Here is a 72089-nt window from a genome sequence, read left to right on the forward strand (position 1 = left end):
TAGGCAGTCTCTGGAGTCTGCAGGCTTAAGTCCTCCACCGGGTCACTATGTCCTCAGTCCTACTGGCCAACCAGGTGGGGTACATGTCAGTGGCACAGACTCTTTGCTGTCTTCCTTATGCTCAAAGGTCATCCTCAGCATCTGCGTAAAATACTATGTGGCAGGTGTGTTCCTGCAGCTCAGATTCTGAAGATTGACAGATGAAATAATTATGAAAATAAAATCTACAAGGGCCATTTTCCTGCAGGAGAGGAGCTGTCATTTTGGGGTACCTAACTTCCTCTTTATCTAGCTAATTTTCATTTTGACATTCTTTTATTTTTACTTTCTTCATTATTATTATTTTGTTAAAGTTAGGTGAACTGAGGGATACTGTACTACTTAGTCATATCCTTGGTAGTGAAGCCATATTTACAGACAGGTAGTTAGTGTAGTTAGGTAAATTGGGTCTAATATCCAGTAAAAGCAAGAATGAACACCATATTGAGTATGGAGTCCAGGAAAAAGGGAATTGAAAATGTCCCCAAGGCCCAGATCCCATCCCAAAGAAATTTTAATGAAGCAGCTCACAGTAAACATGGATATGCTAATCCAAAAGCCCTTCCTACCCAGATTACTTTTTTAGCCCACCTATCCTCCACACTTTGGGCCTTTCCACCTATATTCCATCACTGCAAGAAAACAGAACAAAGGACAGCAATGTGACAGGAATACAGAATAGCTGAAGGAAGACCTTAGCTAAAAAAATCCCTTTTATGAATTCTACCTCTTGGGTCCTCTTTTTCCTATGGGGAGAAGTCTTTTCTGCTGTCATTTAATAAAGCTTCTACTTTCCACTCTAAACTTGCCTCAAAGTGCTTCTCTGGAGTTATATTTCAGCATCCGGGAAGCAAGGATTCTTCACCAGTAAACAGCCCTAACAGTAGGTTTAAATTTATTTTGAGAAAGGTCCTATCTAAGTTGCTGAGATTATTTTTGATATGGTTTGATTTATCTAGACTTTGCTATTGCAATAAAGCATACTGTTTTTACATAAATATTTATTCATATGGGGATCTCATTTATATTGTGTTTCTTTGATGATTATTTTAATATTATAATTTCATAATATATATGAATAGTAGGTCATGATAAGTTATTTTTTTTGCTCTTATAATTGAAAAGATTTTTGGCTAAAGTTACATATAACTTTGTAGATAAATTTTAAAAATTTATGCTTTGGTTTCTTACTTCATTTAAAGTAAAGCTTGTTGATTTTTTTATTATTGCATTATTGTTGTATTTAATAGTCAGATTTATTTGGACATAACCATAAAACATGGAATATAATTTGCTCCCCTTCAGTATCCAGTAGTTCCCCTTTCCCTATTCTCCTACTTTCTTCTATCATATATTTATTTGTAGTTTTTAAAAATTATTGCTTTATAGAATACACATAAAAGTAGACTTCACTGTGATATATTCTTGTTTGTACATAGCAATTTTGGTGAGATATATTATGGGTTAATTTGAAGGAAAATTATCACCTTTATAATGATGAATTTTATTATCTGTACATGAGATATATAATTTAGTCTTTTATGTGCTTTTTGTGATTTTTATTTTCTCGTAAGTTCTACATATTTTGTTTCTAAAAATGTACACATGTGAAATACCACTTGCATAAGGCACCTATGTAAAATTTATATGTAGTGTTTTATTCTGTGTTTTAGACTGGATATATTATGAAATGTGACTGGCCCTAGTGACCATTTTTCCTTCAGATTATTATTTATCTCTTCCAATATGTGTATTGTATTGAGCAATGCCCTACAGCCTCAAGTGTTTGGAAGAGTACTATTACATACTTATATGTTATCATGGTCACATATGCTCTACTTTCAGTAACTCTCTGTGATGGGGAGTATCATGTATATTCAATAGCAAAATAGTTTCCACAAATAGGTACAAATTTAAACTTCTTTTGAGTTAAAGATTATTCATTTGTTTTAAATGTTCATCAGTATTACTTAATTTTTCCCATGATGGGTTTTTATTTTGCATTTCTTTAATTTCTAAAGATTTTGAATTTTTATAGTTAATAAACATATCTCATGTATAAATTTGCAGTTCAAACTTCTGTTCTTTATATCTTTTTGGATTAAAAGATGAGAAAATGGATTAAAAATGCAGCTAAAGTTTGATATCAAGAAAAAGAAAAAAAGGTTTAAATTATTTTTAAAAATTGCCTTTTTTTTCCCTCATCACTTATTATAGGTTTCTTGTGTGATTGTAAGTGTAGGTTATTTAAAGTGGATTCTAGGGCTTATCTTTGGAAATTATTACAGGAAAAATAAATAAGAAATATCTCTACACTATGGCTGCAGGAAAATGAGTAAATTTCCTAAAATCATATGGTAATTAAATTGTTATATGACAGCTTTACTAAATATCCACTGCTTAAAGAATTTTCTTCTGGAATAGTTTTGGTAGTGAATCGTGAATTCTATTATCTGGATTTTGCATTTTAATATAAAATCATATGGAATGAAATTTGGCCAATCCTAAAAATATTCATACATAATTTGTTGTTTACTTAATGATATGTTGTGGAGATAGCAATTAATGAACATATTTATTTTTAGAAATAGTTACTTTTTTGTGAGTTTCTAATAATCTTTAGATTTATTTCCTTACTGAGTCACTCAGGGCCACTGATGTGGTTTTAGTTTTTTTGTTTTTTTTTTTTTTTTAATTTTGTAATCTCCAGGCATTTACCCTTCTAAGAAATCTTCTTTAGAGCTCTGTTTTTGAAGAGTATCTTAACATGAAAGAAAAAAAAATAGTTGTGTTTCCCCTAAAATCTATTCTCAATGCACTCTCTTCAAAATGGAGAGAAAATAATATTTCCTCAGACTGACATCCCTGTGTTAGGAGCTAATAATACATTGATGGTCTTTGAAGAAATTTCATACAGCTCTTTCTCTGGGTAGTTTTCTGTGGGCTGCTGAATTGCCATTTAATATACAGATACCCATGTTTTTTTCATCCATATGATGGGAATAATTTTAGAGGGCACAGATGAATAATGCTCTTCATGGAGGCTATAAATACCTATATGTTCTGTAGTGCACAGCTGACAAAGCCCCTGGAAGACACTGTGCAGATACTAATTGGTTAACAATTATCTGCCACTCACTTAAATTTTCTTTCAAAAGCTTGTAATAACTTTTTCACTTTAGGTATCTATGTCATCCACATTCCCAAGTATAATGTTTAAATCTTTCTTTTCTGAATTCCAGGTTCCATTTCTCTTGTGGTTTAATGTGGTGCAAATAATTATGTTTTTTTTCTTTCTTTTACATTGTGTTTCTAATAAAAATGTTCTTTGCTCCAAGTCTATATGTCCCAAGTCCAGCTATGTTTAGAAAATGACATAGAAAATTGTATTTGATAATTTATAAAGGAGAGTTGAGAATACTTCTTGCTCGTGTCTGACTTCCTTAGAAACTGAACCAGAACTGTGCTTGGTCCTGAGAAGGGAGCACCAGAACCAATTCTATATATATATATATATATATATATATATATATATATATATATATATAATTTGATTGATTGTATAGTCTCTTCAGAGAACTCTGTTCAGATCCTTGGCCCATTTCTCGATTGGGTTATTATTATTATTATTATTATTATTATTATTATTATTATTATTTTCTTACCTTTTTGAGTTCCTTAGAGATTAGTGCTCTATTTGATGTGTGAGGGGTAAAAATTTCATTTTAGGATGTAGGCTCTCTCTTCACCTCACAGATTGCTTCTTTTGCTGAGAATAAACTTTTCAGTTTGATTCTATCCCATTTATTGAATATTTGTTTTAATTCTTGTGCTATAGGTGTCTTATTAAGGAAATTGGGGCCTAATTCCACATGATGAAGATTAGAGCCTGTGATTTATTCTATTAGACACAGAGTCTTTGGTTTAATTCCTATGTTTTTGATACACTTGGAGTTGAGTTTTGTGCATGGTGAGAGATAGTGGTTTGTTGAATAGGCTATCTTTTATCCAGTGCATGTTTTTGGCATGTTTGTCTAATATATGATAATTGTAATTTTATGCGTTAGTCTCTGTGACCTCTATTCTGTACCATTCTTCTGCATTCTGTTTTTTTTATTGCAAATGCAATGCTGTTTTTGTTACTATTGCTCTGTAGTATAGTTAAGGTCTGGTATAGTGATGTCACTTGCTTCACTCTTCCTGCTAAGGATTCCTTTAGCTATTCTTGGTCTCTTGTTTTTTCAGATAAATTTCATGGTTGTTTTTTCTATTTGTATGAGAAATGTCATTGGGATTTTGATCAGAATTGCAGTAAATCTGTATAGTGCTTTTGGTAGCATGGTCATTTTGATAATAATAATTGTGCCTATTCAAGAGCAAAGTAGATCTTTCCATCTTCTAAGATCTTTTTTTGATTTTTTTTAAAGAGAGAGTGATAGAGGAGAGAGAGAGAGAATTTTTAATATTTATTTTTTTTTAGTTCTTGGTGGGCACAACATCTTTGTTGGTATATGGTGCTGAGGATCGAACCCGGGCCGCACGCATGCCAGGCGAGCTCGCTACCGCTTGAGCCACATCCCCAGCCCTGATTTTTTTTTATAACTTTCTTTTTTTTTGAGAGAGAGAGAGAGAGAATTTTTTTTTAATATTTATATTCCAGTTCTTGGCTGACATAACATCTTTGTATGTGGTGCTGAGGATCGAGCCCGGGCTGCACGCATGCCAGGCGAGCATGCTACCACTTGAGCCACATCCCCAGACCCTTGATTTTTTTCTTTAGGGTTCTGTAATTTTCCTTGGATAGATCCTTCACCTCTTTCATTAAGTTGATTCCCAAGTATCTTTTTTTTTTGCAGTTATTGTAAATGGGGTAGTTATCTTCATTTTTCTCATAAGATTTTTCACTGATATACAGAAATGCCTTTCATTTATGGGTGTTGATTTTATATCCTGCTACTTTGCTAAATTTTTTTATTAGTTCTAGAAGTTTTCTGGTGGAGCTTTTGAGTCTTCCAGGTATATAATTATATCTTGCATTTGCAGGTAAATGGATAGCATTGGAGAAGATAATGCTAAGTGATGTTAGCCACTTCCAAAAAAAAAAGCCAAATGTTTTCTCTGATATAAGGAGGCTGACTCATAATGGGATAGGGAGGGGGAACATGAGATAAATAGATGGATTCTCGATAAAGAAGAGGGGTGGGAGGAAAAGAAAGTGGGCAGAGGATTAGCAAGAATGGTGCAATGTGATAGAGACCATCATCAAAAGTACATGTACAAAGACACAAATTTGTATCACCATACTTTATATACAACCAGAGATATGAAAAAATTGTGTTCTATACATGGAATTAGAATTGTAATTCTTCTGTTGTCATTTATTTAAAGAAATCAATAAAAATATGAAAAAAGTTTATAAATTATATACATTAAATGTGTGCATTTATATATAGAATATATATATATATTTATATATATAGATCCATAGATCTAGGGAAAGGCAAGTCTCTTTCCTAAATTTTTAAAAATCAATTAATTTATTAATTTGTTCTAACTTGCTAATAGAGCAGAATGCATTTCACTTCATAGTACAAAAATGGAGCACAAAATTTTATTTCTCTTGTTGTAGAGAAAGTATAGTTACAAAAGCCATGTAACTCTACTTTGTGTACAACAAGATTTTCATCTCATTCCTCCATCTTACCTACCTCTATACAATCTCCCATCACCTTTCTCCCCTTTGTCTTATTCAAAGTTTCTTCATTTCTTTCATGCTACCTCTCACTTTCCTCGTTGTGGATCACCATCCACTTAGCAGAGAAAACATTAGGTCTTTGGTTTAGGTAGATTGGCTTACTTTCCTTAACATGATATTCTCCAAACTCCATCCATTTACTTCCCAATTCCATAATTTTATTCTCTTTTAGTGCTCAGTAATATTCCACTGTGTATATGGATGATATTTTCTTTATCTATTCATCTATTGAAGAGCATATAGATTGATTCTATAGTTTACCTATTGTGAATTGTTTTGCTATGAACATCAATGTGGATATGCCTCTGTATTCTGCTGTTTTTAGCTCTTGTTAATCTAAACTGAGGAGTGGGATAGCTTGGTCAATTTTGGTTTCTTTCCAAGTTTTCTAAGGAATCTCCTTATTCTTTTCCAGATTGGTGTCACCAATTTAGAGTCCTACCAACAGTGTAACAGTGGGCCTTTTCCCCACATCCTCACCAACATATATTTTTGCTTGTATTTTTAATAACTGCCATTCTGATTGGAGTAAGATTAAATTTTGGAGTAGTTTTGATTTACAATTCTTTAATTGCTAGAGATGTTGAACATTATTTTATTGATTGATTGATTGTTTATCTTCTAAGAAGTGTGTCTCTTTAGTTCCTTAGCCCATTTTATTTAATGATTGGGAAATTTGGGGGTTTTTTGGTGTTCTTTTTATCCTGGAAATTAGGTTTCTATCTGATATGCATGTGGTAAAAATTTGCTCCTATTCTCTGGTATCACTTTTCACCTCACTGATTGTTTCTTTTGCTGATAAGAATCTTTTCAGTTTGAATTCATCCCATCTAGTGACCTTGCTTCTATTTCTTGTGCTTTAGTAATATTCTTAAAGAAGCAAAATTTCAAATCCCTTACCTGGGATTACAGGAGTATGACATCATGATAGTAACACAATTCACCTTAATTTCAAGCCCACTTTCTTAAGGGGCTTTCATCCTAGGAAGAAAAAGAAAATGTTATAGACAGGCCATTGGATCTAAGGCCATGTCATAAAATAAGGAATATACCATTAATCAATTCAAATAATAGACTCAAATCTTTGGATCTGGGGAAAAAATACACACACACACACACACACACACACACACACACACACACCATACACTTTCTGGTTAAATCTCCCTGCCCTCACTGAGGGCAGTTTCTCTCTAGATATCTCAGGAGAAATATTGGTAAAAAATATGTCTTTCACCTGTAGCATAAATATATGTGATCATGTCCTTCATCTTCCTGAACTCAGGACAAGCATAACTCTCAAATATAGTTCTGTGAACTGAGATTTTCTGGAGTCTTGACATAGTTTTGAGGGTGCTGTTTCAAAAATACCTATACTTGATTAGTAATATTTTGGTCACATAATGGTAATTTTCACATAGTGGAAATTTTGGGTTATACTATAAAATTCAAATTTTATTATTTTTATATGAATTCTAAAAAATTAATTATTTTTTCATCTCATATAATTTTAAAGTTCAATCTGTTTCCATATAAGAGAAGTTAACTGAAATTTTACAGGACTGTCAGTGAATTATTCCCATCCATAAATAATATATTTACATATATAATTTATACATTCAAAAGACCTCATATTTAAGTTTAAATGCAAATGCTTTTCTTGTTTAGCTGGATTTTATTTTTCCAAAGATACCTTGCCTTAAATTCGCTGCAGCCTGAGGATCTGGATTTCAATTCTCAGAGCCTCCAAAGGAAAAAAAAAAAAAAAAAAAAAAAATATATATATATATATATATATATATATATATATATATATATATATATAAATGTACAGACAAGACCCTACAATTGTGACATCATTTATTTCTGGATTTGAGGTTATCTCCTATAACTCAAAAAACTCACTATGCTCAGATTGAGCATATGAAGACATAAGTTGTGTCCAATCAGAAGCCCTTATATAAGCATTGTCCAATCTACACATATTCAGTAAATAGAAGCAAGTTTTGACCATCTGGTGTGTATTCTGCCATTGTGGGTATCCATTTCTAGGCTCCCTCACTTATGTTCAGTGAACCGGATTTTTCTCCTGTATAGGTACTTAGTGATTTATAGAGGGGACACTTGGTTCCTAAAAATACAGTAAATGATGAGTGTGCAGTGAAATCCTGAGACTGGATGGTGAGTCTGGTTGAAAATGGCTGCACTGACTATGGTGGGAACTGGCAATGGTTGGCTAGAATCCTTGGTGTAATCTTTGGTTTCTGCAGTCCTGTGTCTTCTTCTGAGAAAGGTCAGCCATGAATCTCCACTGGCCAGTCAACTGGACCATATATTAACAGTAGACCCTAGAAGTCCTATAGTATCCTAAAGAATATCTTCAGCACTTACCTTAAATTCTATGTGAGAACATTTGTAGCAACATTTCCAAATCTTCTCAGATTGTGTTGTGGATTCTGGAGTGGGGAGATCATCACAATCACAACTCCATGTATTTTTTCCTCCAAGAGAGGGGTGAGATACTCTATAGGTATCTCAGTTTTTCTTTCCTCCTAAATTTATTCTCCTTCTTTTTGGAGATTGTGGTATTGTGGATTGAGCCAGAGGTACTGTACCACTTAGCTACATACCTGGTACTTTTTTCTTTTATTTTTTTTAATCTTCAAACAGTTGCTGAGTGTGATTTGTGCATCAGTATTGTGAGTGGTATTTATATATAAAATATATAAATATTTTATAGTTTCCTGTTCAATGACAACTTCCCCTTATCCCAGTATTATCAGTTACTTTGTTGCAGTATTATCAGTTAATTTACCCACATTATATTTCAAATGAACGTGGTATTTTCAATTGTTATACCAAAAACTGGATGAGACTTTTAAAGTCTTCTTTTCTTTCTTGGTGCAGTAATACATGCATATTAATTCCAGAGACTCAAGTGGCTAAGTCAGTAAGATTGCAATTTCAAGGTAAACATCAGGAACTTAGGTAGACCAATTAGACAATTAGAAAAACCTTTCTCAAAATTTTAAAACATGGTCGGGTATGTAGCCCAGAGTTAACATGCTCCTATTTCATATCCCCAGTAACAGAAAAAAATCAAAAGCAAATTTTTTTGTTGTTATTGTTTATGAGCATTTTATATGATTGAAAAGTAAAGAAGAATCACTTGATCTTGGAAAAATCATTTTTCTATACTTCCTTTGTGTCTCCAAGGGCAGACAACCTGTCAGAGTGTCTTTATGCTCAGATTTACTTTTGTAGAATGTATATGAGAGCATTCTCATTCCCTACTCTGGTATTTTCCTGGAACTGTGTTTTAGAACTATGTAATATGAGGATTTCACAGCTGGCAAATCTAATGCCTCTCGTAAGTCCAGACCAGTACTTGGGGCTTTTCTTGTTCAAGAGCAGTATAAATGTAGAGAGTTTAGTTTCTCAAAGAAGTAACTGAGAGAACTCTCAACTTCCATTTTTTTAAATGTCTTCACTAATTTTATAATCTAGCATTATGTTTCTTTCTTCCTTATTCATATAATTGGTGTACTACTTATTCTTCCACTTTTTCAGAGTAGCCATTCTAACAGCTGTACTCATGCAGAAGATCTTATAGTTGGCTGGTGCACTAAAATTCTGATGCAACCTTTTTAGATTCCAGGGTGCCTTATGCTAACTGGAAAAAAAAATGATGTACACCTATTTTAGAAATAAAGAGGTATCTGTGATTGTAATCATTTTTCTTCACTAGTATTTGAGATTTTAGCCCATTACACTATTTGCACACCAATGTGAAACCACTCTTTTTGATCTAGGGAGATTTGCACCTGTACAGTTACCAGTGCTTTCAATGCTTTGAGGTTTCAGATATAGTCCATTGAATGGAAAAAGTTAATATCAGGACAAATTACTTACAGAAAGATTTGGTTAGGTCTGGTGTTATTAGTTAAGTGAGCTGGGTGAGAGAGCTCAGGAAGTGCTAAACTGCCACTTTGGCTTTCAGTGATGGTCTGTATTTCCCTGTTATTTTTTTTTTTTGGTACTGTCTAGATAAAAGTTCAACTGTTAGCAACAGCTATTTGCATTTTTAGAGAATGTTGGCAAATCCCTCTAAGAGATTAAGGGGTTCCCTTAAGATTTATCACCTCTTCCACTCTGGTCTAAAGGAATAAAGCCCATGGATATTGCATGGCCATAGAAAACCACTTATTTTCACTCCCGTGGAATTGATACTCATACATATCTTATTCCTGCCTCTTTGTGTACAGATAAATTAGCATTTAAACTACAGGCAACTTAGAGTTAAATAATATGTTTCAAACCCAAATCAATCTTCCTTTATTTATATTAACACTGGTTTTGGGCATTTTGTTCTAGTAATTTTGCATATTGCTCAAATCAGGAAAATCCTCAAGTGCATTCTACTTATCTCTTGGTAGATATTTTTCTTTTCAGTTTTCCAATGTGTGTGCCTCTAATTCCTTTACAGTTTTAAGAAGGACTCAAAACAGGAGTAAATATTTATATGGTGAGTGTGATTTGTGCATCAGTATTGTGAGTGGAATTTATATATAAAATATATAAATATTTTATAGTTTCCTGTTCAATGACAACTTCCTCTTATCCCAGTATTATCAGTTACTTTGGAAGGAGGCTTATATTTTGCTTTTATTTTTATTTTATTTTAAAAATTATCTCTCTTTATATCTGCTGTTTTGTGGATGCTTGTGTATAATTCCAGTGTCCACAGGCATTCTCCACACAAGTCCCTTCTTGTGATCTATGCCTCTTGTTCCAACATCTACCTTGAGGTTGGATTGTAGCATTCGCTCACATTAAGTATTTTATTGATATGTTTTGATTTATATACTTATAATAGTTAACAATAAAAAGATATTTGCATACATATGAATTCACCTATGTAGTTTTCTTTATTGTGATTTCTTTATCTTAAAATTACTACACTGTTGTAATATTATAACATGCATTAGTGTCAGGTAATGATCACTAGTACATTTGCTCTTATATATGAGAGAGTTCTCATATACATTTAACTTTTCAGGAAAATTTTAGAAGTTTTTGCTTTGATTTCTTCTTTAACAAAAAATAAAGCATGGTAAAATTTTGACCAGTTATTATTAAATTGTAACTTGGGAAAAATGATCATTTTATAATAGTTTTATCCTTTGTAAATATATTGAATATTTGACTCTTTTGTGTACTTTTCTGTATTTTCATTTTCTTAAATACTGCATATTTCTTTTGTAAATATACTTACATATGAAATGCAACATTCATATGACATCGGCTTAAAACATACATGGTATTTTGTAGGATTTGTCAAACTGGATATAATACATCAACAAAAATTCTAACTCCTAGTATTTACTTTTTACAAAATTTAATAATTATTTCTTCCTCTTTAACCATGCCCCTTAGTTTCAACTCTGGAGGAGTATGGCTGTATTCTCATGTACAGTTGCTGTAATTTTAGTCTCTGTTTCTTGTGTGGGTGTATCATATACATTTGATTACAAAACAGTTTCTACAAATGGGTAATAAAAGCTTAAATTATTGTTTTCTTCTTTTGTGAATGCATTTATTCCACATATTCATCAATACTATTTAATTCATCTATATGATGTGATTTTATTTAATGTTACCTAATTTCTAAAGATTTTGAGATTTTGATTATTGAACACTTAGATATATCCTTTTTAAAGTAGCTCTTCAAGAATTTATTCTGTTTTTCTTTTGCAATCTGTTTTATTTCTTCTTATAAGTGTTTAATTACATGTGAGGAAATTAGTTTTTTTTTTACCTTGTCAGTTTTGCACCTTTTAATGTAATCATTTGATGAATAGATTTTTTGGTATTAATATTTTGTAATTCATAAGTTTATGAATTATTGTATGATTTTGAAAACAAAAAAAAACTATTTTTTTTTATTTTGTGATATTAGGGATTCAACAAAGTGTCTTAATGCTGAGCATATTCTCAGCTCTGTTTTAAATTTTATTTCCAGATGGGGTTTGCTCAATTTCTTCAGTTGGCCTTAAATTTTGAACTTCATGCCTTAGATGCCAGAATAGTAGATATTTCAGGTGTGCATCACCATATGCACCCTATCTTTTTTAAAAATATTTATTTCCTTTAGTTTTTGGCGGACACAACATCTTTGTTTGTATGTGGTGCTGAGGATCGAACCCGGGCCACATGCATGCCAGGCAAGCGCGCTACGGCTTGAGCCACACCCCCAGCCCACACCCTATCTTTTGTATGTAAACTTTTGTTTTTTTAAAGAGAGAGTTTTTTTAATATTTATTTTTTATTTTATTTTAGTTTTTTAAAGAGAGAGACAGAATTTTAATATTTATTTTTTAGTTATTGGCAGACACAACATCTTTGTTTGTATGTGGTACTGAGGATCGAACCCCGGCCGCACGCATGCCAGGCGAGCGCGCTACCGCTTGAGCCACACCCCCAGCCCTGTATGTAGATTTTTTAGCTCTGTACTTTCTTATATATTCCAGTATTATTTATTAATAACTTATATTCAACATTTAATGTGTCAAAATATGTTGTTATGTTTTATGAGTGAAGGGAAAAAATAGCATTTTATTTTTATTTTTTTAAAGAGAGAGAGAGAGAGAGAATTTTTTAATATTTATTTTTTAGTTTTCATTTTATTATCACACTGTTTTCCCAATATCCTAGCATGTTTTAAGAGTTTTGTTGTTGTTTTCTTTATTTTATTATGAGGTTTACCCTGATTGATTTAACTTCATAACATCAATCATGTGGCATCATGGTATTTTGGTCAGCAGTAGACTTTATGTCCAACCATGGATCTAGCAAATATCTTAGCCATGTACTAGTTAATACCAGCTAGATTCTGTCATTGCACTCAGAGAATTGGAAAATTGCAGAAGACTCTTAGGATAAATTTTCCAGAGTGTATTTCCATAAAATGAGAAATCATTATATATGCATATATTTGCAATTATATACTGTATAATTGATATAATTTTTATTTGTTGAATTTTCAAATTTGCTAGTGCTTTTTTAATTGTATCTGCTTTTCTTTTTATTTGTACTGAAGATTGAAACCAGGGGTGCTTAACAATGAAGCCACATCCTCAGTCTTTTTTTATATTTTTATATTTTATATTTTATTTAGAGACAGAGTAGTCCTGAGTTGCTAAGTGCCTCACTACGTTGCTCAACACTATATATATATATATATATATATATATATATATATATATATATATATATATAATATTGTCTTAGAATTTACGATTCTTTTTTCTTATCCTCCTCAGTCACTGGAACTACAGTTGTCCATCACTAGACCTGGCTCATTTGCTTTTGAAAAAGCACCAACATTGGTATTGGTAACTCTGTGTTATGTTTATCTTTAAAAGTTTCTAATTTTGCTCTTTTTCTTAAGACTGTCTTTACTTTCATTTTTTAAAATTTACTTTTTATTGGGATGGATGATTTAATAATAAATTCTAGTCATTTTATGACTTACTAATATTTTTGTATGTTTTATTTTCATCTCAGGTATAGATGAATTACAATTTTTGCAGCTGTATGGAGGTCTAAGTGAAACATAATAACCTGTATTCATATTGTTAAAGAAATGGAACCACAATTTTACCCAGTTTTTTTTTTTTTTGTCTTTTGGACTGTACATGTCCAAAGGACATAAAATCAGCATAGTACATTGACACAACCACATTAATGTTTATAGCAGCACAATTCACCATACCTAAGGTATAAAACCAACCATTCAATAATGAATGGGTCCATTCAATGATGAAAGGATAAAAAACTGTTGTTTATGTACACAATAATCTATGAATCAGCCATAAAGAAGACTGACATTATAACATTTGCCAGGAAATGGATGAATCTGGAGATTTTATGCTAAGTAAATAAAACAATTTCTTTAAAACCAAAGGTTGAAAGTTATTGCTGATATGTGAAATCTAAAGCTCATAAAGTGGGGAAGGGTAAGTAAAGAAGATCAATAGATTGCACAATGGTAAACAAAAAATAAATAAATGAATAAATAAATAAATTAATAAAAGAGACGGGGAAAGAAATATAAAAGATATATATCTCTAAGTGAATCCGACCATCATAGCCACCAACAAGAACAGAATTTTAATTAGGATAAGATATATCCCATGCTTGCATTATACTATAAAAATTGATTTTACTGTCAGGTAGAACTAGAAAGAACCAATAAAATTAAAAAAAAAAAACTAATTAATAACATACATAAATCCAATAAAATATTTAAAATCAAATAAACTATTGAATATTTCCATTAAGTGGTCTGTCTATCTTGTTACATTTCAAAATTTGTCTTATACCATTGGTATTGGAATTACCTGAGATCTCACTACACATTCAGAACAGCCAGCTCTATCAGAGAAATAACAAATAATATTTTACATTTTAGTAAATCTCTGATTAGTGGTTGTACAATAAAAATTTGAGGATTCCCTTTCTTAATTACCATAATTTTCTCATCTGAAAAATATGTATAATTTAGATCATTATATAAAAAATTACAAAATGTATAATTTTGTGGTAATGCCTGAGTTTTATATTGTGTTTCATAAATTTGGAGTATGTGTATTTTTTTGAACTTAAAACACTTTTTCTGCAGAAGTAGATAATAGTATCATTGTGTTCCAAAACACCACCTACATGATAGTCTACTGACTCTCATTTCAACTTCAATTACATTACAGAATGTGCAAATGTTCATGTGGTAAATGTGTTATTTATTTACCTATTCTTATTTTAGGAATGGTTAACATTTAGGGATATAGCCATTGATTTTACTGAAGAAGAGTGGGAATGCCTTCAGCCTGCTCAGAAAAATTTATATAGAGATGTGATGCTAGAGAACTATAGAAACTTGGCTTTCCTGGGTAAGTTTAATTTCCCTTTAAAATTATTAATTTATAATTATTATTTAATTTACTTCTGTTGCAGAGTATCTTCTGGGAACTTCTCTAAAAGAATGAGTTTCAGATTTTTGTTTCAAAGAAAAAGGGTATTTTTAGTACAGATATTTTACTCTCTCTCTCTCTCTCTCTCTCTCTCTCATATTCATATATATATATATATATATATATATATATATATATATAATTTTACTCTTTAATCTGTCTCTTTCTTGGTGTGTTACACATCCTTCACTTTAGATAAGTAGTATCTAGCATAATTTAGTGATGAAAACTATTGTAGACTACATATAACAGGGGACACAGTTGAGTCATTCAAATGTCAAGGAGAAAACCAAACTAAAAAATGTTGAAAGAGTTGTTATTCAGCAGAAGAAATTTTCAGAAGCTTAGGTTTATTTATTTTGATTGTAATCATTGAACACATATTGCTCTATATTTATCACATTTTTAAATTCCTTGTTATTCTCTGTTTTCTTCTTTAGTGATGTCCCAGTTCATTCAGATTAACCATCAAAACTTACCTTTTGTTGTGAGGGCCAGCATGATCTGTTTCAAATCTCCTTGTGAGGAAACCTTTAAAGAAGCAAACAGAAGATAGAGACACACACAGTGAAAAGGAAAACAAAAAACAAAACAAAACAACAACAACAAAAAAACGGCCACCCCTCTTCACAGCTGCACATATAATACCCCAAAATTGCATAGCTTCTGATACCATGACTACATTCTAAACCAGTGTTACTTTAACCAGTGTTACTTTAACCCCCAAGTGCCAGCTAACCAAGATTAGGTACAGTTAATACAAAAATAGAGCCCCTTCTTCCTAATGACATTACCACATAAACTAGATAGTGCACCTGTATAGTTGTCTTAATTGCTTCAAGGAGAAACTGCTGGGCATTACAATTGTGGGACTCAGGGTGCCAGTTACCATCACCCCGACAGTATTTCCAAGGTCATAATATCTAATATCTCCCCTATTTTTCAAGGCCTTTTAAATAAATAATATTATTTATCTCCTTAATAATGGTGGGGGCAAAAAAATAGGGCAGGCATAGACAATAGCCAGTGCCAACATCAGTAAACATCCACTTATGAATATTTTTGACCCAGATGAAATTGAGTAAACATGAAGTTATCCAATCCAACAAATCCAAAATCCATCATATTGATGAATCTTATTGATGATATCTTTAAGGTAATATAAGCCTTTTGAAATGAAATTACTATTATAAGTTAAATTGATTGAACACATGTTATTAAAATTCTGATATCCTTTATGATGTAACAATAATAGACAATCAATTGCAGCATGATTGTCAAGTATGGCTTGACAATGTTTTTTTTTGTTCTTCATTAAGCATATTTAAATTCATGGAGGCATGACTAATACTGTTTATGATAGCATAGGTGAGCTTCATAGTAGTTTTATAAGCCTGTATAGCTAGTTCAGGGAAACCCACTAAGGAGAATGTCAAAGCGTCAAATTCTGCCTTAGAGAAAAGCTTCACTTAATCATCACAGTTTTTATCAAGAGGAATAGACCATTTATGAATAAATTGCACAGGATGGTGACCTATTAAATACTATGTGGATGGTAAGGACACATTATTCTGCTAAGACAACAATGAATACCATGAGACATTTTTGCAGGTATATAACAATTTCAGACCAAAGCATTTACAGAGTTTTGTGTGAGTTTAGAAATCAAAGCAGTAACAAAGTTTTCTAGAGTACATTCTAACCCTATTTTAGCCAACACCTGTTGAGCTGAGGCTGTTAATGGTTTTAAATTCCCCGAAGTAACTAGAATTATAGTATCTTGGGGTCCTCTTTTAATGTTTCTCCTCTTTTGAGAAGAATGATTATTCTCTTGTTTGGATGGACTCTTCTCTTCTAGGGCTAAATGAAACTTAGGAATCAGCTTGTGAAGTCCCTAATGTACATCTATAATTGCTATTTTTCATGCATGAAGATAGAGTCCAAACAGGACATGTTGGCATAAGCGTAGCATTCTATGCTTTTCTCCACATGATCAAAGGCATAGGATCTTGTCATACTGGTCAGGTGGAACCTCTTATATTACATATATATATATATATATATATATATATATATTGGTAATGGCTGTTTGAGAATAAAATATCTATTCAATGCGGATGACCAATTATGAATATTAACTTTATGTTGTATATTGAGCACATTAACTGTAAATAAAACAAAATTTAATGCATATTAACATAAGACAGGCTAGAACTTTCTTTGTTTCTGTTTTAAAAGGAAAGTATTAGGATACAATTTTCTCACTCAACAAAAGCTCATCCAAAAGAATTATAAAAAATTTTATGATTTAAATCTATATCTTATTGGGCTGGGGGTGTGGCTCAAGCGGTAGCGCGCTCGCCTGGCATGCGTACGGCCCGGGTTCGATCCTCAGCACCATATACAAACAAAGATGTTGTGTCCGCCAAAAACTAAAAAATAAATATTAAAATTCTCTCTCTCTCTCTCTCTCCCTCTCTCTCTCTCACTCTATCTTTAAAAAAATAAATCTATATCTTATTGATTAAAAATTGTGCAAAAAGATGAGATGTAAAGGCACGGGCATTATCCATCTTTAAACAAATAGGGCCTCCAGGAGCAGATCATGCTTGGTTTCTTTCCATGATGTTTGCTGGAACTGACTTGAAATTTTCTTGTTTTAGATTCAATTCTGTTAGTAAATATTTTTCTTTTCTTTTTTTTGCAATAATGCATTAGTAATCATGAATATTTTTTATGTGAATAAATCATAATTCTATTTTTTAATTTTAAAATATTTTTTCTATTTTGATTAGTGATTTAATTTCTGGATCATTGTTTTTTATTGTGGCATGCTTGGATTCTTTTCACACATTATTTTTATATATTCTTTGACTATATTATCAACCCTACAGAAAACATATCCCACTTCTCTTTATATATTCTATAAGTCTTTTAGTTTTTACAGTAGTTTACAAGTTGTTTAGACTTGTCTTAAACTTGGTACTGCTAGATAAGACTCTCCCATATTGGTAGAATTTCAGCTTTGCAAACTAGGAATGCCCCTGTCATTTTTTCTTAAAGAATTATTCACATAAACATTATGCTTATTGATGTCAGTATTTTTCAATTTCACTCTCTAAACTTTCTTTAAATAGTTATTTAGTGTTCTTTGAGTAATTCATAACTGTCAGTATTCTAATGTTAAATTCTTTTTTTTTTAAGAGAGAGTGAGAGAGGAGAGAGAGTGAGAGAGAGAGAGAGAGAGAATTTTTTTAATATTTATTTTTTAGTTCTCGGCAGACACAACATCTTTGTTGGTATGTGGTGCTGAGGATCGAACCCGGGCCGCACGCATGCGAGGCGAGCGAGCTACCGCTTGAGCCACATCCCCAGCCCCTCTAATGTTAAATTCTTAATGTTTTTTTTTTCTTTTTTTGTCACTTGGATTAAGCCATGCTTCTCTTTGTTTATATTTGCTGTACTATTTTTTATTTGTTCATTAAAGGGGCCATCAGTAGATTATATAGTCCATTTTTTGGAAAAACGTATAAAAACTTTTAAATAAATAAAAATAGGCAAGAACAATGCTGCCTCCCTATAATATTTGCTAACTGGGAGGCCATGCAAAAGTACTTCATGTTTGAGGGAAGTCACAGAAATTTAGAAACAGCATGGTTCAAACAATTTTAAAAAGACTTGTGTTGTAGTTCGTGATATAGAATTTGGGGGGTAATCTCAAGCGCTACACATGAAACATTAAAAGTTAGATGACCTAAAGATCCATAATTGCGAGTACTAAATATGTATCTATGAACAATTAAATTACAAAATTGAAGAGATACCTCTGCTTTTGTGTTTAGTGCAAACATTTTTTCAGTATTAAAGCTGGGGATTCAATGTGTGTGCCCATCAATGTCAAATGTGTAAAAATATGTGCTTATAAAATAACTATTATTATTTAATAATAAAATATTTTGTCTCTTAAAGTGTTATAAGGAATATATGCAGGATGTTGCATTAAGTGAATGGTGGCAGGCAGATATTAAGTTGCAGGAGCATTTAATTCAAATGTGGAAGTCAGAAATTTAGTGAGTAAAATTTTGCTCACCAGGTACTGTGTTTTGTGTAGGGTTGATATTGTAGTCAAAGTCTCCATATTTTTATTTTATTGAGCATAATAGGGTCAAGAGTTTTATGTTACCACATAGTGAGTGTATTATATTCTTCATAAATACTAGTAGAAGAAATACAATAGCTTGTAAGAACAAAATTGATAATTATATGAAATAATGATTGTGTTAATTCATTCTATTTAGTCATTTTACCTTGTATATATAGTATAAAATACCATGATATATTTATAAATAAATAGTTGTATTTATCAATAAAGAAAATTCTCATATCACACAAATGTAAAAATATAACAATCAATTTATTTTTCTTGATTGTCATGTGTTGACTTCATCCAAGTATTATGGCCATTGGCTATGGAAGACTTTTATAGTCTTTTAAAATGTCTTTATGAAAAATTGTATAGACATATGTGTATATTTCTTAGTAAATTTTTTGTTCATATTTCTTTTTAAGAGTCCATTGCCTCTTTACCCTTGTTGAATATTTGTGGTATTATCACTCAAAATCTACTAGTTATTTTCATGTCTCTATGTCAAGGTAGACAAAAATCATTTGTGGACACTCTTTGAAAAAGCTAGAAATGTTTGTATATATTTTACATTTCTCTTATTCTACTGACAGTGAAGGTAGCTGGTAGATATTTCCTAAATACACAATACTATCTTATGAAGGATAGAAGGCTCTTAATGATAAACATAATATACTTTTCTACACTTTATTATATTACTCTTCTTAATGATGTACTCCTAATGGATACTTGGTCTCTACAAGAATTTGGGTAATATTCTCAAGGTAATTTTGTCTGTGCATTTTTATTGAACTAATATATTATTTTTGGATTTATGGTGACTTTGGATTTACTAATCTGCTACACTCCTGATGTACTTATTTTACCTTAATTTCATGTTATGTATGCAAAATATATTTATCCCAGTCTAACAGGTATTTTTTTAAATTTTTGTTTACTTCAGCCATGACTCCTAATCATACCCAAGAATATTCACCACAAAAGGGCCTAAAACATATATTTCATAAAGTGATAAGTGCAAAATATAGACGTTGTGATCTTGACTATTTACAACAAAAGAAAATATGGAAAACTAGAAGTTAGAGTGAACACCAGAAATCATATAAAAAATCAGGCCTTGTTCACCACCAGAGAATTCATACTGGAGAGAAGCCCTACAAATATAAAAAATGTTGCAAAGAATTTAGTAAAAAACAAGGTCTTATTTACCACAGAGGAACCCACAATGGAGAGAAGCCCTACAAATGTAAAGAATGTGGCAAAGGTTTTGGTCAAAAATCACTCTTTATTTGCCACAGAAGAGCTCACACTGGAGAGAAGCCCTACAAATGTACAGAATGTGGTAAAGCTTTCAGTCGAAAATTATACCTTACTTTCCACAGCAGAACTCACACTGGAGAAAAGCCTTACAAATGTAAAGAATGTGGCAAAGCGTTCAGTCTAAAATCACTCCTAATTTGTCACTGCAAAACTCACACTGGAGAGAAGCCCTACAAATGTAAAGAATGTGGCAAAGCTTTTGGTCAAAAATCAAACTTTATTTGCCACAGCAGAATGCACATGGGAGAGAAGACCTACAAATGTAAAGAATGTGGCAAAGCTTTCAGTCGAAAATCAAACCTTATTTGCCACAGCAGAACCCACACTGGAGAGAAGCCCTACAAATGTAAAGAATGTGGCAAAGCTTTCAGTCAAAAAGTAGGCCTTACTTGCCACAGGAGATCTCACACTGGAGAGAAGCCCTACAAATGTAAAGAATGTGGCAAAGCTTTTGGTCGTAAATCAAACTTTATTTGCCACAGCAAAACTCACTCTGGAGAGAAGCCCTACAAATGTAAAGATTGTGGCAAAGCTTTTGGTCGAAAATCACACCTAATTTACCACAGTAGAACTCACACTGGAGAGAAGCCCTACAAATGTAAGGAATGTGGCAAAGCTTTTGGTCAAAAATCAGACCTTATTTGCCACAGCAGAAATCACACTGGAGAGAAGCCCTACAAATATAAAGAATGTGGCAAAGCTTTTCGTCAAAAATCATACCTTATTTGCCACAGCAGAACCCACACTGGAGAAAAGCCCTACAAATGTACAGAATGTGGCAAAGCTTTTGGTCAAAAATCAAACCTTATTTGCCACAGGAGAACTCACACTGGAGAGAAGCCCTACACATGTAAAGAATGTGGCAAAGCTTTTCGTCGAAAATCAGACCTTATTCACCACAGCAGAACTCACTGGAGAGAAGCCCTTCAAATACAAATAATGTGGCAAAGCTTTTACTCAAAACAGCAGGCTTTATTTGCCACAGAAGAACTCATACTAGAGAGAAGACTTCAAGTGTAAAGAATGTGGTAAAGCACTCAGTCAAAAATCACACCTATTTTCCACAGAAGAACTCACACTGGAGAGAAGCCCCACAGATGCAAAGTATGTGACAAAGTTATTACTCAAGTATTACACCTTATTTGCCACAGCAGAATTTGACTGGAGAGAAGCCTTACAAATATAAGGAATGTGGCAAAGGTTTTATCAATTAAACAGGCCTTATTCACCACAACAGAACTCACACTGGAGAATAGCCCTACAAATGTGAATAATGTGGAAAACTTAATAAAAAATAAAACTTTATTCACCACAGCAGAAGACATCCTGGTGAAGGTGAAATGTGAATAAAGTGATCATACTTTTAAAGAAAGACTATACCTTGGGGCTGGGGTTTTGGGTCAGTGGTAGAGCACTAGCCTCATATGTGTGAGATCCTGGGTTCAATTCTCAGCACCACATAAAAATAAATAAGTGAAATAAAGGTATTGTGTCGAACTATAACTAAAAAATAAACATTAAAAAAAGAAAGACTAAACCTTATTAACAACAGAATTTATACAGAAAAGAACCCCTACAAATTGATACAATGCAGCAAAGCTTTTAATAAGAAATCAATTCTTTTTCACCACTAGGCTATTTATTTTGGAAAGAAGACATATAAATGTAGAGAATGTAGAAACATTTTAAATTATTTATCATACATTACTGGACATCAGAGAAAACACACTGGAGAGAAGCTCTACAAATGAGACCATTGTACCATTCCTCTAAGAAAGGGATAACATTTAATCCTCACCACAATAACCATAGCATAGACAAAGTTTTGAAATGTGAAAATTGACAATGTGAAAATGCCTCTAAAATTTATTCACCAATGCTCAACACCTGTGGATACATACTGGTTAGAGAAAATACAAATGGAAAAAAAAATTGTAGCCACATGTTTCTTAAACACTGCTGATTTTTGGAGAATTCATTGTGCCCAGAAACCCTAAAGACTTAAATAATATTTCCATAACTTATTCAAATTTCAAATTCTTTGAACATCTGAAAACTCATACTAGTAGTGAACATTGAACAGATTTTGTCCAAAATGTATGCCTTATATAACAATGAAACATGTATAATAAACAACTTGACAAATGTGAGAGTATAGTAAAGTTATTATCTATATATTTCACCTTGATGTATGTATATGAGGATCAGTAAAATACAGAACTCATTTAAGTATAGAAAATAAGTAGTTGTCTTTTAACTTTTGCTTAAATTTATTAAGCATTATCAAGTTATTTTGTAGAAATATCAGTCATAAATATCATACATGCATAGTGAAGAAACCTCATCTTCGAAAAAATATAATTGTTTTTCTAAATCAAAAATTACTATTTTCACTTTTGAATACTGAGAAAAGAATTATATGAAATATATTTTTGATATTTAACACTGAATTCTAACATTTTAAACTGAATTTTTTTTTGTATTTCAGTTTAAATTTAGGGATTTTTAAACACTGACCCACATTCCTAAGCCTTCTCTCCACTTTTTCAAATTTTGAGGCTGTCTTGCTAAAAGTTGCTTGAAACCACACTGAGTTGCTGAGGCTAAATTTAAACTTCTGAAACTACTCAGCTTCCCAATTTGCTTGGATTACAAGCATGGACCATCATGCCAGGTTTACAGCACATTATTTGTTACCTATATTTACCTTATGTATGCAATATGTCTTTATGACTGAATTTATTTATATGTTAACACTCATTTATTGCATCCTGTTGTTAAATGACAGACATTACAGTATTCCACTTGAATAAATGTTCTATGTGACAGTAAAACATACTATTGAGTAAATAATATTCTAGTATCTCTTAATACTTCTACAGATTTTAATAAATCTTCTTATAAGAAGGACATAGATATAGGAAAATAAGCCCCAGATTTTCATATCTTAAATTATAAATTTTAAATTTTTAACATTTTAACATTTTCTATTGATTTGAATAGACTGAATTTCCACAAACTTAAAGGTAGCTCTTACGGGAGAGAAGAGCTTAATCTTTCTTGTGTGTGCATAAAGGCCTTCTAGACTTCAGCCTCATTGGAGACATTTTTTCTGTTAATGAGGTCAATAATCAGTGTTTTCTTGTACATTAGTAAATTTTGACATCATTGTTATTCTATAGGTACTGTTATTTCAGGGCAGGAATCAGAGAAATGGATGTGGATAGAAGGTTGAGTGAGGCCTTATACTTATGACAAAATAATCAATGAGCTATGTTTTTTTTTTAAAGAGAGAGTGAGAGACAGAGAGAGAGAGAGAGGGAGAATTTTTTAATCTTTATTTTTTAGTTTTCGGTGGGCACAACATCTTTGTTTGTATGTGGTGCTGAGGATCGAACCCAGGCCGCACGCATGCCAGGCGAGTGCGCTACTGCTTGAGCCACATCCCCAGCCCAATGAGCTATGTTTTATAGTCTCATTTTCTGTGGACCAAGTAGTAAGAGGTAAACTGAAGTTTGTATGTAAAGATTAAGTTTCTTATCATAAAATGTTGGCAACCAGCTACAATAGGGTAAAGGCTTCTTATACATAGAATCCATACAAAAATTATATTGAATATCATTCACAATTTTATTAACATTATATAATTCATGAAAAACTGAGTTTACAACAACATATGCCTAAGAACAAGGTCTGGGGACATTGTACACTCTCTAATATAGACATATTTATACCAATACATGAAATTACACTAAATGAGAAGAAAAATCAATTGGATCAACACACAACAATATACAAATAAAAACTTGTAAAGACTTAAGCAAGAGACTAATGGTGGATGAAGTGTGGCTTCCAAATGGTAGGGGAAAATGGACATATAATCAGTTAAAGGTAATTTAAGAAAGATAAGTTACCCACTTTTAGCTAGAACAGCATTTGAAAGAAAAAAGAGTCACAAAGTAGGCAAAGATTATTCACTTCCATTTGTATGCTTTGTAATATTTTCCAAAAGTTTTCTGCATATTTTATTGCAGTCAAATTGGGAAACAATCAGAAAGTTAAAAAAGACATGTATTGCTCCTCTGGTTTTAAAAGCAAGAAAAGGAATAGAGAGAGATTTATTGAGCTAGAAAAAATTACTAATTAGAGCTTTAAAAAAAAAAGAACTCAGATTACCAGAGTCTAAGTATAATGTATTTAAGCCATCCCTGGCTTCACAGGGCATTTTTCCTTACCAAATAATTTGTTCACTTACATACAGCTTAAAGAACATTGCTGTTGTTAATCAGTCTTTTTCATTAATAACAATGATGTAACTTTCAGCAGTTTCCAGCCACAAAAATACACAATTTCAGAAATCTTCTGGTTCATCCTCCATATATTCTGCCACAATATTCACAAGGACAAAATAATATAAACCTTTTGGCAGCCCCATAAAGGCATTCACTTCTTTAAACTTTAAGGCCAAACATATACTGCATAGAAAAGTATGATACATGGAGCAACATAATTTTACATGGAACAACATAATTTTACTTAGTAAAAATAAATTTTTCAAGAAAAATACATCTCAACTCCTCTGTCTTGGGATTATATTAGAAAAATATGAGGTAATTATACTGTGTAATATGACCTTTGGCTACGAGCCTTAAAATTAACATAAAATAAAAAAAAGAATATTTAATGTTTATTTTTAAATATAGTTTTTATATTTCAAACATTCAAATCAAATTCCACAGCAATCAATGATACAAAAAAAACATGAGAAAAATGACTGCAGTTTTGTGTCTCATCATGACATTTCAATACCTGCTGTAGATTGCTTGTGGCTTCCACTTTTAATTTAAAAAAAATAATAATTTTTCCATACAATTTGGGTGAAATGGAGGTCAAAATCTCCTGATTTTTTTCCTGGGCAAGCCATCATACTTGAAACAACTGAACCCCAAATCAAAATATGTTTACTCTACATTCTAATTATATCAGTTCTTAACTCATCTAGCATAAAAAAAATCCACTTTCTTCTGATTGAATATCTTGAGCCCTAAGGTATGGAACCTGGGAGCTAAAAGAAGTATGACATAAATAACTAGGTCTTTTTTTTTGCATAAGGCAAATTGCACTTTTTGTATTTGATTTATCTGCTTTTGAAGATCTACATTTCTCTTCCTACAATGGTATTATGATTGATGGTGACTTGTGTGATTAGAGGAGGCTTAAAATGCAGCTACATGTGTTTGAGTCCTTTCACTGGTAAAAAAAAAAATACTGTAATTTGTACTCTAATAGGAGACTCAAAATGGTGCTAGACAAACTTTTTTTTTTTAACCTGCCTCTTTATTCATGGTTTTCTAATGGTTTTGATCTAGTCAGTTCAGACCATTTCTGATTAATGGGTGTCATCAAGATGTATATTCCCTCTATGATCAGTAGCAATGAGAAAATTCTTCACAGTAAAAATTAAAAGATTCTCATAGAGTCTTTGCTATATTCTAAGGAACCACTCTTGGTTTTGCTTTACTAAACAAAATAAATTCCACATATTTAAGTCCCAAAGTAAATGGCAATACATTAACCTAAGCACCATTAGGAATATAAGAAATACAAGATATCACCTTTGAAATATAAAACAAAATAAGAATCATAAATGCTAAGCCATTACCATCTAAACTATACCAGAGATTTTAAAATGTAATCTTTGATGTTCTACTCACTCTCATAGTAAGAGGCCTTAGACTCAAAAATATTTAATCACTCACAAAAGGTCACTCTGTGAATGCATAACAGTTCTTATTTTAAAGCTTTCACAGAATTTTTTGATAATACATTGCAAAATCCCACCTGTCTTCTTCTTTTTTTTTCCCCAAGGGAAATAATAGTTTGCTTTATTTTAAAATAGTAACTTCCTTACATTGGAGCACTAGCCAAAATTCAATACTGATGCAAATATAAATTTCTTAGGAGCCCAAAATATGTGTCAGGTGGATTTTCTGAATTTCTTAAAAGGCAGAATTTTTAAACCATATCAAACAATTAGAAACAATATCTATCAATAGCATGCCACAGTTTAAACCTAAGCCAAATAACCAATCTATGTAAATTATCTCAAATAATTTTTGTTAATATTTAGGAGAACAACAAACATTTTTAATAACTTAAAGTGAATTTCTACTTATCTCCTAATCCTCCCAGGAAGTATAACTTTTCTTCACTAGATTTAAATTTTAAAAAATTCAAATATTTACTCATGGTTAGAAATTCTGGCATTAACTATTAGCTGAATTTATCACAAATAAAAAATCATGAAAGTTTATTGAGCACTTACAAATGACCACTTATAGCAAGTCCTTATAAGCCCTGGATGAGAAAGGCAGTTCTCCACTTTCTAATAACACCTAAGGATTACATTGCATAATATTAATTCATCAGAACAGCATTCTGACCAATGATAAATAATATATAGGAAAGTCATAGTCCTACTTAATGTTTCATTATAAATATTTTGACCAATATTAAAAAATTTTAAACTCCATTATGCTGACATTTCCAGAAGTATTATCAACTTAGCAATGAGTCATTTTTATGATGCCATTTATTAAACTGAAAATTAAGAAAGATGGCATATCTAGTTTATATTTAAGTGATTTAATTCAATAATTCAATCTGTCACCATTTGAAAAGTACATTTGTTTCCTCAGCATTGGATGCAATGAGGTACAAGCAGCCATCCTGGTTCTCAACTTCCCTCTAATGTAAAGCATATGGAATTGCAGCAGTGAACATCAACTGGTTCCTATTCAAAGCTCCACTCCAAAAATGTGAGAGAGAATCTAAGATAAAAGTTCTATTAGAGGCAAGAAGATTCTAATCTCAAATATTTTATTCCAACAACTTACATTATACCAGCTGACCCATACTGAATAGTAAATGCTCACTGAAAACAAATGAAGATAATAATACCCTCATTGTCATTCACTGATAATTTTTAAACTGTTTTATATCCAAATATATGTATATAAAACATTTGTACAGATAAATTAGTGTTAAGAATTTTTAAATACACAGTAAAATCCATGAATGTCCTTTCTATGTTCTGAAATCTTTCAAATGTTTTCAAGATTGGAGGCTTCAACATCCTGACTAAATGTGAAAAACATGTCAGAATTCAGTATGTTATAGGAGGCTCCAGAACTGACCATCTCATAAAAGCAAAACAAAGTTATGGTGCTTCCATTATTGCTTAATCCTCTAGGTTAAAAAGTACACCACTGAATACTAAAGCCAGGTATTTACTAAATAGTGTTGATTTCTACTAGCCAAATTCAGCCCTCCCAAACCAGCTGAACCAGGAGTTTTTTTCAGCTCATTGTCCATTAGGAGTTTGAAACATTTTCAATTAAAGCCTTCATTTTTCCTGTAGACTTCAACATATGTGGCCCAAACAACGCTTTCTCTGAGGTGGCCTCTGATTCAGACTTTGGAACTCCTTTTTCAATTTCTCCTTGGCTATTTCTTCGATATCGATAAGCAAATTTCTTTTTCAGAGCTTCTGCTATGAGGGCAGCTGGATCAGTAGCATCTACTGGCTTGGGCTTTACATCTTGCTCTGACCTGTTAACTGACCGAAGTTTTACACTATTCATATCTTTAAGGATCTCTAGCATATTTGGTATGTCAGATTTCTTTGGATTGTTTTTAGCCAAAGTCTTTCCAGCATTGGCTTTTTGCTCTCTTCGTTCTTTAATCAGATCAATAGCAGATTTACTTTGGTGGAGTCCTGGTGGAGGTGGTGGAGGAGGAGGCAATGGTGGTGGTGATGGTGGTGGTGGCGGCAGTGGTGTGGAGGGAGGAGGTGGGGCTGCAGTGAGATTCTGTTGCTCTTGCAGGGCCACCTGTCTTCTTTAGAAATAAGACACAGAGGTTGTTTTAGTCTGTTTTATAATGCTATAGAAAAATACCAGAAACATGCCAATGTATAAAAAGAGATATAAATGCATAAAAATATTTTCTGAGGGGCTGGAGTTGTGGCTCAGTGGTAGAGTGCTCACCTATCACATGCAAGAAGCTGGGTTCAATTAACAGAACCACATAAAATGAATAAATAAATAAAATAAAGGGATTGTGTCCAACTACAACTTATAAATAGTTAAAAATATTTTTTTTGCATACATAGTTCTGAAGATTTAAGTGCATTGTACCAGAATCTTCTCAGCTCCTGTGACAGCCCCTTCACCTGCACTACACATGAGATGGCATTATGGTGAGGGCTCATTGGAGAGGTAGAGAGAACATAATGAGAAAGGAAGTCACAGAAATTCAGAAATAAGACTTGCTCTTTTTGTAACAACCGGCTTTAATAAAAACTCTCTTGTGTCTCATGAAAGTTACATTAACCCTTTCCAAGAGCATCTCCCCCAATAATCTGACCACACTTTACTAGATCTCACTTAAACATTCCACTACTTTCCAACTCTCTCCCTTTGAAACTAAGTTCCAAACATGAGCATTTTGGGGACATACTCAAATCATAATGAAAGTAATATGAGAGAGACAATGGTAAAGATGAGACATAAATGTCATTTCTTAGTAGTTATAAAGATTCTAGATACTACAATAAAATGCTTTAGAGTATAGAAATTATTTTAGGTTGATATTTTATTTTAAAGACAATAGGGAATTTAATTAAATTACTTTTTGAAGAATGAATGAATTTGAATGTGATAAGACTAATGGTCTAGGTATATTAAAATGAGGGAAAACTCTGTGCAAAACCTCAACGGATGTTTAGTAAACCATGCCCTAGGAATAAAAAGAATGCTGGGCTTTCTGATTATGCTATATCAAGCCAAAAGTTTACTGGATAAAATCTTGTGGCCCTCAAAACCAGAGCAAATATTTATATGAAAGATGCAGTGAACATCAGTCTCAAGAGCTTCCTACTTAAAATATCTGCTTCCAAATACTACATGATTCATAGTAATTCTCAGGAGTATTATCTTTTTTCAATTTCAATTTTTAGCTTTCTATATAGTTACCACACCATCTCATGGCCAGATCAATATTTTCTTAAACTTCTTCATACATTAATCTATACACTATCTCACATATGTTTGTTTCTAGATTGTCAGGGATCCCTTCTAGTGAATTCTGAGATGTGTGAGAGGTTGATCAAGCATAGAAATTTGCTTATGAAAAATAAGCCATGTAGTAGATGGGAAGTAAAAGGAAAAAAAGATGCAAAAGTCCTCATCTAAACTTGTATGTGCTGATACTACACAAGTTTATTCCAATGATGTCTAGTTTGGGGGAGGAAAGCAAGTTTTCCTATACACTATGATACAAAGTTCATCAAATATGGTTGTTACAGACTTTTTGAGAACACCCAAATTTATCTTAGTAATTTATACATTGAAAAACTACTATTATCTTTAAAGAAAACTATCCATTGCAATAAATCTGAAATAGTTCTTTAATATTGCAGAACAGAAAATTGATGGCATTATTCACTGAATGCCAATATTTTCCAATAATACCTCACACCACAATATATGTACCTTATATAGTTTAACACCTATAGGGGTTCTTAACATAATGGATAGATAATTAAAGAGTGAAATGAGACTCAGAAACAGCTAATTATAGTAAAAATTAGTATTACCTTATTTCAAATACTAGTGCAACCTTTTGCTTTTTTTCCCCAAAAGTTATTTTTTTTAACCTTTGGTATGACATTTCACTTTATTTATATAACATGATAAATAGTACTGTTTTTCATATGTACTCTCTGATGCATCTCATTTATATTTGCATACCTCAAGACCTTAGCAGATTTCTATACACATTCACTAGAGAAACAGTAGTTATTTTTGAAATCTATATTGCTCTTTTCAAATGAGGGCTTGCAGTTTTTTTTTTGAAATATCTGAAAAATTATAATGAACTTATTTCTAATTAGCATATAGTAAGTGCCCGATAAATATTTGTGAAAAGGATGAAGAAATAATAAGAGCATTTATATAATCTGTACAATATGGTATGTGGTATTTCATGATATTAGCTACAAATTATTGAATATTATAACAATCTTACTATGTGAGTATGATAAAACAATAATGAATAAAAATTGCATGCTGCATTGTTAGTAATTCACCAAACAATTTTTTCACTAACAGACAATCTGATGTGTGGTTTTTGTCAACTATTATATTATGAATGAATGAAGCTCAGTAAATGAATAATTGGAACTACATACTTGCTTAGGATGCCTATCATTCATTGTTAAAAAACCTTTAGCTATATAAAAATGTAATACTCTATGTCACATTGTGATATAATGGAATTTTGATAAAATGTACCTTAATAATGCTTAAGTCTTTCATTGAGTCTTATATCAGTTTATGAAATAAACTTGCTATATGTGATTTACTCAATTATAAGTGTCTTATGTATTAAGAAACTCTATGGAGAATGCAAATTAAATTTAACATACTAATATTAACATCAGAATCACCACAGGAAAGATGAAAACAAAGAATTGGGAGATGCCACCATTATAGATGTAATTTTCTCAACATCTTTTCAATGTACCTAACCCACTATTGATACCAAAATTAATGAGCAACCTCTTCTCATGCTGAATGTGCATGATGCTATTATATAAAATGAAAACAATTGCAAATGTGTCAGAGATGCATTTTACAACATTAGTTGAAAATAAAATTTGTTGATGAGTGTCTCACTGCGTTTGCAGCAAATACCTTCTCAGTGTGCAAATAAATGGGTAAAAATTTAAAAATATCAAGTAAAATTTGTGTTAAAGAATAACAGCTATTTTTTCATAAGGAAACTGTTAATGTCTTTTTGAAACAACATGACAATAAACTGTGCCCTATCACATAACGGAAAGCAACAATTCTGGTAAATTTCTTCATTTTATTCTTTGAATATGCCAAGTATTATTTGGCAAACTTCCACATATACTGTTTTAATTTCACAGGTGTAAATTATATCTGGTTTTCTCTAAATTGCTACTTATTTAATATAAATTTGTTGATAAATTATTTCTGCATGTGCTGATAGTGAAACATAGTGAGGAATGGAAGTCATTTAAAGCTCTATGAATTGTAATCCCAGAATGGTGAGAGGAAGCTGTATATAATCACGAGAAATATATTGAGTACTATTAATTTGTTTCAGATATTTATTTCCCTTAGTATCCACTTTTCACATAAACTAGTGCTTTTAAATGAAGCTGACTATTAAATATCATAGAAAAGGCCATCAGAGTAATCAGAAGAAGAAATTTAGAAGAGAAACAATCAAATCATAAACATCTGGTTTAAACAAGAACTGGTCAACTGTTGGATCTTAGCTTTTGACTTTACTAAATTTTCTCCTATCTTTCTTTTGATGATAACTAAGAGGAAGGTACTTCTATTAAGACCATTACCAGAACAATTTATAGCAATTTGTTTCTCTAAAACATGGATAAAATTGACTTGCTAACTCAGGATTGAATCTAATGAGTAAATCTTGTTATGGTAAGAAAAAGTATAAGTACTCAACAAGTACTGTGAAGCATATTGGTCGTCCTCCACTTTTGATGGTGTTTCTTCAGTTGCAATGGAAGTTTGGTATTTATTTCACAAAATACAAGGAGATAAAGTGGGACACAGTGCTGGAGGGAGTTCTGTCATGTATGGTGGGTCAGGATCTGCAGGAGAAAACACCAACTGGGTTGCTATTCCATACAGCTTGCCCCCTTGACTGTATCAACCTGATTCTGAACATTGCCCTGAAAACTCTCCATATAAGAAAATGCCTTTACATATAAGGGTCTGCTCACTGCACCATGTCAGTCACAAATCATTTGGAAGCCAATGGAAGATCCACATGGCCCCACCACAGATGTTTTATCACACACCTGCACTCCACTGCTCCAGCCCCACTTATCAGCAGGCTCAATCAAACTGGCATCTCTGTTCTACACCATTTTCAGGAAATCTAGTCAATCAAGGCACTGTCTGGTAAAGTCATGATCAGCAACAGGACATCAAAATGTTCTCCAGTGCCACCTGGTCATTGGAATTTCAAAAATTTCATGGTATTTATCTAGCCATATTTCAAGGATTATGTAGGAGACACTGTGTGTTTCAATTCATTCAGGAACCATAAAATAGTGAGCAATCTCCTTTCAGTGAAAGATATGGAGAACTCTCCCAGGCAAGGCTTCCCAAAGAGTGGCCAAAAAATCACAAGAAGCCAGGAACATTGAGGTCTACCATGTGAGGTCCATGAGTGTTTTGACTCCCAACTATGGCTGCCAAGTCTTTAAGAAAAAAATCATGGGATATCCTGGCTGAGATTCCCAGTGCTGTGAGAAAAGCCAACCTGGACCTAGATCTCAGTTTCCAACGGCGACTCTCATGCGTGGCTGCCTAAAATCCCTACACAATTCATGGACTTACTTCTAAGAGGTCAGTGCCAAAACTCAGTCTCCATGGGGAATCACACCAGAGTTCAAGCTGAGGTTGACCTAGTCATCTATTCCAACCACCACACAAATGACCACAAATAAAACCAAAACACTCCCACGTGGCGCTCATCTTCTTCCATATAGACACTTATCATAACATCTGGCTGGAGGTTTCCATGCAGGGCGCAGCCCAAGACAGTGTCCAAAATAACCTCTCATACCCCTCATTTGCCTAAGTCACAGTGGCCTAGAAACCCTTCCTGAGAACCAGAAGAGATCAAATAGGCCTGCTGTTAATACTGCTCCACTTCTCAAATTTGAGGCCTACGGACTGTCGGGTATAGATTCTTTATGTGAATTTGAATCTTGAGAAAACCCAAGCACCTATGGACTAGCCTCTGCAGGGCTTTGAAGAACTCATTTGACCCAACGGATCCCTATTCTCACTTCACGGAGGTGAAGAGTCTTACAGAGAAAGGTGAGAGCCCTCATCCACCATGACTGCTCTTTTGCCAATTTTGTTTTGGATACATATATGGGATCTTTATATAGTTTCATTGGGTGCTGATATCCTAAGCCACAGCCTCACACAGGGCCAAGAAGCTAATTCAGACACATCCCTTTACAAAGCAATTAACCAAAGAGCCACAGGTGATGCCCCTTCATTTCCATTTGGAAACTCTTTTCTTCAGGCTTTACAAAGGTTTGGCCTGAGGCAAAGACTTTGCTGACATTCAGGGAAACAGTACAATAGGTAAGAAAAAGGCCGAGGGACAGACTTTTCCACAAGATTAATACTATGGCACTGAAAACTCTTGATCATTCCTCTTGGGTTTTTATGTAGCCAAGTAGGGTTTCTCCACTGAGACTTTGCTGGTCACATTGATGTCTGAGTTTTCTGAGATGCTCAGCATTCCCTTCAGCTATCCAGTACATGGCCATGTCACAGAGCTTAAAGGTGGTACATATCTTGTACACAAAACCATGAGCCTGTTCTAGAGAGTGGCCAGAATTCAGGAAGAATGCTGGAACTTAGGAAGATAGTAGGTGTTGCCCAAATATAAGGCAAGCTGAAGTCCATTCATATATTGGGCAGGATGAATGCTGGGAAGCTTTCCACTAGACAGGGCACATCCATTGATGCATTCTGTTTTCTAATGTCTACCACCACAGACACAAAGGGCTACATACACATAGAAAGACTCGCCTTGAGCCAAAGACTCACTAGAAACAGTCCACTCCAGACCGAACAAACCCCCTTTCCTACATATTCTCAGAACATGAGACAAAACAACAAATTCAAACACACACTCATAAAGGCACCTCCTTTCCCCAAGTAGGTCTGCAACTATCCAGAGTGTCTTCTGAATGGTGGGCCATACTATGTTCCCCAGCAGTGGGCTGTCCTGTCTCAGATCTGGTCTCCTTGTCCAACTCTGTGAAGTTGTCAGGAGCAAGTGATGAGCCACTACCTTCTTTCTCAGGAAAGTTTCCTATTCAGAGCTTTCCTGTCATTTGGCTATCCTCACATCACTAGGTACCAAGAAAGACTGACTCTATCCTTGATTAATTCATACAAGTAAGACCACTGGGACTGGGACTGGGACTGGCTCTGTGTGCCTCGCTACCTGGATCCCAAGTTCAGAGAGTTCCATCACCAAGGAATTGAGGTGAGGTCACTTCCTTCATGGAACTGAATGAAGTCACTGCCTTGGCAACCACTTTGTCCTAACAGTTACTTCCAAGGGTCCCATGAGACAGAGGCTGCCCCATCTTCCTGTGACACTTTCACAAGATAGAATGGTATATAAGCCATAGGCACCTGGGAACAGCTAACCACACAGGCCTGGTTTGGTCCATCTTCCCTGATTTAAAAGAGAGAGGCTGATTCAGAAACATCTCTTCATCCTGACTGGGTTCTTTGCCATGGAAGATGACTTTTGCTTTCTTAGGTCCTATATAGCTGCCAACATCTTCTCCAGGGATCATTCCTGCATCTACCTTTGAGGTTCTCATCAGGTGAAGAATCCCCTACATTATTGTATTGTAAGATCAATTCTGTACCTGCTCTTCTGTAAACTTAGATTGAGAGACAGTGTATGGTTAGGTTAATAACATGTTGGATTTGGGTTAGGAATCATTCTGCTGGATGAATACTGGTATTGGGAACCTGTGATATTTATAAGAATATATAGGTGAAATATAAGTATGAAAACAGAAATCTAGGTAAGATTTGAAGCACAGAAGGGTGTTGGGTCTTTGATTGGGATACATAGGTTTGAATTATATTCTGCACAGCTGTATCAGATAAATCAATATACAATGGCATAGGATCTTGTACCTCGGATTATTGAATGTAGAAGAGAACAACCAGTCAAAAAGTGATAGTCGGTTGGAAGATAGGAAGATAGTTGGTAGGTTTAGGAAGAAGAGTGAGTATAGGATTTGGACCAAAAGTTCTGTTGCAATAGGTTTTCGGTTACGGAGTGAATGTAAATGTCAGCACATGTGAAGAGTCAGTCACAATGATGAACTGGGGAAAATATGTAGGAAAGCAGATATCAATATAGATATTAGGAAATCAAGCAAAGTGTAAAGTGAGTGATAGGATTAGACATTTTCAACAGGGGGGAGGTTGAATATATAATCTTAGGAAGAAACAAATATGTAGTCACCAATAGGAATGAAATGTCAAAGCATTAGGCTACATGGACATGGATGTTTTTAGAAATCCATGCTCACCTTTAATTGAGGCTTTGGTAAAATTCTAAGTGTGACCTTTGCATTTTGTGTCCAGAATATTACTGTGATGAAATGAATATGTAGATCAGGTGAGATGACTATTTTTCCACCATTTATGGGAGCAATATTTGAAGACCTATAAATTAGTATTGGGGTTACAAATAGGTGTATACTGTGTCTATGTATATAGAGATGATGCATAAATAGACCATACTGTCAATAAATAATATAAGTGGTTCAAACTTTAAATAATGGAATGAATTGATATCTGAAAATATACATGAAATCTCATATTGATATACATATATTCATTCCAATCAGTTATACATCTCTTAGTAATATTAGGGTTACTGGTTATCATGAAGACTGTGTGGGTTTTGCTTCAAAAATAATTATGCAAATTGAAAATAATGTGTTTAAAAAGAAGTCTCATGAAAAGGCCAGTCAAGAAACATGGAGAAATACATGAGTTTTGAAGCAGGAAGTGATAGAATGTGAATGAAATGCCTAAAAACTTGTGAACTTGTGGATGAAAGCATATATCCTATGATGTGCATAAACTGCAGAAATAGTAATGAACCAATGTTGAATAAAAATTAACATCAAAATACACATCATGACCCATAGGAATCTACTTGCATTGATGTGAAACTGGGGTCAGTTACTGTATAAATATTAGAATTTGTATGCACCATTCAGTGAAGTTAGTTTTCAGTACTAGAAAATAAATATGTATTTCAGAAAAATGAATATTTCTGAGAATAATCTTGTGAAAAGTTGATTATAAATCCACATACATAAACATGAATGAATTTAGGGGTATATAAAAGGACACATATTTTTCATATTTTGAAAAATCTGCTATATATCCATTAAATAGTATCAGTATATATGCCAATCTAAATTCATCATGGAATATATATATCATCCACAGGTCCAAAAATATTCATTTTACTGAACATGGTTTTATGTATAATGTGGGTCAACTAGGAAGCTCACCCATAGGTTGAATTTTCAGTTTCATCAGCATTTAGGGGGAGTGACCTTTTCTCACAATTTGTATCTGCTAAAGTCAGCGACTTCACAAGAATACCTGTGATACCTGTTTGGATTCTATATATGCATATAAAAATGTGCTGAATAGGTTACAGAGAAAGGGAGACGGGAATTTACATATTTGTTAACTTTCAAAACTCATGGTGAAGTACTGCAATGTAAAGTTGACTAGATTTATAACACATAGCCTTGATAAAGCAAAAGGCAAGTCCAAGTATACACCATGCCTCCTATGAACTGCATGTACTTCTTTTATGTTAGGTTTATTTTTCTCCATCATGTTAGGATTAGTAGTCAGAATCTAGTAGGGTATGGGTTAGTGTCAGGGACTCAGTATTTCAAATGGAAAATAGGAAAAGGAATCCAATCTGTATGCAAAAATGTGCGACACAAAAATCTTCCAACTGTCTTCCAGAACGCTGACTTGACATTAACATTGCCCCAAGTAAGACACAATTACAGGAAAAGAGGAAGAAAATCTGTAAATACATATCTGGAATGGAAAAGGCTCAGGAGTTCACAACCTAGGAGGTGGTAGAGGAGATTCCAAAAGTGAGGGACAGGGTAAACTCTCCACAAACATGAACATCTGCTGGCCTAATGACTTCTTGAGAAACTGCCTCTGAGGTTGAGCACATGAAATATATGTTGTTGTCAGAAGCTTTAGTTACCTTTGTACTGAGATCATCAAAGCTGGGTCTGCATCTATGTGACCTGCAGCACATGGTTTCTTATTTTCCAATGAATATGAGGCAGCAGTGCTGAATCCTCTCTTTGTAGGTAAACATTGGCCACTGGGGGCTTAGCGTCTCCCCTTGTGGACTGTGAAGCCATTTGGACATCCTCCACTTTTCATGGTGCTTCTAAAGCTGGACTGGGAGTTTGGTATTTGTTTCATGAAATACAAGGAGTTCAACTGGGACACAGTGCTAGAGGGAGTTCTGTCACGTGTGGTGGGTCAGGGTCTGCTGGAGAATACACCGACCGGGCTGCTATTCATACATCTTTCCCCTTGACTGTAGCAATCTGATTCTGAACATTGTACTGAAACCTCTCCACATAACAAGATGCCTTTACATATAAGGGTGTGCAGGCTGCACCATTTCAGTCAAAATTCATTTGGAAGCCAATGGCAGATCTACATGTCCCCACCACAGATGTTTTATCACACCAATGCACTGCACTTCTCCACTTCTGAGCAGGCTCCAACTTACAGCCATCTCTGTTCTACAACATTTTCATTAAATTTAGTCAATTCAAGGCACTGTCTGGTATAGTCATGATCAGCAACAGGACATCCAAGGGTCCTCCAGTGCCGCCTGGTTAAGGGAATTTCAAAAATTTCATGGTATTTATCTAGCCATATTTCAAGGTTCAAGTAGGAGGCACTGTGGGTTTCAATTCGTTCGGGAACCATTAAATGGTGAGGAATATCCATTCAATGAAAGCTCTGGAGAAATGTCGCAGGCAAGGCTTTCCAAAGAGTGGCCCAAAGGTCACATGAAGCCAGGCCCATTGAGGTCTACCATGTGAGGTCCATGTGTGTTTTGACTCTCAACTATGGCTGCAAAATCTTTAAGAATGAAATCATGTGATATCCTAGCTGAGATTCCCAGTGCTGTGTGGAAAGCCACCCTGAACCTAGATCTCAGTGTCCAAGGGTGACACTCATTAGTCGCCTCCTAAAATCCCAACCTAATCCATGGCAATTCTTCTCTGAGATCAGTTCCAGAACTCAGACTCTAAGTGGAATCATACCAGAGTTCAAGCTGAGGGGGACCCAGTCATCTTTTCCAACCACCACAAAAATGACCAAAATTAAAAAAAAAAACACTCCCACATGGCCCTAATCTTCTTCCATATAGACACTCATCATCACCTCTGGCTGGAAGTTTCCATGAGGGGTGCAGCCCAAGACAGTATCCAAAATAAGCTCCCATGCCCCTCATTTGCCTAAAGTCAGGGTGGCTTGGACACCCTTCCTGAGAACCAGGAGAAATCAAATAGGCCTGCTGTTAATACTGCTCCACTTCTCAAATTTGAGGCCTACTGACTCTGGGGTATAGATTCTTTATGTGAATTCGAGTCATGAGAAAACCCAAGCACCTATGGGCTAGAATCTGCAGGGCTTTGAAGAACTCATTTGACCCAAAGGATCCCTATTCTCACTTCACGGAGGTCAGGAAACTTACAGAGGAAGGCGAGAGACTTCATCCACAATGACTGCTCTTTTGGCCATTTTTGTTTTGGATGCACACATGGGATCTTTATTTAGTTTCATCAGGTGCTGAGAATCTAAGCCACAGCCTCACACAGGGCCAGAAGGCTGATTCAGATACATCCCTTTACAAAGCAATTAACCAAAGAGCCACAGGTAATGTCCCTTTATTTCTATTTGGAAACTCTTTTCTTCTGGCTTCACAAAGGGGTGGACTAAGGCAAAGACCTTCCTACATTCAGGGTAAGAGAACAAGAGGTAAGAAAAAGGCCCAAAGTAGGATTTCTCCACTGAGACTTTACTGGTCACACTGAAATCTGAGTTTTCTGAGATGCTCGGTATTCCCTTCAGCTATCCATTACATGACCATGTCAAAGAGTTGGAGGTGGTACATATCTTGGACAGAAAACCATGAGCCTATTCTGGAGAGTGGCCAGAATTCAGGAAGAATACAGGAACTTAGAAAGATAGTAGGTGTTGCCCATTGATTAAGCAATCCGCAGTCCATTCATAAATTGGGCAGGAAGAATCCTGGAACCTTTCCAATAGACAGGACACATCCCTTGATGCATTATGTTTTCTAATGTCTACATCCACAGACACAGTGAGATACATAGACATAGAAAAACATGCCACGTGCAAATGACTCACTAGAAACAGTCCAATCCAAACCAAACAAACCAACTTTCCTACATATTCTCAGAACATGAGAAAAAAACATAAATTCAAACACACACCTACAAAGGCACCTCCTTCCCCCAAGTAGGTGTGTGACTATCTGGAGTGCCCTTTGACTAGTGGGCCATACTATGTTCCGAGCAGAGGCCTGTGCTGTCTCAGATCTGGTCTCCTTGGCCAAATCTGTGAAGTTGTCAGGAGCCAGTGATGAGCCAATACCTTCTTTCTCAGGAAGGGACCCTGTTCAGAAATTTCCTGGCATTTGTCCATCCTCTCATCAGTAGGTATCAAGAAAGACTGACACTGTCCTCGTTAAATCCAAACAAGTGAGCCCAATGGGACCAGGACTGGGACTGTCTCTGGGTGCCTCGCTACCTGGATCCCAAGTTCAGAGATTTCCATCACCAAGGAAGTGAGGTGAGGTCACTGCCTTCAAGGAACTGAGTGAGGTCACTGCCTTGGCAACCACTTTTTCCTAACAATTGTTTCCAAGTGTCCCATGAGATAGAGGCTGCCCCATCTTCCTGTGACACATTCACAAGTTAGAATGGTATATAAACCATAGGCTCCAGGGAACAGCTAACAACACAGGCCTGGTTTGGACCATCTTCCCTGCATTGAAAATAGAGAGGCTGATTTAGACACATCCCTTCATCCTGACCAGGTTTTTTGCCATGGAAGATGACTTTTGCTCTCTCAGGTCCTACATACCTGCCTACATCTTCTCCAGAAATCAGTTTTGCATCTAGCTTTGAGGTTCTCAGCAGGTTTAGGATCCCCTACATTCCTGTATTGTAAGATCAACTCTGTACCTGCTTTTCTGTAAAGTTATTTGAGGAAACAGTGTATGGTTAGGGTTAATATCATGTTCGATTTGGGTTAGGAATAATTGTGCTGGATGAATACTGGTATTAAGAACCTGTGATATTTATAAGAATATATTGGTGAAATGTAAGTATGAAAACAGAAATCTAGGTAAGATTTGAAGCACAGAAGGGCATTGGGCCCTTGATTGGGATACATAGGTTTGAATTACGTTCTCCACAGCTGTATCATATAAAGCAATACACAATGGCATAGAATCTTGTACCTCGGATTATTGAATGTAGAAGAGAACATCCAGTCAAAAAGGGATAGTTGGTAGGGTTAGGAATATAGTCAATAGGTTTAGGAAGAAAAGTGATCATAGGATTTGGACCAAAGGTTTTTTTGCAATAGGGTTTCGGTTAGAGAGTGAATGTAAATATCAGCACATGTGAAGAGTCAGTCACATTAATGAACTGGGGAAAATATGTAGGAAAGCAGATATCAATATAGACATTAGTAAATCAGGCAAAGTATAAAGTGAGTGATAGGATTAGACATTTGCAACAGGGGGAGGTTGAATACAAAATCTTAGGAAGAAACAAATATTTAGTCACCGATAGGATTGAAATTTGAAAGCATTAGGCTACATGGACATGGATGTTTTAGTAATCCATGCTCACCTTCAATTTAGGCTTTGGTATAATCCTAAGTGTGATCTTTAATTTAGTGTCAAGAGTATTACTGTGATGAAATGAATATGTAGATCAGGTGACATGTGTATTTCTTCCACCATTTCTGTGAGCAATATTTTGAAGACCTATAAATCAGTATTGGGGATACAAATAGGTGTACCCTGTGTCTATGAATATAGAGATGATGGATGAATAGACCATACTGTGAATAAATAATATAACTGGTTCCAACTTTAATGGATTGAAATGATATCTTAAAATATACATGAAATCTCATATTGATATACATACATTCATTCCAAACAGTTATACATCTAATGGTAATATTAGGGTTACTGTTCATCATGAAGATGTGTAAGATTTGCTTCAAAAATGATTATGGACATCGAAAATAATGTGTTTGGAAAGTAATATAATGAAAAGGCCAGTCAAGAAATATGGAGAAATACTTGTGTTCTGATGCAAGAAGTAAATGAAAGTGAATCAAATGTCTATAATTTTGTGAACTTGTGGAAGAAAGCATATATTTCATGATGTACATAAACTGAAGAAAATGTAATGTACCAATGTTGAATAAAAAATAATGTCACAATACACATCATGTCCCATAGGAATCTACTTGTGTTGATGTTAAACTGGGGTCAGTTACTGTAGAAATATTAGGATTTGTATGCACCATTCACTGAAGTTAGTATTCAGTAGTAGGAAACATATATGTATTTCAGGAAAATGAATATTTCTGAGAATAATCTTGTGAAAAGTTGATTATATTTCCACATGCATTAACATAAATGAATTTAGGGAGTGTATAATGAGACACATATACTTCATATTTTGAAAAATCTCAAGTGTATATATATATATATATATATATATATATATATATATATATATTAAAAAGTAGCAATATACATGCCTAACAAAATTCATCATGGAATGTATATCATTCCTAAATCCAAAAATATTCATTTTTCTGAACATGGATTTATGTATAATGTTCTTCAACTAGGAAGTTCACCAATAGGTTGAATTTTCACTTCGATAAGCATTTAGGGGAGGTGATCTCACAATTTGTATCTGCCAAAGTCAGTGATCTCACAAGAATGTACGTGGGATACTAGGTAGGATTCTATATATGCATATAAAAGTACATGTTTTGAATAGGCTACAGAAAAAGGGAGACAGGAATTTACATATTTGTTAACTTTCAAAACTCATGCAGAATTATTACAATGAAAAGTTGACTAGATTTATAACACATAACCTTGATAAAGCAAAATGCAAGTCCAAGTGTACACCAGGCCTCCTATGAACTGCCTGTACTTCTTTTCTGTTAGGTTTATTTTTCTCCATCTTGTTAGGATTAGTATTCAGAGTCTAGTACGGTATGGGTTGATGTCAGGGATTAAGTATTTCAATGTAAAAGAGGAAAATGAACCCAATGTGTATGCAAAACTGTGCTACACAAAAATCTTCCAACTATTATCCAGAACACTTCCTTGACCTTAACATCATCCCAAGTAAGACAAAGTTATAGGAAAAGAGGAAGAAACTCTGTGAAGATATATCTTGAATGAAAAATGCTCAGGAGTTCACAAACTTGGAGGTGGTAGAGGAGATTTTAAAAGTAAGGGAAAGGGTAAACACTCCACAAACATGCAGCTCTACAGGCTTAATGACTTCTTGAGAAACTGCCTCTGAGGTTGGGCACTTGAAATATATGTTGTTGTCAGGAGCTTTAGCTTCCTTTGTAGTGAGACCCTCAAAGCTGGGTCTGCATCTATGTGACCTGGAGTACATGGTTTCTTATTTTCCAATTAACATGAAGCTGCAGTGCTGAATCCTCTCTTTGTAGTTATACTGTGGCCACTGGGGCTTAGTGTCTCCCTGTGTGGACTGTGAAGCCATTTGGTCACCTTCCATTTTTCATGGTGTTTTGTCAGCTTTACTGTGAATTTGGTATTTATTTCATGAAATACAAGGAGTACAAAAGAAACACAGGGCTTCAGGAAGTTCTCTCACGTGTGCTGGGTCAGAGTCTACAAAAGAATACACCAACCAGGCTGCTTTTCCATACAGCTTTCCCCCTTGACCGTAGCAACCTGATTCTGAACATTGACCTGAAACCTCTCCACATAACAAGATGTCGTTACATATAAAAGTCTGCTGGCTGCACCATGTCAGTCACAAGTCATTTGGAAGCCAATGGCAGATCCCCATGGCCCCACTGCAGATGTTTTATCACACACCTCCACTCCACTGCTCCAGGCCCACTTCTTAGCAGGCTCCAACTTACTGGAATCTCTGTTCTACACCATTTTGATGAAATCCAGTCAATCAAGGCACTGTCTGATACATTCATGATCAGCAACAGGACATCCAAAGGTTCTCCAGTGCCACCTGCTCATGGGAATATCAAAAATTTCATGGTATTTATCTAGCCATATTTCAAGGATGAAGGAGGAAGCACTGTGGGTTTCAATTCATACAGGAACCATTAAATGGTGAGGAATCTCCTTTCAATGAAAGCTTTGGAGAACTCTCACAGGCAAGGCTTCCCAAACAGTGGCCAAAAGGTCACATGAAGCCAGTCCCATTGAGGTCTACAATGTGAGGTACATGTGTGTTTTGACTCTCAACTATGCCTGCCAAGTCTTAAGAGTAAAATTATGTGATATCCTGTCTGAGATTCCCAGTGCTGTGTGGAAAGCCACACTGGGCCTAGATCTCAGTTTCCAAGGGTGACTCATGCATGGCCTCCTAAAACTCCAACACAATCATGGCAATACTTCTCTGAGGTAAGTTCCAGAACTCAGTCTCTAAGGGGGATCACACCAGAGTTTAAGATGTGTTTGACCCAGTCATGTCTTCCAACCACCACACAAAAGACAACAATTAAAACCAAACACTCCCACATGGCCCTCATCTTCTTCCATATACACATTTATCATAACCTCTGGCTAGAATTTTCCATGAGGGGTGTAGCCCAAGACAGTGTCCAAAATATGCTCTCATGCCCCTCATTTGCCTAAAGTCAGGATGGATTGCACAACCTTCCTGAGAACCAGCAGAGATCAATTAGGCCTGCCCTTAATACTGCTCTGCTACTCAAATTTGAGGCCTACTGACTGTCAGGTTTGATTCTTTATGTGAATTGCAGTCATGAGAAAACCCCAAAACCTATGGGCTAGCCTCTGCAGGGCTTTGAAGAACTAATTTGTCCCAAAGGATCCCTATTTTCACTTCACGGAGGTCAGGAACCTTACAGAGGAAGGTGAGAGACTTCATCCACAATGACTGCTCTTTTGGCCATTTTTGTTTTGGATGCACACATGGGATCTTTATTTAGTTTCATCAGGTGCTGAGAATCTAAGCCACAGCCTCACACAGGGCCAAGAGGCTGATTCAGACACATCCCTTTACAAAGCAGTTAACCAAAGAGCCACAGGTAATGCCCCTTCATTTCCATTTGGAAACTGTTTTCTTTAGGCTTCACAAAGGGGTGGCCTGAGGCAAAGACCTTCCTGACATTCAGGGCAACAGAACAATAGGTAAGAAAATGTCCCTAAGCAAAGTTTCTCCACTGAGACTTTCCTGGTCACACTGATATCTGATTTTTCTGAGATGCTAGGAAATCCCTTCAGCTATCCAGTACATGGCCATGTCACAGAGCTTGGAGGTGGTACACATCTTGGACACAAAACCATGAGCCTGTTCTGGACAGTGTCCAGAATTCAGGAAGAATACAGGAACTTAGGAAGATAGTAGGTGTTGCCCATCAATAAGGCAAGTGGCAGTCCATTCATAAATTGGCAGGATGAATGCTGGGATGCTGTCCACTAGACAGGACATATCCATTCATGCATTCTGTTTCCTAATGTCTACAACCACAGATTCAGTGGGATACATAAACATAGAAACATTCGCCGTGTGCAAACGAATCACTAGAAACATTCCACTCAAACAGAACCAAACACCTTTCCTACATATTCTCAGAATATGAGACAGAACCACAAATTCACACACACACCCACAAAGGCACCTCCTTACCCCAAGTACGTCTTTGACTATCCGGAGTGTCCTCTGACTGGTGGGCCATACTATATTCCTGAGCACTGGCCTGTCCTGTCTCAGATCTGGTCTCTTTGTCCAAATCTGTGAAGTTGTCAGGAGCCGGCCATGAGCCAATACCTTCTTTCTCAGGAAAGTTCCCTCTTCAGAACTTTCCTGTCAATTGGCCATCCTCACATTAGTAGGTACAAAGAAAGACTGACTCTGTCCTTGGTAAATACAAACAAGTGAGCCCAATGGGACTGGGACTGGGACTGGCTCTGGGTGCTTCACTACCCAAATCCCAAGTTCAGAGAGTTCCATCACCAAGGAAGTGAGGTGAAGTCACTTCCTTCAAGGAACTGAATGAGGTCACTGTCTTGGCAACCACATTGTCCTAACAGTTGCCTCCAAGGGTCCCATGAGATGGAGGCTACCCCATCTTCCTGTGACACTTCCACAAGTTAGAATGGTATATAAACCATAGGCACCTGGGAACAGCTATCCACACAGGACTGGCTTGGTTCATCTTCCCTGCATTGAGAAGAGAGAGGCTGATTCAGACACATCCCCTCCTCCTGACCGGGTTGTTTGCTTTGGAAGATGACTTTTGCTTTCTTAGGTCCTACATAGCTGCCTACATCTTCTTTAGAAATTATTTCTGCATCTACCTTTGTGGTTCTCAGCAGGTGTAGGATCCCCTACTTTCCTGTATTGTAAGATCAACTCTTTATCTGGTCTTTTGTAAAGTTATATTGAGAAAACAGTGTATGGTTATGGTTAATAACATGTTCAATTTGGGTTAGGAATCATTCTGCTAGATGAATACTGGTATTGAGAACCTGTGATATTTATAAGAATATATGGGTGAAATATAAGTATGAAAACAGAAATCTAGGTAAGATTTGAAGCACAGATAAGCATTGGGCACTTGATTGGGATTCATAGGTTTGAATTACTTTCTGCACAGATGTATCATATAAATCAATATACAATGGCATAGAATCTTGTACCTCAGATTATTGAATGTAGAAGAGAACATCCAGTCAAAAATAGATAGTAGGTAGGATTAGGAAGAGAGTTGGATTCCAGAGATAGTAACTAAAGTGATTTCTACAGACCAAAAAGAAGATGATTTGGCTCAAATCCATAACAGCTGATATCCAGAACTCCAGCTCCCTACAATAATATAATTCTATATCCTTAAACATTGTTAAAGTTTTCATGAAATGGTCAACAGATGTGATTAATTGTGTGCTTCAAATAACAAAATATTTCCTATTAAAATGGAATAATTTGCCTAAGTTCAGAAATTTACAAGGATTTTTGCAAAATGTGAATAAAAAAAGGAATTAACAGATAGGGAAGAGAAACTAGAAGGCTCTAAGTACGGATTTAATAGAAGGAAAATGTGTTTCTGGATAAGAGTCTATATGATTAAGTAAATAAGAGGGTTTAAGCAAGTGATAAAGAAGGTCTGTGTACATTGGTTATATATGTAAGTTTTTTGAGCAAGTAATCTTGAAGGAATTAAGCATTATACAACTATGGTTAAACAACAACTGTTATTTTGCAATATTGTAATATGTTATTTCTTTTAGAGCTAAACTTGATTAATATAAAACACCAATGTAATTGTGGTACTATTACTCTTCTTTGTGTATTAAATGTGTTCATATTTTCCAGGTATATAAGTCTTTAAGATAAAAGCTTTAAAAAATTATATCAAGCTGGTGTTCTCCAAAAGGTTACATGGAAAAATTAGACTTATAAAAATAACATATTGGATATTTATTTATATCATTTAATGTTCTAGAACTGGACCTGTTATCAATAAGATTAATATGAAGTTCTATACACTGGGTACAATTTAAATGTAATATCATATTGTATTAGTTAGTATTCATGTGACATCAAGCAACAATATATGTAAGCTTTATAAAATGATATTTAAAAACAAAGATCAGTTAAATAATAGAACACTTTACCTAAGATTTATAAATCTTAACCTTACCTGAGATAAGGCTCTGCCTCCCATCTTACTATATGTCAGAATGACTCCAAAGTAGGCCAGACTTCTGCTTTCATTTTATTTCTGCAGTAGCAGAAAACTTCCATAAAGTCTACATTTAGGTAAATATATTTTGAGATAGGAATTAGAGTGTTTGTTCTTGGTTAAAATGGGTAAAATGCCAGACTTCAAAATTTTAATGCATATCAAACTGTTCTTGGGAATTTTCTAAGATCATGAAAGCAGTATTGTTCTTTTTCAAACATCAGTGTTCTAGTAGCTAAAGATGGGGATATCTTCTATGAAGTTAGTGAAACATACTATAATACAACATGGATACATACACTGAATGTAATAAGTTATATCTAAAACATTTTGAATAAAATTTGAGGCATATCACTTATTTTGTTTTAGAGCATTTTAAAAGGCATTATGTAAAATATTGTGATATTAAAGGATAATGAAAAAAAGAAGTCTTTAAGCAATAAACAAGGTCTTCCTAGAAAGTTGTGTTTTACTCATGTCAGAGAAATGCTGAAGACAATGATTCTTTGCCCAGTTTTTACATCACTCCGCCAAAACCCCCCCCCACAAAACCCACTAAGATTGTCTTAATATCATTTGACAATTTCACTCAAACAAGAGTTTAGGTACAGTGCTACTCTATGATGTACTATCTTCTGAGATTTTAATTTGTACAGAATAGTGTAGAAGGCTAATCAGTGACAAAATAAAAATGTGTACTCTGAAAACATTTTCAAGAATACAATATCTACTTTAAGCTATAAATTATAATTGGTAAGATGTAATGATAATGAAGATAGTTTTACAGGCTAATATGCCAGACTAAACTCATAATAATTATATGAATAATTGGCTTGAGAAAATATATTTAAATAAATGCTTAAAGATTTGGAATAAAAAACTACTGAAAAAGAACTTTCAAAAAATCTGAATTCATAAACTTTCTAATTTGAATTGATAAAGTTTAGAAAAGTTACAGAGAAGAAAGTCTGTTCTTTTTAATAGAATGTCAGCCATATAATCATTTATTTGCCATGTTTGAATTATTTGAAATTTAAAATGAACTGGATTTCTGGACTAAGGGGAATGCATGCATGTTTGGCATGAGTTCATTCAATACAAAATATCTCTTGAGCACCCTGCTCTGTGTTCTGTAGTGTCAGACCCTGAGCTGCAGTTTATAATAAGACCATCATGCATGTCCAGTTGCATATAGGTTTCTGAGTGTTAAGATATATAAAGAAAGGCAGAAAGATTTTAATGGTTACATGATGACTGAAAAAGTGGATATTTAGTTTTAACAGTGTGTGGTAACAGTTAATGAAGTGAATCGAAAAATTGAGGTTTCTTTTTAGGCAAGAAATCTAAAAGGTCAGTGAAAGGCAGACAGGGAGCAATTACTTCTTAATGGTTTGGGTAGGAAGATGGTAATTCCATGATACACATATGAAAATAAGTCCCTTCCCCTCTTTTCTGATGAATGAGGCTTACATGGGTAGCCTGACCAGGCATGTGTTTGGAATACAACTGAGTTGAAGAAAAGCCAAGCCAACCAAAGTTGTAATCAGTTTTCTAAATTTTAAGGTAGAGTATAGGAAATAAGGAGGAAAAAAATGCAGAATATAGGAAATGAGGAAAAAAAAATATAAGAAGCATGGGCTCAAAGGATGAGAGCTGCCAGAGCTAGAGAGCAGAGCTATTGTTCCTTATTGCATTCAGTGATTTGTGCTTCCCTAGTACCCACATTAATCAGTAACCAAGGGATTAGCAAATATTTTATTACACCATGGAATATTTGGAAAGGCAACAAAATTGAACAGAAAAACATTGTTTTCTATCTGTGTCCTTCATTAAATTCTGTAATCTCCTTGTCATGACATTTTAAAGTATATAGAAATTGGCCTACTATATTCATATTTCTTAGTGAGTGTTATTTTCTTTCCACTGCCCCACCCCCCAAACCTTTCTTTCTCATGGCTGATTTTAGCTGAGGAGAGTAAGATGACCTCTTAATATAAAAAAAGAAAGAAACTACAGAGGAATTCCACATTTTTATTTAGATAATCTATAATAACGGAAATAATTTTGTCCATTTCTTAATGTATTTGTTTAAAGGAGGGCATATTTAGAAAATGTATATATTACTTGTTTGATTCTTTGAATAGCTTATTGCCACAATGATTTAAATTAAAGTCTTCCTGTTTGTCAATGAGAAATATAAAATGTGAGCCTTCATTTGTATTTTGAATGCTTGAGAAGAAAAAAATAAATAAAATCTCACCACAACAGATTTTTGAATTTGAAGAAAATTACAGTTTTTCTCTCCTTAATTGAGAATATTCAGAGGAACAAAATGCTTATGCACATACTTTGAAATTATCACCTGAAGGAGTAACTATTAAGCTGTCTTGTCAAGTGCTGCTTGGCTTGCATATTTAATAATATTTGTGCTACCGTGGACTTCATACACATAAAGACTGAATTGCTTGGCTTGTAGTCTTGGAATCTGCTGCTTTTTTGCTTGCTTTTATTTACTACAATGATCTTACTGGAATATATGATGCTGAAATAGGTCTTCTGTAAGTGATTTAAGGTGAACAATTTAAAATCCATTTGTATTTTGTTTTGGATGACTATCATAACATAAAATAAATATTCAAAAAGTAATAGTGTAACATTTTGGTTTTTTTTTTCTTAAAGAGAAGAGCTTTAATGCTATTTTTCTTTTGTTAAACTAAAGACCATGTATTTAATTTGTCATGGTAGATGGATAATTTTCAGTTTTCATTTGGTTAGTTGAGGTTCTCATTTGCAAGAAATATTAATTGTTACATACAGGAATGATTTCTACTGTAGAGATATATACTTCAATTATTTGTGAATGGTTTAATGATATAGTGGTAAGACAGAAGGTTGGTTTAGAAAACCAGAGGCTAAGTAGAGTTTATATACATTATGAGAGAAGACAAAAATAAGATTAAATGAAAGAACCAATGCTTCTCATAACAGCAGAATGTGAAACTTGTTAGGCAAGATAAAATCTTGATGTCTCTCTCTTGTGAATTTAAGGAACTCAGCAGTTTTATCTCATTAGCACCTTTTACTTATGTCTGCCTGATGACAGCTAGAATTTTGAGAAGGGCCATCTGAGGTCTGAGATTTATTTGCACCCTTTGTGCTTTCACATTTTGCCCATCTTTGCCAGTTGGACAGAATGAAGAAATAATGCTACACTTAATATGAAGTCTAAAAAATGTCTCATAAAATTTATCTAAAATAGTCAGTGTTCAAAATCACACATTCTTAACTTATTGGAACTTAGTGTGGGTTCTTTTCTCTCTGTTTCAGTGACTTTTTAATGATTTAAAATAAAACCATATATAGTTTTGTGAATATACATTCTATAAGGCTTAAAGAAAAGTTTTAGGCTATCATGATATCTTTATCAAGAATAAAACTTTGGTGCTAATACTGTTCTGGAAGTGCTCATTGTACATTGAGATTCTCAAAACTGGGGTACTTTATCAGAAAATAATAGGTGTATACCTATTTGAACTGATCATATTTTGAAAGCTATATAAATCATACTCAATTACTTTTACATCCTGTACATTTTCAGAATCTTAAAGTAACTATTCATAAAGTAATGCATTGATCAGAGGGAATTAATCCATTCACAGGATATAACAAGTCAGTTAATGTTCAAAATGACAAGACTGTGCATATTATAATCCTGTAATTTCTATTTTGTATCTGTGTCTATATTTGTGGATAAATTCATGAATACATATTTAGCTGTCCAGTTAGTGAAAAAGTTCTGAGTTGCTAGGTTCAATGAAATAAAGATCTACTATTAGTTTTAAACTAATGTATTTTTTTTCAAATTATATTACATCAATGTACTATTTGTCATGTGACAGAATTAAGTGACTTTTCATCTTCCATTTTTCACGTTCTTTTTCACATTTGCTGTTCTTTTCTCATTTTACTTTTTAAAATTAGACATTTTTTCCCTCTCAAACTTTATCTTCTGTGTTACCTTTCTGTTACTATAACAAACCTTTATTTAATTAAATTATAAATATAAAGGGTATATTTTGGCTCACAGTTTTCAAGGTTCCAGTCTATGATCAGTTGACCCATTGTTTTTTGACCTATGATGAGGCAGCTAATTATAGCAGGAGTTTGTAACAGAGCAATACCACTTACCTCATGGACAGATAACAAACTGGAGGAACAGGAGGGGAACAAGGACCTAATATCTCTTTGCGGACATGTCCCCGATGACTTACAGACTTCCTACTATGGCAAACCTTTTAAAGATTCTACCACCTCTTAATAGCTTCATGGGATGAGGACAAAGCCTTTAGCATGTGAATCTTTTGGAAATATTATCCAAATCATAGCATCTATCCTATTTGTTTATATACTACCGTTCTTCCAAAAATATATACTTTCTCTGCTTTGCTTCTTATTTATCTTGACTACATTCATTTTATTTTACTTTTACTCTGAAGTATATGCCTCCTCCCCAAAAGATATTGGAACATATCATTCATATTTGTTCATCTTTGAGTAAATCCAAAGAGCTTATAATTTCTTAATTTCTTTAATTTAAAAAAGGAGGGGCTAAGGGTGTTGCTCAGTGGTGGAGTGCATAGTTTCATGGTGACACTAAGTTCAATCCCCAGCACCAAAAAAAAAAAGAATAAAATTTCTTGTTAATTTCTTCTCCCAAATTTGTAGGGCTCTTTCTCTCAATACTATATATGGAGTTTATGGGGATTTCTATACATGAATGAATTTTCTTTCATGATTTTTTTCTATTTTTCCTGTTTGTTTTCTATTTCAAAAATTTCTTTATCTCTTTTTTATATTGTACAGTGGGAAGAGATTGGTGAAGTTGATGAAAATTATGCCCCTATCCACACATACCAAGTATGCAAAGTTATGGAACAGAATCAGAATAACTGGCTTTTGACCAGTTGGATCTCCAATGAAGGTGCTTCCAGAATCTTTATAGAACTCAAGTTCGCTCTGCGAGACTGTAACAGCCTTCCTAGAGGACTGGGAACCTGTAAGGAAACTTTTAACATGTATTATTTTGAGTCAGATGATGAGAATGGAAGAAACATCAAGGAAAACCAGTACATCAAAATCGATACCATTGCTGCTGATGAGAGCTTTACGGAACTTGATCTTGGTGACTGTGTCATGAAACTGAATACAGAGGTCAGAGATGTAGGACCTCTAAGCAAAAAGGGATTTTATCTTGCTTTCCAAGATGTTGGTGCTTGCATTGCTCTGGTTTCTGTGCGTGTATACTATAAAAAATGCCCCTCTGTGATACGGCACTTGGCTGTCTTCCCTGACACCATCACTGGAGCAGATTCTTCACAGTTGCTTGAGGTGTCAGGCTCCTGCGTCAACCATTCTGTGACAGATGAACCTCCCAAAATGCACTGCAGTGCTGAAGGGGAGTGGCTGGTGCCCATTGGGAAATGCATGTGCAAGGAAGGATATGAAGAGAAAAATGGTACCTGTCAAGGTAAGAGTTGCCTGTGGATCTACAGGGGCTTTCTGCTTCAGTTGGATCATGTATATGTATTTCCTCCAATGATTATGAGCAAGTGACCTTTTACTTTGCTAATTTATGGAGATTCTTACTCTTCAAGTTTGATTTCTCTCTTCTCTGAATTTTAAAATTCCTGGCAATAATGAAAGATTTAATGTAATATTTTATTGGATATACATAATTAATACTCAGAGAGTGTCTGACTGGCTGTGCAATATTTCATATTTGCTTTGCTTTCAGAAGTTTTACTTTTGAACAACACAAGCCAAGAGATTAGTAACTTTCATGGTATGATTATGATCTGATGTTGCTGTTTTCTTTCCATACTTTACTTGCTGATTGAAAGTCAAATGCAAAATCTTACAGGAGGCTTGTTTTGGTATGCTTTAAACTGCTTTTTAAAGTGTCTTCAAAAATAAGTTCAGCCATATGAGTTTCACAGCAAAACATTTGTAAATGGACAGGACTTGGGTTAGTATGTTGTTTACATATGGTTGCTATTACATGCTTGCTTTTAAAAATTTACAGATCAATTTTAAATGCATAATAAGCAATGCCCCATGAAAATAACTGTTTAGAGATAAAGCCAATACATATAAAAGGTCATTTCGAAGCAATTTGCACTCGGAGATTTTTTCCTGTCTTAATTTTTCTTTTAAATTGAAACTTGATCATGCATGTTTCCCTGTTCATTTGAAAATGCTTTCATTTTGCCTGCAGTGTGGTAAGTTGCCCTTTCAAACTTGGATATTTATGAATGGCTTTTTGGAACAGGATAGTACGTTATGTCAAAGTGAAGACATTGGGGGAATCTTAGAGGGAAAAACAAACATTTTTTCCTTTAAATATTATTTGTCCTAATGAACTTGAACTTGTTTTCACCATGATGTGTGCATGCTAACTAAGTAATGGGAGTTCATGTTTATTAACTAAGAAGAAAACCAAATGCTGAGCAGTCCCTCAGTCCCTTCTGGTCGCTTCAGGTGCATTTTTATTTCCTAAGTTCACTGTATGCATTATGTGTATCAAACTTGTAAGTTTGCTCAGGCCAGCCTGTAGATGGGTAGACATCCAGGAAATAAACTAGGGATATTATCTGGAAGTCATAATGACTTTGGTTAATCCATTCAATTTAGAAACACATTGCATATACTTAAATTTCTTATTTTGTATTCTTTACAATATTATCTACAATTAATTCTATGGTTGTTTTTCTGTGTAAGTTGTAACTCGCCACACTTAATTTGTACCTACATACACATGGACACCTAAAAGTTTTGTTAATTCAAAATTATGTTTTTGAAATATTTATATGTTGGTTAGGGAAATGAATCATAGTTTGTTCAGAACTGGATTTCAAGCAAAGTTCTGATTAACATTCTCTTAACTTTTTGTTTTGAGCAGTTTTACTGGTTCACAATGAGGTCATAGGTAATTGTAGAATCCGAAGCAGGAGTTAAATTTAATCTCTTGACTATATTGTAGCCTAACATATTATAAGTATGTCTTACTGGTTAAGTGTAAAATTTTGTTTATTAGTCTTTTAAAGCAACATGGGATACTTGATTGATTACATTATTTTAGAGAATATATGGTGGCTTAAGATCAAACCACACTGAGCTTTATCTTCATATCTGCTTGGCAGAGGCTATAAGAAGCCTCTACATTTTTAGAGGATAAATTTTGATTATTGATGGGATTAAGCATTCTCCTGGTACTTATGAAATATCTTGAGGGACTAGTATCTCTGACAGTATGTTTCTTAGTGGAAGCATTTAACACACTTCTTCTTTCTCCCCTCATACTACTAATAATTGAATCAGGCCAGAGAGACAGAGGAGATGGGGAGGTGAGCTGCAGAGGTTGCACTATAGATATCTTCATGAAGCAGACTCTCTTTTAATTCCTGCATTTAGCTCCCTACCCTACTAGCCTAGTAGGAACAAAGGCTTCAGGGGCCAAGTGTAAGTGATCTATATACTACAACAGCCAGAGACTACTGTTCTATACTGTGTGGTATATATGAATAATGCTTTATGGTGTTTTACAATGTACAAATGATGTACAATTCCATTCTAGGAAGATTTTTAAAAAAAAAAATCTTCTTTTCAGTTATACATGAGAGTAGTGTCTATTTTGATGCCGCAGTCTTGGCTGGGCACAGAATCACGAGCCACCACACACCTTGTAGATTCAAACAGCAATTCTTTATTCCCGAACTCACACCAGCCTCTACACACATTCTGGGGAAATCCCAATTCTGCTGCCGCCCAATTCACCTACTCCACGAGAGGCTTTCTTTTCCAATACTTTCTGAATCCCAGGAGAACTTGGGAACTCAAGGATCGGGCGTGCCTGAGGCAGCAGGATAGCCCTATTCCCCCGCAGGGTACACCTTAAACCTGGAACTTCCCTAAACCCAAGGACAGGATACTCCCTAAAACCTGATCAGCTCTAAACCCGGATCCGCCCTGGTCCTTGAGCAAGGTCACCTTACTAAAGCATACATGCAATGTCCCAGCAAATGTCCTCTAAGCAATATGGGGTACGCTGGCAAGGAAATTTCGATGCGTCATTCCTATTTGGCAATGGCCCTCAGCATTTTGACATGATTATACAAACATGGAATATATCTTATTCTCATTAAGATCCCAGTCTTGTGGATATACACAATGTTGAGATACCCCGTTGTATATTAATATAGGTACCTAAGAGAAGTTATGTCAGATTCATTTCACTGTCTTTCCAGTTCCTATCCCCTTCTCTTTCCTTCATCCCTTTTGTCTAATTCACTGAACTTCTATTCTCCCCTTCTTCTTCTGGGTTTGCTTCCACATATCAGAGAGAACGTTCTACCATTGGTTTTGGGGATTAGTTTATTTCACTTAGTATGATAGTCTTCAGATCCATCCATTTACTGGAAAATGTTATAAATTAATTCTTTCTTATGGCTGAGTAATATTCCATTGTCTATAAACCATGTTTTCTTTTTCCACTAATCTGTTGAAGGATTCCTAAATTGGTTCCATAGCTTAGCTATTGTGAATTATGCTGCTATAAATATTTATGTGGCTACATCACTGTGGTATGCTGATTTTAACTCCATATACTACAGAGTGGCATAACTTGGTGTTTTCCTTTCTAGTTATATGAGGAATCTCCACACCACTTTCCACAGTAGTTGTAACAATTTGCAGTATCACCAGCAATGAATGAGTGTACCTTTTTCACCACATTCTTGCAAATATTTATTGTTACTTGTATTCTTGATAACTGTCATTCTGAGTGGAGTGAGGTAAAATCTCAGTGTAGTTTTAATTTGCATTTCTCTAATTGCTAGGGATGTTGAACATTTTTTTTTTAAATTGTTGACCATTTGTATTTCTTCTTTTGAAAAGTGTCAGTTTAGTTCCTTTGTCCTTTTATTGATTATCTATTTATTTATTTATTGGTGTGTTAAGGACCACAGTTGAGTCGGGCTGTGGCCCTCAACATTGTTGTTAAGCTTTTTTAGTTCTTTGTATATCCTGGAAATTAATGCTTTATCTGAGGTGCAGATGGCAAAGATATTTCTCCCATTCTGTAGGATCTCTGTTCACACTCTTGATTGTTTCCTTTGCTGTGAAGAAGGTTTTTAGTTTGATTTCACTCCATTTATTGATTTTTTATTTTACTTCTTGTGCTTTACAAGTCTTGTTGAGGAATTTGGTTCCTAAGCCCACATGGTGGGAAGTTGGGCCTACATTTTCTTTTATTTGGTGTAGTTTCTAGTCTAATACCTAGGCCTTTGATGCATTTTGAGTTGAGTTCTGTGCAGTATGATAGGGATTCAGTTTCATTATAGTACATATGGATTTCCAGTTTTTCCAGCTCCATTTGTCAAAGAGGCTATCTTTTCTGTAATGTATGTTTTGGGTGCCTTTGTCTAGTATGAGATAACTGTATTTATGTGGTTATGACTCTGTGTGTTCTAGTCTGTTCCATTGTTTAGGAAGAATTTTGAATGTTCTATAAATAATTTCTCTTTTTGGATGATTAACTCATTGAATGAATAAACAAAATTTTCAAGTTTGCTTTGGTGATTTCAGCAATCACAGATATTCTTGAGGCATTTTATATCTATACATAATGTATGTATGTAAATGTAAATATGTGTGTTGATGGGTGTGATATAAAATGCCATTATTATTGTCAGTTATTCTATGTTCTTAATAGCCTACCCTCAAATCTTAAAATGGGAAATTGATGTTCGGAAATTATTCTTGATTAAAAGAAAAAAAAACTAGAGATCTTTCTGACACCGCTTTCCTAATCATTAACCATTACAAGGTATTTACAGAATTTAACAACCCATTATCTCTTGAAATCATCCGCTTCTATTTCCTTTTTTCCTCAAATCCCTAAGCATACCTTATAGGAAGGAACTTCATTTTTGAGTATACTGAATGATATTATATGTAGTTTTGATTTTGAACAATGTGAATATATCACTTATGTAAAAATGCAAATCTTGTGGTTTTGCACACTCATTACATCCCACCACTTTACAAACTTCTTTGGAATCATTCAAGATCAAACTTTTATAACACCCTAAAACACTGCATGGGTTTTGCCCTTCTTATCTCTGCAGAATCTCCTCCCCTCCCCAACTACATCAGCTCCTCTTAGTTCTCAAAGAGAGTTTACTTACCTTCATTATTTGTTTTGAAAGAATCCTGTTCTCATCCCCTGGAATATTTTTCAACCTCATTTATGCCAGCTAAGTAATTCATGCTAATCCTTCAGATCTGTAGTCTAGTATGCCTTCTTCTGGGATGTAGTCCCTGACTCCTCAAACTAGGTCAAATCTCATTGTTATTTACTCATATATTTTCCCTTCAAATAATGACTTTCCCTACTTTGATTACACTATATACCTCCTAATGGCAGGGTTGGTGTAGGTTGAGTTGACAAGTGAGAAAGAAATCAAAAGGCAAGAAGAAGGGAAAGGGTATCCAAAGAGAGGAAAGAAAAATGTGTAAGGGCATAAAAGAAGACTGCATTTTATAAATATTGATTTTTTTTCTACCAGGTATTAAACCCAGGCATACTTAACTACTGAGCCACATCCCCAGCACATTTTTATTTTTTATTTTGAGACAGGGCCTTGCTAAGTTGCTGAGGCTGGCCTGGAACTTGTGATCCTCCTTCCTCAGGCATGCAGGTGTGCACCACTGTGAACAGCTAAATATTGTGTTCTGTTGTTTTATTTTACCTTTGTATTTATCTGCAGAACATATCTTTGCTTGAACTGAAAATTTACAAATATTTCTTTTTAAATGATCCTTTCTTAATCTTAAAACTCTCAGGCCAAAAATCTCAATTTTTAGGTATTAAACCATATGTGTTTGACACTTTATATATTAATTATTATAGATGTATTCTTAGTAAATTTTGTAGAACCTCATATATCACATATTAAAATATATTTATAGGATGGCCTTATTGCATAATGACATTTAATTATTCAGTTTCTTTGATACTAAATTATGTTAGAATATAATTAAGGATGTAATTATATTAAAAGCTGAAGTTTGAATATATCTATTATAATGATTATCATATATTAACATTTACTGAATCTGTACTGGGAGATGACATGGTAGTCACTGTCAGATCATGCCCATGTGACCTGGTATACTTACACTTATGAGGGAGTTGACCGAAGGACTTTTAGAAACTAATTCTTCAGGGTACAGAGTATTGGGCAATATTGAACCATATGACTTAAACCCAGATGACAACCAAGCAGTGATTCAGGCATCTTGGCCAGTTTAGCAATTCATAATCTGTCATCATTATCCAACTCCCTTTCGTTTAACTTCCTTTAAGAAAAATCAACTTCCTTACTCATAATAATCTGGTTTAGGTGAGATAATAAAATACTCTGGTTTAACTTAAAATATAGTGTATATTAATTTTTGTGGGGCAACTAATATATAGCATAAATTTTCAATAATAATTTTAAGTATACAAATTCATTTCTCTGAAATGCTCTCTACTTTCAGAAATAAGTAATGTTTCCAAATCCATTTACCCAAGTGTGTTTCTCTACTTGTTATTTATTATTATTTCTGGTGAAATTCATGCTATGTTTTTCCTTTAAGAGTCATGTAAGAAATTTTTTTTGAGTGTAAAATGGTTAGCAAAAACCCATTTTGGAAGTTTCTGCTTTTTATTGAAATGAATGTGTTTGACAGAAGTAATTGAGTTCACATGAATCAAATGTTGCCTGCTGAGTTCTCTTGTGATTATGTTGCTGACTTACTCAGATGCAAGGCAAGACCACTAATCTTCATCAGTTGCTGGTGGAATGAAGTAGTAATTTGAAATTAGCCCTGGATAATTATAGTTTCACTTTTATCAAATGGAGGAAAGAGATTTAGATTGTGGGTCACTGCCAAAACTAGTCAGAGTGAAGAGGGTATATAGTGCATGCTAAAATACAGGGTAAGGGAGGTTACACGTCAAGGGCTGTGGAGAAAAAGCACTTATTAATTGTCCAACTGGGAGATGATTGCACAGCAAGGAAAATGTAGTGAAAATACCCAACTCAAAAAAGAGCCTTGATTCAGAAACAGTACAGATACAGCAGGGAGCAGTATGTGGATCATTCATACTTCTGGTGCATATTTATGATTGAAGCAAAATTGGCTGGAAATATAGTTTATTAGATGTTCATGTAATTATACATTGGAAAGCCTAGTTATTTTTAATTAGGCATATTACCAAAAACATCAAAGAGGTTGAACTTTTGGTTCTATTTGGTATGTTATTTTATGCAACAAAGGAAAACTAATGTTAATTTCAAAATTTGAAAAAAAGGGGTGGTGATTATGGAAGTTCAATGTATCATTGGATGGTGTGTGTGTGTGCGTGTGTGTGTGTGTGTGTGTGTTTCTGTGTGTGTCCTGCTGCTGAGATAAACCACCGAGACAATTAAACAACTAAGTCCTTTCATCCATTTGTGGCTATTATGCATAAGGATAATAAAATAGATGATCCTTTTTTCTTTTTTCAATTTAGACAGGTTTCTGGCATATTTTTTGGATTAGTTCTATTAAAGTTTTAGAGATATTCTGCATTTGATATTGGTTTTCTTCCTAAATAAAAGTTTCTATTTAAGTCAGATATTCTTTTTAGTGGGTGGAGGTGCAGGGTGGTGGCCTATTTCTTGTAGGATATTTAACAGCTTCTTTGATGTCTACCCAGTAAACATACTAGGAATCCCAGATACTTCCAGATATGGCCAAATACTCTCTGAGGATAGCGTTGCTCTTAGTTGAGAGAACTACTAATCCAATTATTCTCTCACCCCAAATGAACATGTGTGCCAGTAAAATGTTTATGAACTGTTGCTTTTGTAAAAGTTTACATTTTTCTTTAGATTTTCCAAAACTTTTTTTTTTTTGAGATGTGACTGATTTAACTTCAATATGCCAAGAAATATATTTCTTTTGAGAGACAACATACTCATTAAGCCCATTTATTATGAGTCAGAACACCTGGGCTCATAGTCTATCTTTACAATTCACCAGCTACCTATCCCTGTGCAAGTTTCTGAATCTCCCCAAACTTTGCTTTCCTCATCTCTACCTACCTCTTAGCAATCTCAAGAGATAGTTAATGAAAAGTGCTTAACATAGTATCTGGCACATTATACTTATTCAGTAAAAATGAGCTATTTCCTATATCATCTATTAAAAATAAAATATATTTACATGTATAAATGTCTTCTGTTATAAAATGGTTTTATCTAATTCTTGAGAAATTTATTTATCATAGGATATTTTACAGTTTTATTCATTGAGTGAAAAAAGCCATGTAAATATTAAAAAACTTCCTTTATAAATATTTTTCTAGAGACTCAGCATTGAAAGATTGGCTATTTCTTTAAATATTACTCTTTATTCTTTATTATTGTACTGTATCCTGCCTGTACAATTCCTGTATCCTAGGAATTCAGACCTATATGCATACAAACAAGCATATGGAGTCTTATCCAGTTATAATTCATGAGAATTTCTAAGAGTGGTGCTAATACCTGGGGTGGAATTTGCTAATTTTAGATAGGGCCATAAGAAAAAGTTTTTTCTAAGGAGCTGATTTTTAACAAAGATGGGGAAACAACAATGCCAAAATTACAGGGAACAGTGTAGTAAGCTGAGGGAATTTCCATTGTAGAGATCTATTTTAATATATTAATTTTGTGTTACTCTTTCTAAAGTTCTTATATTAAAATCAGAGAAATTATATTCCTGACTTTATTGGCTAAGTGAGGCTGTTCTAATGCATGTTACATTATCTTAAAGATAGAGTATATCTAATAAATTATCTGTGGTCAAATACATTCATATCAAACTTGAAACAAACCAATTTATTCACGAGTGGTATTGTTGGCTAGTTATTTGTACGTGAAACCCATTGAAGGTATGAAAGGCTTTTAAAACAAAAGAAAGAGAGAGAGAGAGAGAGAGAGAGAGAGAGAGAGAGAGAGAGAGAGAGAATATGAATGAAAGAAAGAAAGAAAGAAAGAAAGAAAGAAAGAAAGAAAGAAAGAAAGAAAGAAAGAAAGAAAAGGTTAATTGGTCCAACAGTGGTTTAACTATTGAATCTCTTGGTGTGTGGAAGAAAAATAGGGAGACGGCAATCAAATTAATGTAATAGAAGGACAATCATGCCATAATGTGTTCTGGTCAAACTTTTAACTTTGATGTGCGCATGGTTTTGAGTGTGTATGCATTTTTAGTTTAGAATGAATCTAACAGATAAATGCTATGTCTCACCTTTGCAATAATAATAATAACTCCTTATAAAGGAAGATTTTTAACATTAATGGATTTGAATTCGATCATGATCATGTGGCTGAAGAATTACTGATCATATTTTACATTCAAATGTCTCATACTTTTGCAAAATACCACTTAAAATAAATGTTTAAAATGAGATTCACTAGATAATCTCCTTTTATTTTAATAAGTTTATATAGAAAAATTATCAGAAAAAAAATACTTTAATGGCTAAGATCTCCCAAAGATCTTTAGATATCCTACATATGAATAATCTAATACTTGAATAAAATCATTAATAGATTTCAGAACTTAAAATGGATTTTTGAGAAGTATCAGGAAGTTTTTGGGTAGGTGGTAAATTAAGGCATTGTCCTTACAGTGATGCAAAAGACAGTTCAAATCTCATTTTTCTGTTTGTTAGATGTGTGAACAAGGCCAAATTACAAAACTGGTCAGCTTATTTTTCTTCTCTGCAAAATGTTAAGTGCTATGAGATGTAAGGTATACATGTAAAATGCATGCATTGTTGGCCTCCCTGGGAATAGTATATGGACCAGCTGCAATGGCCTTACTGGGAATTTTTTAGAAATGAAGAATTTTAGTTCTCACCAAAAAACAAAAACAAAACAAAACAAAACCATTGAAAGTAAATTTACATTTTACTGAGATCCTTTGATAATTTTCTTATACATTCAGATTTAAGAAGCACTGATATAAAAGATTCTTGGACTGAGCACTGTTTTCTCCTTTACAGATTAGGAAACTGAAGTACAGATAAATTAGTACTAGATAGCTACAGAGGTAAAGAACGGGAAACATTTGTCCTATCCCTTTGAATATTTGTCAAATTTTTTTTATGATTCTTTTTTTTCAAAACTGTTATGCGTTAAATATATAGTTTTTCCTCAAAATATTCCTTAATGAAGTTTCATTTTGTAGATCAATTATATAACTTAATGGTTTTAGATCCTGTTGATATCTTTTTAAATGTCTTCTAGTTTCTTCTTAAGAATCATATTTTTACTAGCAGTTCTATCATAATCATTAACAACAAATATTCAGTAAATTAGGGGGAAATCAAACCACAGGAAAACAGAGGAAAGTAGAGAATTAAAGGCAAATAGCCTCTATGCTTAATCACTTGGTTCATGAATTACTGATGATTTATTTTGCCTCTTGGGGAATGCACATGTTTTTCTTATTGGTGCATAGAAGTTCCTCACATGATTTAGCATTTCCTCATACTGATGTGTAGGATTGGAACCAAATTTTATCTAATTCTTTCATTTTCAACATTTGCAGAACAACACATTCATTTTAAATGATAGTTTTTTTCCGGACACACAGAAGAGATTCTGATTCCATTTTCTAGTGCAAGCTAGGTTTTCAGTGCCTTTTTTTTCTTCCAAATCTTCCCAGGTGATTGTAACATGCAGCTAGAATTGTGATATTTGAGATTAGTGCTCTCTGGCTTTGGGTGATTGTGTAAATGTATACCACAAAACCTCACCTAGGAAAGGCCACTGATTTTAATTCCTGAAGAATACAATTTCTTTTCCCAATCAAAATATCACCAGGACATAAGCCTCTTCGTGATCTTTCGGTGCCCGTGGACAGATTGTTTTATTCAGTATCCTCTAGAGGATGTGTGCAGCTCCTCAAGGTTTCATGCTATCTGAAGGGTCCCCACCTGGTACAAGGCTATGGCCCTTCCTCCTGGATCCTGGGACATTAAAATTTTAGCCTCCCTGTTTCTCGGGGACCATCTCACCCACCCAGCCTGCAGGTCAGCCAAGGATCTGTTCTGCATGCAGCACACCAGGCTTCAGCTCTTTGTTTCTCTACTCTTTCTAGACACTTCTAGGATTGTCCTTCGTAGACATATTACAGTTATTGTTCGGTGATTTCCTTGCATTTTAAAAAATTATATATATAACAAAAAGAATCCCAAATTCATTCTATATAATTTCTATGTGATTATAACTGGAACATTATCAGTTTTCTTAGATTTTCCATTATTAGAACTAGAAACCTTCTGTTAACTAATTCTTAATTTTACTCTCCAGTTCCTTAGGTAAATAAGGTGAAAATAAAAAACTTAATTTTGAAAAATTACTGTGAACACTTAGGAATATAAAGTTAGTAAAGGATATATAATTTTTTCCTCATTTGAAACTCCCTCATTACTAAATGAAAGGTATTTATTATTTCAAAAGTTTAGAATGGTTTATTTTCTCAAAGATATATTTTATTTATGTTTTATTCAACACTCACTTAATTTTATTATATAATTTAATACCCCCAAATATTAGTTAAACTATTTAAAAATTTTGGCAAAAAAAATTAATTTTTTAAACATTGTAATGGACAGAAAAAAAGTATTAAGTTTTCTTTTTCTTCTTCTTCAAATAACATTAGAATTAAAATGGTTTATAAGAATTGTGAGGCAAATCCTCTATTTCATTTATCTTTTCTGATCATAATCTCTCAGGTTTTTTTGAACAAAAACAATATTTCTAAAAATTAACATAGGGAAAAAAATACCAGTTTTGAGTAAGCAGTACAAAAGAAATATATTCATGAAATGTAAGGACAAAAACCTAGTAGGAAGACTATTTTGTTTAAACTAATTTTAGCATAAAGAATTCCAAATGATACCACATTTATTTCACTAGGCAATTCAGAAATTATGATTAAGTCATGTAGTCCATATAAAAGAAAGTGGAAGACACGAATTTGGAGGCATTATGGTAATACTTTTTATTGCAATAAGATTAATAATATTTCTTCATGGTACTAAAATGTTGATATAATACAGATGAAAATCTTGCTATGTTTCATACGTCATGTATTACAATTAAATGAACAAAACATATTAATTCTTCCATGTAGAATAAAGCAAATTTTAATTTGGGGGTGGGAATATATATTTAATTTGTTGGAATACCATGTTTCATTGCCTTTACAATAATTTGAGTTGGAAATTATGATGGTCAATGTTAATAGGGAAAACCAAGTCTATGGTGAGGAGTGAGGGAGAATTAAGCTGCTTGATATCACACAGTGACCATAATTTATACTTAGCATTAGAACAATTTATTTAGCTTTCCTCTTTTATTTCTATACTTGTATAATATATAAACACACTTAATTATAATAATATTGTCATTTGTAATTATATGTAGTACCAGTGATAAACCAGATTAAAAAGTACTGCCTTATTTTAGGCTTATGTCAGGATTAAGATGTTAAATGTTTTGGGCTTCATCTGTATGTATGTATTTAGTACACCTCCTGTATGGATTGGCCTTGAAAAATCTATTTTACCCGTTTTGACGACTGCATAAAAACGTCCAGCAATTAGTTAGAATCTATTATCAAATCAATCTTTCTTCTTTCTTTCTTTCTTTGTTTCTTTCTTTCTTTTTTCTATCTATATAGCTTAAGTTGCTCAGAGAAAATTAAATGTACCTTATATATTGAAAGTATACAACTTATTGCTTTGAAATTTTATTTGTATATTAGTCCAGAAAGACATGCCAATTCTTAGACAGCAGGAAGCCATAGGCATAGGTCTTCCTAGAAATCATGTCAAGTTATAGCAACAACAACAATGACAAAGTTGCTTCTCAGCCATTTGTAATCTCTTAACTGGTTTTCATTACACAGAAATGCTTTCTGTCCTTTCTTACTTCCAGTGGTGGATGTGGCTCACATTTTTCTTCCAGCATTTGATTCTCTTAGTGTTTAAATGCTTTGTCTGCATTTCAGGCTGACCTGTAGGGTTTTATGTAATAACCAAATCAACTATTTGTTGATATGTTTTAATTGTTTCAGAACTTGACTGAAGCTTGTTCATTTGAGTGCCATTAAGGTGTAGTTTAAGAAAGAAAAGAAAGAAGAACCCCAGTTTGGAGGAAGTAACAATTAGAGCAAATGATAATTTGACTGATGGATAACTCCATTTCTTTGAAGGATTTATTAGCAGGAATCAGATTTGGAGAATGAATGCTCCCAGGTTCCTGCTGTGTGATTGTAAAGGAGAATAATAATACACTACTCCATATGCATAAGGGCTTTTCCTCAGATGAATTCAAAGCACTTTGAAATGATTCCAATAGGACATTTTGAGAATAAAGAATCAAAATTTTATTTTCCATATCATGAATGGAAAAATTCATGTGATCTGATTTCACCAGTTTCACAGTGTTAACTCTCATCCTTCTTTTTCCCAGTCTAACCAGTTTTATGCCTCACAATCTGAAAGTGACAGAATCACTTGGTCCTGTGAACTGTTCCCCTGATTTGATTTCACCTATTCTCAATATTTTCTAATGCTAAAAGCTTCTTTTCTTAAACCAGACTGACCTGTATTATTTATTTATTTAAAGTTCTCTTTAGAAGGTTTTGGGTGTCATCTGTTTTTGCTCTTTTGGTTCAAGCATGATTTAATATGTCAACATTGGTTTGCTTAACCGCGTCTGATTGTCTTCCATACTTTACTTACAAGTAGGCAGTCGCCTTTCAAGCATGCTGCTGCCCAGATAAATGAAATGTCAGAACAATGAGGACCCTTGTTTTGTGACAGCAGTAGCTTTCTTTGACACAGTCAGTGGTTAGAAAAGGGGGTGGGAAGAGAATTTAAACAGTAATAACTGAGTAGACTGAAGTCGGGTTAGTGTTCTTCAGACCCACATACATAAAAGACAATAAAATTATGTACATAAACTTGGGGGAACTTCATTGTTCATGAAGGTGAAAAGGAATTTAAATCCGGAATAAGAAAAAAATTTCCACTATAGATGAGAGAAAAAAAAATCTGTTGACAGTTTCACCAAAAATAATGCTCAGAGATAACACCTTATATATTTAATTTGATTTCTTCCATACCTTACTTCCAGGTCCTTAGTTGTTATTTCTGTTAGTATATAAAATTAGAAACCAATCCATATAAAAAATTATTCTACTGTCTCCTGATTTAAAAACCTGGGTTAAATTTTAAACACTGGAGGCTCATGAAACTTAATACTTGCACAAAGAAAATCCTTAGTACATGTGTCAATCTAAACAGCAAGTTGAGGCACAATGAATAAGAGAACAAAGAGTTTATTCGAGCCAAAATGAGAATGGCTACCTGGAATAAATACACAGCAAATTTATTTAGCTTCTAAGAATAAATGTTCCCCAAATTATATCAGAGGATTCTGGTTTAATAGAGGAAGAATAGCACAGGTGACTGGGCATCAGTTACTTATGTTCTACATTCCAGGTAAGAATTGCATTAATTAGGAAGAAGGTGCTCTCCAATTATTTATCACACTAATGGCATCCCTATGTCTACAAGGAACTAAGTTGAAGCAGTTAGAGGTTAAATTAACCAAATCATAAGGCTTCAGAATCAAAGAGAACGTGACTAGTGTCCTACAAGCCATGTCCACCAGGCCTGATGAGAGTTTGCAGATTTCCCTCTATTTTATTGATATATTCACATTCTTTTAAATCTTAAAGCAAACTGGACAATGGTAGCGTGCTTTGTCAACCCAGTTTGTACCAGGCTCTTGTCAAAGCCTTTATGTTGTTTGTATCAGTGGAATCATCAAGGCTTGATTTCAATTTAAGGAATAAATAAAGTAGACCAACCAGGCATGTTGCAGATGATTAAATGTGTATTACAGTACTGGTGAGATGATTAATAAGAAGTCTTAATCAGAAACTGAAGGAAGAAGAAATTAAGCATTCAGGAAACACAAGAGTTGGGTGAAATCTCTGAATTTTAAAAATTATGATGAAGGTGAAAGTCTTAGCCAAGGGCAACCTGTCATCATCAAGGGAAAGAATGGCCAGAGCATTCCCGTGATCAGACCTCAGGAGGGCATAAGCTATTTTAGTTAGAAAGGAATGGAATTAAAGCTGAGGAGAAAAGGACCTTGTTCCTAGAAGTACATTAGTGGGCCAAAGGGAATAGTTTGACTTTCAAGTGGAGTGTAAAATGCAATAGTATACTAGAAATAATGGGAATTTAAAGATGTAAGACCTAAGATTTTTGAATACCAGAATTGTCAGGATATTTCAACTGTGGTGGTAAGGCAGGAAGAAAGGTTGACACATATGCAAAGAACTGCTAGTGCCTGTATTGTTAAATGTTTTATTCATATTCTCTTTTAAGCTTGACAACATCCTGTGAGCCAGTTTCTGGGGCAACTAAAGCTTAGAACGTTAATTTTACTAAGATCATACAAACTAAAACCATAAAGTAGCAAAATGATGATCTGGGATTGTGGCTAATTGGCAGAGCACTTGCCTAACATGTGTGAGGCACTGGGTTTGATTCTCAGCACCATATATAAGTAAATAAAATAAAGGTCCATTGACAACTATCTATCTATCTATATGCAAAATGACATTTGAATACAGGTGTGTTTGTTTCAAATTCTGTGTCTTACTATTATATTATACATTCTGCCTTAAAATGCAGTTCAGAGTCAATTATGTCACCTGGACTCAATCAGCTGTGAACTTAATCTGTTGTCTGTGTGAGCTGCACTGCAGAGCAAATGAGGGAGAGATGCACCCCTAAAAGAACTGGGAACAAGAGCATTGATTTTATGGGAGGTTCTGCCCATGTGTGCTCATGCTGAGTGAAAAGGCTGCTGAAGGTGGCTCAAAAGGAAGAATAAAGCAATGGCTGGGAATGGAACAGATTAGCAAAGTAAGGCCAAGTGAGCAAAGCAAAGCGCCAGGATAAAGGACATGCAGGGTGCTGAGGCCCTTACACTGAGCCATTGAGGCACCACAATTAGGCAATAGAAATAGGAACAAGATGTCCAACATGTTTTTTCTGAGATCCTCCGAACCTGGGGAGGAGGAACTTTTGGCATATGCCTGTTATACATGTTGTATTGAAGAGATAAGTTGCGTCAATGTGTTAAAAATTCTCTATCTGGTTCCCAGCTCTCTGTTTTTCACATTTCCTGGGCATGTAAGTTGCGTTGACTTACTTGCCTGTTGCCATAAATGGCACAGGAAAAATTAAACAATATATATTTTGGCTTCTGAATATTGAAGTACCATTTTTATTCAAGTACTGTGTTGTTCATTTTGTTTTGTTTCACATGGAGGGCCTGGTATGGAAGCAATTAAACAAAACCTTCTTGTAATATGAGTGGGGAGTCTCTGTTAGGATTCTGACTTGGGAGCTTCTGCTGTACCTTGTGGCCCAGACCCAACCTTGAGATTGATCCTCTCCACAGTGAAGAAGCTAAAGGATTTTCCTCTCCCCACCAATTCTAAAGATTCTGAAATCACCCAGTAGGTCCAAAGTTTCCAACTGGAGGAGACTTTTATTTTGACAGGTGTTCATGTCATTGTTAATGGTGGGAAGTGAAAAATTAATAAGAACCCAAAACAAAGGCAATAGGAAAGCCAAAAATTCAGCAACATAAATTTGTAAGCAAGATAGTTCAGTTAAAATAATTGTTATTTTTCTGTTGACTAATCTTAAGTTAAAAAATCATCCTAATAAGAAAGGCAAATGTTCTTCTGTTCTAATGAGGAAAACAGATCCAATACAGGATTAAAAAAAAAGTTATTCATGCATTATTAGACTAGATATGTATGCTACATATGTAGAAAACTGTGTAATCTTGATAATAGCACAGCCAAACCAATACTGTTGTTTCTATATTAGATATGAGGGAATTGAGGCTTATGTAGATTCAATATGGTTCTGAAAAATACGCAGTTAGTAGTTAGCTTCAAATACAGTTCAGTTAGGCTTTAATGGATATTAACCTTGCTTTTCTAAATTCTCAGAATTTTAATTTAAAAATAGATAGAGTTTAATTATTAGAGTTATGTGTTGGGATAAATGTATACACAAAGGACAAGTATGGAAAAGATTGTAGTATTGTGAAAAAAAATAACTGCTACTTGCTTTAAAAAATGAAATTCAAAGATCAACATTTGCAATTACAGAATAAGGCAAAAATAACAAATTCTACATATGTGTATAGTCAGTAATGTTAAAGAATCACAACTGAACTCAACATTATACAGTTATTATAAAACTTGAATACATAACTTATATTGAAAAAATTACATAAAATGTGATACAATTATAAGGAATTGGTAATCTATAACCACTTTCAAAGTACAAAAGATTGTAGTTTCATATGATGCAAATTAACATATCTGCAATCAAACATTAATAATATTGAGTGATATTTCCTCCTCGTATATGTCATGAAAATTGTGTAGGAATTGAGAAAAATATGACTGCAAATTTAATTTTGCTAAGGTCAGGCTGTCTGTGTCTGTCTGTCTGTCTCTCATGCTTGCTTTCTATCTACTTCATTCCTTCCCTCTTTTCCTTCTTCCTTTATACTTCTTTCCTTTTCTTGGTTTCCTTTTAGGAGACATTATTTTCCTCATTCTGAAGAATTTTTTTTTGTATTTTTCAGTGTATTGAAGTAAGAAAAAAAAGGTTGGTGATCTTTCTCAGTTTTAGAATGACAAATATTACTAGCTTTTACATTATAAAACCCTGTTACAGGAAAATGTTTCTTCCTTCTATTTTATTCAACCAGTTTTCAATTTGTAACAAAATTTTAAATGCTTCTCTGAGCTTATAGGTTTATAAGCACTGATTATATCAACATTTCAGGAGAGTTAACACAGTTCAGTGTGACTGTTTCTAATAATCTTCAGATTTCATTTCTCCCTCCTAAGAACTCTTTCTTATTATAGTCCTGGAGACAAAAAGATTTCCTTTTAAATCTATCCTGCCATTTCAGCTTCTCTACTACCAAAATGAATATATCCTGTTTAAAACCCAGAAAAGCACTGACTACTTTAGCTCTTAGGTTAATTAAAAGACAGTTGGGAAATATCTTTCCTCTCCAAAGTAGTATTTGACCTTGAAAAATGCTGAGGCCTAGCTCCTAGAAAAGATTTAAAAGCAGGTTGTTATTTCATTTTTTTCTCTTCTGCAGTTCTTTTCTAAACCTACTTCATTATTTGATTGATTTGATTACTTAAACTTGTATTCTCTTAATTTTCTTTTGTTTTCCTTTCATTCTAAACTTTCTCTACTATGTATTAATTCCCTTAATTTAAGTACCTTGCTTGATTCCTTGAGAGAATCTTAAATTGATTCCCAAAAAGAAACTGTCCTGGCAGTTTTTGCCTCTTTCTGCCAAAAGAAGACAGAATCAGGAAAGAAGGCGGAACTTTTGCTATGTATAAAAACACAGCCTAGCTTATAACTATTTATTAAATGTACTTGGGAATTTTTCTTTACAATAAATCAATCTCTTTTGTTTATATAAGAAACAAGGATAAAGAAGTTGATATTAATAATAATAATAATTCCTGCACAATACTTTTATAGAAAAGTCTATGTGCCATACACTATTCCAAGCAGGTGTTATATTTTAAATTTGATTTAAAAAAAAAAAGAAACAGAGAATAGTAACAAGAATAACAGTTAAGATGAGTTGGACAAAACCATGGGCCATTCATTTCAGAGTCTCTGATGTTAACTACTACATTGCTCCAGAAATACAGAGACCAATATGATGTGTTTTATAAGAATTGATTTTACCCTCTCTGCAAGTTTTTCTTTTATTTTCCTAACAAAGCTTTTGGAAAACAGTTAAAAAGAAAGAAAGGAAAAAGGGAAGAAAGAGAGAAAAGAAAAAAATCCAAATCCCACATGACTGTATATGTAAAAATTATATGAGTGATAAATATTTAAATAGAAAGCCTTTGTAACAGCATTCTCCTAAGATGTTCTTTTGGGTAAAATCTCACAAATACTTAGGTCCTTGATACTATTTTACTCCTAAAGAGGAAATAATTCACATACCAATAATTTCCATTAATATGCCATTGATGTACATGCAAACTGTCTAAAATAAACACATATTATTATAAACCAGATACCAATGTTTTTATTAAAAATATTAATATTGAACTAGTAGATACCTATTTCTTTTAGGTATTTAGTTTTTGTTTTGTCAGTTTCATTCACTCTGCTACTTTGCAATGCAGAGTTGAAAAAAGACTGATATATATATGTTTGCTTTGTCCCATTGAACACTTTTTGTGGGGCAAGGTATCTGTGCTGTTCTACTCCCAAATATCTTTATCATTGAACTCCTGCAAGGAATTCTATAAAATAGAAATTTGTGAAATATTTTGATTTTAAAAATACATCTAATTGATAGTTTAAATTCTATAATCGAAACATTAAAGACTGGCACTTTCATTTGAAGATAATTCTGTCCTCTGGCATTGCTATTATTATCTAACAGTCAAGGGGAAGTTCTGGATTTGAACACAATGATGAGTTCATGATTGAAGAAAATTTTCTCATCTGCAAGTTTTTGTTATATCTTATCCATTTAGTTCATTTTATTATTTTAAGAGGAAGGAAAATTCTGACAGAATGGAAATACTGGATATAAACTGTAGGGATTTTTTGTATTAGTTGGATTGTTTATATATTGATTATTTTAGTGGATAATATTTACCAAACTAAGTATCTTAATATGTATGAAGAGATGACATTATTTACACACATGTGTATATGTATATATGTGTATATATATACACATGTATATATATATTTTAGCCTACTT

General features: G+C 33.9%; 2 protein-coding genes across 2 annotated transcripts; one reads left to right on the top strand and one right to left on the bottom strand.

Moving 5' to 3' along the window:
• Nucleotides 1–27376: 27376 nt before the first annotated feature.
• On the bottom strand, nucleotides 27377–51257 carry LOC308635071 (mitochondrial fission regulator 1-like; the record flags this gene model as incomplete). Its single annotated transcript, XM_081269330.1, has 2 exons — nucleotides 27377–28189; nucleotides 51253–51257. The coding sequence occupies 2 exons, from the start codon at nucleotides 51255–51257 to the stop codon at nucleotides 27664–27666; spliced, it is 531 nt and encodes a 176-aa protein (XP_081125456.1). The 3' UTR covers nucleotides 27377–27663.
• Nucleotides 51258–51317: 60 nt separating this feature from the next.
• Nucleotides 51318–53346, top strand: LOC308635072 (ephrin type-A receptor 5-like; the record flags this gene model as incomplete). Its single annotated transcript, XM_081269331.1, has 3 exons — nucleotides 51318–51350; nucleotides 51928–52591; nucleotides 53339–53346. The coding sequence occupies 3 exons, from the start codon at nucleotides 51318–51320 to the stop codon at nucleotides 53344–53346; spliced, it is 705 nt and encodes a 234-aa protein (XP_081125457.1).
• Between the last annotated feature and the right edge of the window lie 18743 nt (nucleotides 53347–72089).

The sequence above is a fragment of the Spermophilus citellus genome (genome assembly GCF_964194105.1).
Source record: "Spermophilus citellus genome assembly, chromosome: 16".
Taxonomy (NCBI): Eukaryota; Metazoa; Chordata; class Mammalia; order Rodentia; family Sciuridae; genus Spermophilus; species Spermophilus citellus.